Source organism: Nomascus leucogenys, chromosome 9 (genome assembly GCF_006542625.1).
Source record: "Nomascus leucogenys isolate Asia chromosome 9, Asia_NLE_v1, whole genome shotgun sequence".
In the NCBI taxonomy this organism is placed as follows: Eukaryota; Metazoa; Chordata; class Mammalia; order Primates; family Hylobatidae; genus Nomascus; species Nomascus leucogenys.
Genome location: NC_044389.1, coordinates 63,043,483 through 63,115,571, shown reverse-complemented (window position 1 = coordinate 63,115,571; position 72,089 = coordinate 63,043,483). Strand labels below are relative to the sequence as shown.

At 38.1% G+C, this 72,089-nt stretch overlaps 1 protein-coding gene and 1 pseudogene across 2 annotated transcripts; both read right to left on the bottom strand.

Annotated features, from left to right (window-relative positions):
• Nucleotides 1-4,344: 4,344 nt before the first annotated feature.
• Nucleotides 4,345-4,919, bottom strand: LOC100597988 (annotated as a pseudogene).
• A 31,051-nt stretch (nucleotides 4,920-35,970) lies between these two features.
• FGF5 (fibroblast growth factor 5) lies at nucleotides 35,971-60,369 on the bottom strand. Of its 2 annotated transcripts, XM_003265804.4 has the most exons (3): nucleotides 59,718-60,369; nucleotides 51,965-52,068; nucleotides 35,971-40,665 (listed from the first exon to the last, which is right to left on the bottom strand). In XM_003265804.4, the coding sequence occupies exons 1-3, from the start codon at nucleotides 60,070-60,072 to the stop codon at nucleotides 40,318-40,320; spliced, it is 807 nt and encodes a 268-aa protein (XP_003265852.2). In that variant the 5' UTR covers nucleotides 60,073-60,369; the 3' UTR covers nucleotides 35,971-40,317. The 2 variants fall into 2 exon arrangements, with proteins under 2 accessions (XP_003265852.2, XP_030674919.1); XM_030819059.1 differs by lacking the exon at nucleotides 51,965-52,068.
• Between the last annotated feature and the right edge of the window lie 11,720 nt (nucleotides 60,370-72,089).

Sequence of the window (72,089 nt, the reverse complement as noted above, 5' to 3'; positions counted from 1 at the left end):
CTCTTTGCTATTGTGAATAGTGCCGCAATAAACATACGTGTGCATGTGTCTTTATAGCAGCATGATTTATAGTCCTTTGGGTATATACCCAGTAATGGGATGGCTGGGTCAAATGGTATTTCTAGTTCGAGATCCCTGAGGAATCGCCACACTGACTTCCACAATGGTTGAACTAGTTTACAGTCCCACCAACAGTGTAAAAGTGTTCCTATTTCTCCACATCCTCTCCAGCACCTGTTGTTTCCTGATTTTTTAATGATGGCCATTCTAACTGGTGTGAGATGGTATCTCACTGTGGTTTTGATTTGCATTTCTCTGATGGCCAGTGATGATGAGCATTTCTTCATGTGTTTTCTGGCTGCATAAATGTCTTCTTTTGAGAAGTGTCTGTTCATGTCCTCTGCCCACTTTTTGATGGGGTTGTTTGTTTTTTTCTTGTAAATTTGTTTGAGTTCATTATAGATTCTGGATATTAGCCCTTTGTCAGATGAGTAGGTTGCAAAAATTTTCTCCCATTCTGTAGGTTGCCTGTTAATTCTGATGATAGTTTCTTTTGCTGTGCAGAAGCTCTTTAGTTTAATGAGATCCCATTTGTCGATTTTGGCTTTTGTTGCCATTGCTTTTGGTGTTTTAGACATGAAGTCCTTGCCCACGCCTATGTCCTGAATGGTATTGCCTAGGTTTTCTTGTAGGATTTTAATGGTTTTAGGTCTAACATATAAGTCTTTAATCCATCTTGAATTAATTTTTGTATAAGGTGTAAGGAAGGGATCCAGTTGCAGCTTTCTACATATGGCTAGCCAGTTTTCCCAGCACCATTTATTAAATAGGGAATCCTTTCCCCATTTCTTGTTTTTGTCAGGTTTGTCAAAGATCAGATAGTTGTAGCTATGCGGCATCATTTCTGAGGGCTCTGTTCTGTTCCATTGATCTATGTCTCTGTTGTGGTACCAGTACCATGCTGTTTTGGTTACTGTAGCCTTGTAGTATAGTTTAAAGTCAGGTAGCGTGATGCCTCCAGCTTTGTTCTTTTGGCTTAGGATTGACTTGGCGATGCGGGCTCTTTTTTGGTTCCATATGAACTTTAAAGTAGTTTTTTCCAATTCTGTGAAGAAAGTCATTGGTAGCTTGATGGGGATGGCATTGAATCTATAAATTACCTTGGGCAGTATGGCCATTTTCAGATATTGATTCTTCCAACCCATGAGCATGGAATGTTCTTCCATTTGTTTGTATCCTCTTTTATTTCATTGAGCAGTGGTTTGTAGTTCTCCTTGAAGAGGTCCTTCACATCCCTTGTAAGTTGGATTCCTAGGTATTTTATTCTCTTTGAAGCAATTGTGAATGGGAGTTCACTCATGATTTGGCTCTCTGTTTGTCTGTTATTGGTGTACAAGAATGCTTGTGATTTTTGTACATTAATTTTGTATCCTGAGACTTCGCTGAAGTTGCTAATCAGCTTAAGGAGATTTTGGGCTGAGACAATGGGGTTTTCTAGATATACAATCATGTCATCTGCAAACAGGGACAATTTGACTTCCTCTTTTCCTAATTGAATACCTTTTATTTCCTTCTCCTGCCTGATTGCTCTGGCCAGAACTTCCAGCACTATGTTGAACAGGAGCGGTGAGAGAGGGCATCCCTGTCTTGTGCCAGTTTTCAGAGGGAATGCTTCCAGTTTTTGCCCATTCAGTATGATATTGGCTGTGGGTTTGTCGTAGATAGCTCTTATTATTTTGAGATACGTCCCATCAATACCTAATTTATTGAGAGTTTTTAGCATGAAGGGTTGTTGAATTTTGTCAAAGGCCTTTTCTGCATCTATTGAGATAATCATGTGGTTTTTGTCTTTGGTTCTGTTTATATGTTGGATTACATTTATTGATTTGCGTATGTTGAACCAGCCTTGCATCCCAGGGATGAAGCCCACTTGATCATGGTGGATAAGCTTTTTGATGTGCTGCTGGATTCGGTTTGCCAGTATTTTATTGAGGATTTTTGCATCAATGTTCATCAAGGATATTGGTCTGAAATTCTCTTTTTTGGTTATGTCTCTGCCAGGTTTTGGTATCAGGACGATGCTGGCTTCATAAAATGTGTTAGGGAGGATTCCCTCTTTTTCTATCGATTGGAATAGTTTCAGAAGGAATGGTACCAGTTCCTCCTTGTACCTCTGGTAGAATTCGGCTGTGAATCCATCAGGTCCTGGACTCTTTTTGGTTGGTAAGCTATTGATTATTGCCACAATTTCAGAACCTGTTATTGGTCTATTCAGAGATTCAATTTCTTCCTGGTTTAGTCTTGGGAGGGTGTATTTGTCGAGGAATTTATCCATTTCTTCTAGATTTTCTAGTTTATTTGCATAGAGGTGTTTGTAGTATTCTCTGATGGTAGATTGTATTTCTGTGAGATCGGTGGTGATATCCCCTTTTTCGTTTTTTATTGCATCTATTTGATTCTTCTCTCTTTTCTTCTTTATTAGTCTTGCTAGCGGTCCATCAATTTTGTTGATCTTTTCAAAAAACCAGCTCCTGGATTCATTAATTTTTTGAAGGGTTTTTTGTGTCTCTATTTCCTTCAGTTCTGCTCTGATTTTAGTTATTTCTAGCCTTCTGCTAGCTTTTGAATGTGTTTGCTCTTGCTTTTCTAGTTCTTTTAATTGTGATGTTAGGGAGTCAATTTTGGATCTTTCCTGCTTTCTCTTGTGGGCATTTAGTGCTATAAATTTCCCTCTACACACTGCTTTGAATGTGTCCCAGAGATTCTGGTATGTTGTGTCTTTGTTCTCGTTGGTTTCAAAGAACATCTTTATTTCTGCCTTCATTTCATTATGTACCCAATAGTCATTCAGGAGCAGGTTGTTCAGTTTCCATGTAGTAGAGCGGTTTTGAGTGAGTTTCTTAATCCTGAGTTCTAGTTTGATTGCACTGTGGTCTGAGAGACAGTTTGTTATAATTTCTGTTCTTTTACATTTGCTGAGGAGAGCTTTACTTCCAACTATGTGGTCAATTTTGGAATAGGTGTGGTGTGGTGCTGAAAAAAATGTATATTCTGTTGACTTGGGGTGGAGAGTTCTGTAGATGTCTATTAGGTCCACTTTATGTAGAGCTGAGTTCAATTCCTGGATATCCTTGTTAACTTTCTGTCTCGTTGATCTGTCTAATGCTGACAGTGGGGTGTTAAAATCTCCCATTATTATTGTGTGGGAGTTTAAGTCCCTTAGTAGGTCACTCAGGACTTGCTTTATGAATCTGGGTGCTCCTGTGTTGGGTGCATATATATTTAGGATAGTTAGCTCTTCTTGATGAATTGATCCCTTTACCATTATGTAATGGCCTTCTTTGTCTCTTTTGATCTTTGTTGGTTTAAAGTCTATTTTATCAGAGACTAGGATTGCAACCCCTGCCTTTTTTTGTTTTCCAGTTGCTTGATAGATCTTCCTCCATCCCTTTATTTTGAGTCTATGTGTGTCTCTGCATGTGAGATGGGTTTCCTGAATACAGCACACTGATGGGTCCTGACTCCTTATCCAGTTTGCCAGTCTGTGTCTTTTGAATGGAGCATTTAGCCCATTTACATTTAACGTTAATATTGTTATGTGTGAATCTGATCCTGTCATTATGATGTTAGTTGGTTATTTTGCTCGTTAGTTGCTATAGTTTCTTCCTAGTCTCGATGGTCTTTACAATTTGGCATGTTTTTGCAGTGGCTGGTACCGGTTGTTCCTTTCCATGTTTAGTGCTTCCTTCAGGAGCTCTTTTAGGGCAGGCCTGGTGGTGACAAAATCACTCAGCGTTTGCTTGTCTGTAAAGTGTTTTATTTCTCCTTCACTTATGAAGCTTAGTTTGGCGGGATAGGAGATTCTGGGTTGAAAATTCTTTTCTTTAAGAATGTTGAATATCGGCCCCCACTCTCTTCTGGCTTGTAGAGTTTCTGCTGAGAGATCAGCTGTTAGTCTGATGGGCTTCCCTTTGTGGGTAACCCGACCTTTCTCTCTGGCTGCCCTTAACATTTTTTCTTTCATTTCAACTTTGGTGAATCTGACAATAATGTGTCTTGGAGTTGCCCTTCTCGAGGAGTATCTTTGTGGCGTTCTCTGTATTTCCTGAATCTGAATGCTGGCCTGCCTTGCTAGATTGGGGAAGTTCTCCTGGATAATATCTTGCAGAGTGTTTCCAACTTGGTTCCATTCTCCCCATCATTTTCAGGTACACCAATCAGACGTAGGTTTGGTCTTTTCACATAGTCTCCCAAGAAAAATGGGAACCTTTTATTGCAAAAGGATTTCCAGAGTTTTCAAGGACAGAACCGAGGGCTTACCTGGGGCCAAGGTAACCCCATGCCAGTCTTCCTATTGGTCAGTCACAATCACCCCAGCCCACAATGACCTTGGGTGTTAGTCCTGGGTACTGACTTTCACAGTGGCTCTGCACTTCCCCATCATCTCCTTGGGTATCAGGCCCAAGCAGGGCACCTGTCTTTCCACTTTGCAAATACAATCCTGCAGGCAGTACTTTCCAGGGTCAAAGGGGGCTGGGTGAGACAGCTGCTTTTGCTCCTTCTCCTCTTTCTTGGGGGTTTCCTCATTCTTCCACAACATTTTTTGATGGACTCGATGACCTCCTTATTGTTCTTGGTCTTCACATCCAACACGACTTGCTCCCCAGAATCTAAGTATTGGTGGATGTGGAGACAGGAAGGATGATGGCATCCTGTCCTTAAACATCATGATCTGCACTCATGGGATTTTGTATTGAATCTAAGATATGTTGAAAACGCAAATTTCCTGGTGCCCTCACCCAGCTCCCCATGTGTTTTGTAATTCACTGTCATGACCTTCGCCAAGTCTTTGAACACCACCTCCCCCTGGCTCAGGTACTGCAGGGTGTGGCGATGGGGGAGCGGCCCTTCATGGGCATGGGGGCAGTGGCGGTGGGGGGTTGGGGGACATGTGGCCACAGGCCCAACAGAGGAGAGAAGCCAAAGAGCACCCACCACGACCCGGAGCAGACCTCACACCACATCTCCCCTGAATTTTTGTTTCATTGTGGAGGTTGTTTTCTTTATAAATGCCTTCTGAGCAAGGGTGGGTTTTAACAAAATTCAGTCCTTTGCTGTCTAGAAGAAAAAACATATGAATTAATAAATGGATCATCAAAGATACATTTGATTAAGCTAATTACAACAGCTCAGCACTTCTTAGAACAAATGGAGACCTATCCATGTTGATTGGGGGTAGGGAGAAATAAGAAGAATAGAAGGATGGCCGGGTGTGGTGGCTCACACTTGTAATGCAGCACTTTGGGAGGCTGAGGTTGGAGGATTGGTTGAGCCCAGGAGTTCAAGACCAGCCTGGGCAACATAGTGAGACCACCCCCACAATCTCCACTGTAAAGAAAATTTTTAAAATTAGCCAGGAGTCACTATTCACAATAGCAAAGACTTGGAACTAAGCCAAATGTCCAACAATGATAGACTGGATTAAGAAAATGTGGCACATATACACCATGGAATACTATGCAGCCATAAAAAATGATGAGTTCATGTCCTTTGTAGGGACATGGGTGAAGCCGGAAACCATCATTCTGAGCAAACTATCGCAAGGACAGAAAACCAAACACCACACGTTCTCACTCATAGGTGGGAATTGAACAATGAGAACAGCTGGACACACGATGGGGAACATCACACATGGGGGCCTGTCATGGGGTGGGGGGAGGGGGGAGGGATAGCATTAGGAGAAATACCTAATGGAAATGACAAGTTGGTGGGTGCAGCACACCAACATGGCACATTTATACATATGTAACAAACCTGCACGTTGTGCACATGTACCCTAGAACTTAAAGTATAATAAAAAAATAAAAATAGAAAATTAGCCAGGAGTAGTGGCACACGCTGTAGTCTCAGCTACTTGGGAGGCTGAGGTGGGAGGATCACTTGAGCCTGGACAGTTGAGGCTGTAGTGAACAGTGATTATGCCACTGCACTCTAGCCTGAGTGACAGATGAGACCTGTCTCAAAACAAAAAAAAAAAAAAAAAGAAGCGGTAGGGCAGGGGGGCAGGACTACTTCCGTCCATCTCCCAGTGTGAGGAAGCATATTGACCCTGAGCAGGGCTGAAGCATCCACAAGCAGGGCCAAAGGACAGTTTCTAAAATGGCTCATGGCCCATGTTCTGTTTGTCTCCAAAACTAAGAACTTTAGCTAACAACTACTGGGCTACAACCACATTATTTTCTATGTGCATTTGGTCATTTTTTTTCTTGAAAGAGAGAAGTAAAATAGAAGAGCTAATGGAATAAAATCTAACAGTCTTTCAAGAATAGGAAAGTATCTTATATCCCTTATAGTCAGATTGTAAAAAATTTCCAGCTATTTTAGAATTGTGACACTCTATCATAAGCTGCTTAGTTTCACAACTCAACTGGTGACCTTGCCATAAGGCTGTATATACAAACAATTTTCATTTAAAATGACTTTCAATTTAGTTTAGCACATTTACTAGAATTTATTAGTGCCACTTAAGGATATAGGGGACATCTCAGTGAGTAAGGATTGTACTGTGGAATTTGCAAATAAGAGTAAAAATTCTGATGGGGGAGGCGGGGAAGGTACTCTAATCGTCGCAGAATAATCAATCAGGTTTACAGCTTAAATTGCATGTTTTATTTTACAGATGAGAAAACTGAGATTCAGTGAGGCTAGACATATAGACAGTACCCTGCACATGGTATGCGTTTTAAAATATCAGTTGAGTGAAGGGAATTTTATCTAAGGCCAGAGAGTGTGGCAGAGCTAGTGATGGAAGCCAGAAGGAGTCCTGATTTCTGGTAAGTTGTTTTTTCAGTACTCATTCTCACATTTTCTCTAGCCATATTCAGCAACACAGTAAGACATAATCCGAGTCATGTAGGTCCACAATACAATACATGGAGAGGAGGGAAAACAAAAATAAAGGCAATAAAGAATATACTGCCAATCACAAAAATATGACTCTGTGCACTTCTTGTTAAGGGATCTGTAGTGCCAGTTCTTTTCAGAAGCGTAACAGAATGTCCTTGCCTGATGCTCCATGGGCACAAGATCCTTGCAAACAGAAAGTCGTTTTTACCTTCTGCCAAATGGGGTCAGAAGAGGTGTTTTAGCCACTTTAGTCCAAATACACACACACACACACACACACACGAAGATATTCAAGGATATCCAAGTGTACCTAAAACCCCTCTCCTCTAAATAATTATTAAGCAAAAATCTAGTCTACTATAACTGTCCAGGTATTTCAGCAAATAGCCTGCACTACTTTTATTTTACAGCATCAAGTATTTTATCTAAATACAGTAGTTAATTGAGACAAAGGACTGGATTCAGTGAATCTTTTATTAACAGTCCCTTGTTTTGTTTTGTTTTTTTTTTTTTAAATAATGAAACTACAGATCTCTTGAAAGCATGGAGTCATTTCCTACCAAACCTAGGTTCCAAATGTAATTTCATCTGCTTGATATTTTGACATTTTAGGTCTGGGAAAGCACAGGGTGAAAGATGGCAAAGAACAGGGAAATTTTAGTTTAGAAGTGCAACAGCTCACTTAGAACAGAGCTTTAGGAAAGCAGAATCCAAAACCACTGACTAATACACTTTTCAGATTTATTAAGTAGAAAGATGCACAGGCAAAAGAGAGACAAGAGGCAAACAGAATCGGCTCTTAGAGCAGCAATTCAGGATTCTTGTGCAGTGCCCTAAGATCATTTTCATAGCTGGGTAAGAATGATAGGTTGTAAATGTATAACTGATATGCAAAACAATACTTTCTGAAAATAGTATTTTCTGCTGAGATATCAACAACAACAAAAATGGATACAGGGGTTACGCCAACTGTTTCTCAGGATAGGGTGCACCTGTTTTAAAAGGGAAAAAGTCTAAAGAATTTGTTCTCCTATTTCATATCTCTTGACCTTTTCAACCATTAATTTCACAATGCTAGTAAGTCACAAACCAAGTTTAAATGAATCTATTTTGGAAGTGCACTGGACATTTGCTCATCTAGAAGAAATAAAGTCCTTTTCAAAAAAAAAAGCCTAAAATTTAAGGTTATTTTGTACACATACAACTGAAAAACCTATGTGGAGAGGGCTGAATACTTAATACCAAAATTGTGTTACTGTTGCCTCAGAAGTAATACTGTTTTTGGCAAAAGCTTCACTGAAATATAACTCACAATACCACACAATTCACAAATTTACAGTCTATAATTCAATAGTTTTTAGTATATTCACAGAGTTGTCCACCCAATTAACATAATCAGTTTTAGAACATTTTAGCATTCCCCAAAAAAACCCTGTACTCCAGTTTTCACCTCCCAAAACACCCAAACTCCCACCCCCAGCCCCAGGCAACCACAAATCTACATTCCATCTCTACAGATTTGCCTATTTTGAACATTTTATATAAATAGAATCATGTAATATGTGTTTTTATTTGGACTGAATTCTTTCTCTTAATATAATATTTTATCCAACTTGTAGCATGTATCAGTACTTCATACCTATTACTGGTTGAAAATGTCCCATTATATAGATATACCACATTTTCCTTATCCATTCACCAGCTGATAATCATTTGGGTTGATTCCATCTCTTGGCTATTACGAATAATGCTGCTATAATATCGATGTACACATTTTTGCGTGGACATATGTTTTCATTTTTCTTGGGTATATACCTAGGAGTGTAACTGATGGGTCAAGTGATAGCTCCATGTATAAATTTTTGAGGAACCACCACATTGCTTTCCAAACTAGTTGCACTATTTTATATTCCTACCAGCAGTTTAGAAGGGTTCCAACATTTTCACATCTTGTTAACACTTGTTATTCTCCGACTTTTGATTATAACCAACAAAGTGAATGTGAAGCGGCATCTCATTGTGGTTTTGATTTGCATTTTCCTGATGACTAAAAATATTATACATCTCTTCATGTGCCTTTTGGCCATTTGTGTATCTTTGTTGAAAAAAATGTCCCTTCATATTCTTTAACCATTTTTCAACTGGGTTATTTGTCTTTTTATTATTGAATTGTACAAGTTATTTCCATATTCTTGATATGATCTCCCTATCAGATATGTTTTGCAAATAATTTCTGTCATTCTGAGGGTTGTCTTTTCACCTTTTTGATAATACCATTTGAAGCACAAAGGGTTTTAATTTTGATAGTCCAATTAATGTATCTTTTTTCTTTTGATGTTCATACTTTTGTAATGCATCTAGAAAACCATTGCCAAATCTAAGGTCATGAAAATTTATCCTTAAGTTTTCTTCTAAGAGTTTTATAGTTTTAGCATTCATATTTAATTATTTGATGCACTTCAAGTTGATTTTCATATGGGGTATGAGGTAGTAGTCCAACTTTATTCTTTTTCCTGTGACTTTCCAGTTGTCTCAGCACCATTTATTGAACAAACTCTTCTTTCCTCATTGAATGGTCTTAGCACCCTCAGTGAAAATCAATTGACCACAGACATATGGGTTTATTTCTGGACTCTCGATGCTATTGTATGGATCTATATGCATATTCTTATGCCAATATTGTCTTGATTACTATTGCTTCATAGTAAATTTTGAAATTGGGAAGTGCAACTCCTCCCACTTTGTTCTTCTTTTTTAAAATTACTTTGGCTATTCTAGGTCCTTTGAGTTTCCGTATGCATTGTAGGACCTACAAAGAAGCCAGCTGGGATGACGATAGGGATTGTGTTGAATCTATAAATCAATTTGGGGAATAGTGCCATCTTAACAATATTAAGTCTTCCAATCCATGAATACAGGATATATTTCTATGTACTTAGATTTTTAATTGCTTTCAATAATGTTCTGTAGTTTTCAGAGTATTAGTATCACACTTCTTTTGTTAAATTTATTCCTCAAAATTTTATTTTTTCTGAGGTTATTGTAAATGAAATTGTTTACTAAGAATTTTATTCCTTTTGAGGTTATTGTAAATAAAATTCTTTACTCTATTTCATTTTTGGACTGTTTATTGCAAATGTGGAAATGTTATTGATTTTTACATATTGATTTGTATGTCATGATCTAGCTGATGTTGTTCATTAGTCATAGATTTTCAGTGGATTATTTAGAATTTTCTCTCTCTCTCTCTCTCTCTCTATATATATATATATAACTATGTCATCTCAAATAGAGATAGTTTTATTTCTTAATCATGCTTTTTTAAAATAATTATTTAAAATGTTTTGGCCTTAAATGAAACAGTTGCAGGTACTATATTCAGATGTAAGAACTTAGTTATCTGGATTTGTCATCTGGTGAAAATCTAGTTTTCACTAATACAGTCATATGTTGCTTAATGACAAGGATACATTTTCAGAAATGCATTGTTAGGTGGTTTTGTCATTGAGCAAATATCATAGAGTGTACTTACACAAACCTAGATAGTATAGCCTCCTACACATCTAGACTCTATGGTATAGCCTATTGCTCCTGGGCTACAAACCTGTACATGTTACTGTACTGAATACTGTAGGCAATTGTAACACAATGGTAAGTATTTTTGTGTCTAAACATATCTAAACATTAAAAAAGTTTAGTAAAAATATTATATTATAATCTTATGGGGCCACCATTGTATATGTGATCCATCATTGTCTGAAACATTGCCATAAAGTGCATGATGTATATGATTATCTCTAATAAAACTTTTTTTTTCTTCTTTTTGTTTTCTGTTCTTTAATATAAATTGTTTGGACAATTGTTTTCTTTGACTACTATACTTCTACATAGTAAAACTCTTACTTGCCTGCTAAAATAAAGCTGTTGTTACTATTTATTCTGAGAAGATTATATTACCTAACCAATCACAGGACCAGTAGTCTTTGATTCCATAAAATTAAACAAGTTTCTCTATAACATGATTTTACATAGCAATCAAAAGTATAAAAAACCATCAGTCTCATCACTGAGAGTAAGTGGCAATAAGTTTGTAACAATATCAATAATACAACAGAACATCTGTCTGCAAAAGGCAAATTAAATTCTTAATGTAGGTATCCCCCACATCATAAAATGTAAATACTTACCATGTATGGCTACTTTTTCCCTTCTGCATAGAAATCTGCTTCTGCAATTTCTTTGCTACAGAGTGGATTAAAAAATAAAAACTGCCCACATTTGGCACAAAGCTGATACCAAAGTAATAAAAGTTAGTCAATAATTATATAACTGGTTCTGGGAACACTATGAAACTTTTAGCAAGTCTCTCTGCTTCTGTCCAAAATCCATGTATCATCCACATATGGTTGTATTTGTTGGAATTATGTTTCCGGGGCACTAATTCAATAGTTCAGCTGACAGGTTAGTGTTTTACCACAGAGGGGACTGAGTTTGGGGACAACCTCTTGATCCCAGGCTGTGACCTCCAGAACTCAGGACATGTCACAAGGAGTATGACCATGAAGTTTTTCCACAAAAATATTGTCTTTTTTAAGAGGTTTAATATATCAGGAGACAGAAACACTGACAAAGAAAGAGACTGAGAGATAAAAAGAGACAAAGACGCTACACTTAGAGTATTGTTAAACTCTTTCACCAGAAGGAGAAGATTAATCTGTAATACAGCATCAGCTCTGTTCTTAGATATTTTGCATTATGTGCTTCAATAAAGGAAATACATGTACTCACAAGGAAGCTTGAAGCAATTAGTCTCCTAGCCTGGCAGGTTGTATTTCATATTTTTAGCAATTACCTACTCATACATTTTTTTCAAGTCAAGCTTTAACTGTTATAAAAACAGTTATCAAATGTATATTAAAATTTGGCAGAGTTGATAGCCTAAGTTATCATTAATTCATAATAAAGCAAACCACAAGAATGTTTATTTACAAGTGACTTATCTGGACATGCCCCTATAAATGGTATTTAAATCCTGTTGATTTTAATCTCAATGAAGCACTGAAGCAACCATATTAGTAAAGAGGAAGGAAAATCAATCTAGAATTGATCCCAGAGCCTTAGCTACTCACCAGGATGATGTAGATTTAAATCTTGTATCTGCCCTTCTGTGGCTATATCATACTGGGAAAATTACAAAATCTCTCCTAAGCCTGTTCTCTTATTTATAAACTGGGAGTAATAGATGTACCTAGCTTATCAGGTGTTTTAGAGTTAAATGAGAAAATGCACATAGAAAAATTTATCACAGTACTTGGAACATAGTAAGTTCTCAGATGGACTTTGAATTTTGTTCCTGTCCTTAGCCTACTTACCTAAAAATATACACTAATAATTTACATGTATTATACACATTAATTTTAATTATAATTGAGACCTAATAGGAATATACTATAAATTCCTCATTTATAACATTTATTTATGATGCTTACTATTGATATTAATGAAATACTTTAGATTTAGTGTATAAAATATACACATACATTTGTGTATATATGATTTTTAAACTTCTCTACCTTAGCATTCAGTTTACTACCTCCTTTACTTCCAAGAAGGCAGTATTCTTTGGATGGAAGATAAAAAGATGACAACCATAGTCCGCATTGAACCATACACCCACATTAATAGCTGCTATTGTGTGTAGGCTGCGTCCTTTTCAGAGGTACTAAGCACACAGTAGACGAGATATGACAATCACCTAGACAGCTTAACACAGTACTTAGAACACAGTAGGATCTCAAAAAGTGTCAGTGAACAAGAATTACATCTCCTGATGAAAGAGAAGATAAAGTAGATTAAAATGTTGACTATTGCAAGAAAAATGTCCCATTAGATATGCTATAAACCAGTATAAAATATTTTACACTTTTTTTGTATGTATTGCTGATAATTATGTATTGATACAGTGGTATTTATATATAACTTTTAAATAAATATAAAAAATTCAGGTTGTGGGCTCAAACAATTTTTTACTAATAAAGTTGATTTAAAAGGATACAGAGACTTGGGACTAGAGTTGTATGTGCTAAAATAGTCCTAATCCATCTACCTACCCATCTATCTCACTATTAATCCATCCATCTTTTTTTTAGCTTGAAACTGCTCTCACCCCAAATTTTTGTTGTTTACATCCAGATATGATAGAATACAGAAGATATGACTAAATATAATAAAATATTTAGTGAACATAAAATAGATTGTGAGAAGTCTCTTAGGCATCCAATTCCCCAAGCCTCTTAGCTGCCACACAAATTATGTCACCAAAGTAACTCAACTTGATAAACTTTTATGTATTTGAAATACTCCACAACTAATAGTTGGAGAACATATCTTGATATATAGTTTGTATCTCTCTTGTGGAATTAAAGCAATATCCTTCTTACTAAGCCCTCAACAAGAGTTTTTGTTCCTTAGTTTTTTGGTTTGGTTGTTTAGTTTTCATAAAAGGACTGCAGCTGCCTCTGTTTGCGAATAGTTCCACTACCTTCATTCATCCACTTAAGATCTTTCTTCATTACCAATTTTCTGTTATAGATTATCCTCTAGAAAAGTGGTCCTCCTATATGAATATAAAATGTCAATATATTATATAAATAATACGTTATATATAGCATGTGCATAATAAATACACATGAGATGGAAACTGAAAAAGATGGGGTAAAATGCAATTTCCATACTTTAAACAATTGCTACTTATCAATAGTTGATATAATTTTGCTCTCTAATGTTATTAATATTTTATTGAGACCAATATGATTGGATGTTTTATTTTTTTAAAAGATTTTTTCTAACAATTTCCAGTATAACTACTGAAAGCTGTTTCTAATTTCAGTATGTTTCAATATATTGTTTTAAATGGCTGTTATAACCAAAAATCATTCCTTACAAACTACATAGATCCAAATAAGAGAGGTATAATGTAGGCTCTACTTACTGAATTAAAATACCATTTTAAGTCCCATTTGCTAATTACATAAAGAATTTTTGTTGAAATTAAATGAAATTAAATAAATTTCCATGTTCCCTGGTAACAATCAGTTGTCATGCTAATTAGAAGGTATTGTGCATCTTTATCTAGCAGAAGTCTTATTTCCTCTGGTCCAATACTTCCTGGTTCATCCTCCAGTACTGGGTCATGTGACTACCTCCAAGGCCATGTTTTGGTTAAAGGGAAGACGGTTTTGCTAAGGAGGAAGCAAATATGTGTGTGTGTGTATGTGTGTGTGTGTGTGTGTGTCTGTGTGTATATATATATATATATACACACACACGTGAATCAAAGTTTGTCAAAATCATGTAAATAAAAATTGGCATTTATTGATTTACCTGTGCCTCAACAAAAATAAGTTTACATGAAACTTTCAAATGAGATCTTCTGGCTTAATAGTTGAAGATACATTAGAGTAAGAGAGAAAGAAGAAAGAAACGAAGGAGAGAGAGAGATGATAAAAGAAAAATATCTTCTATGGTAGAGCAGAAGGAATATTTACAACATTAAATGCCAGAGGGATAAAGTACAAGGTAATAAAGACAGAGGCCGTATCTGTCTCCTTCCTAAGTACTCCATTTAGAATCTGATCCTTGCATGATTTCCAAACCCAGCAGTTGAAACCAACCATGATGGGTGGAGCATAATAATTGTGTGATACGCTTCATATGGTACCTTTCAGAATCACATACTGTCTCAACCATCATTTATGAGAGGAAAGGAATGTGCTGCACCCAATCCCTTCTCAGTCTTAGTTTATAAATTGGCTTCATAATAAGAAAGAATCACAAAACAAATGGAAGCACATCTATCAGTAGTGTTAAAAAAAAAATGCAGCCTGAGATGCTTCTTACTTTTTATGGGCAATTCTGTTTCTTTCATGAAAACTTGATTTTACAGGTAACTTAATGGGTTGCTCCTGGTGGCTTTTGTGACTTTACAGTTGGATGAGGTAACATGGAGTCTCTTAGTTCGCAGTATGAACATAATTCTGCCAATTTCTGAATTTCCCTTAGACCATCTGTCTTATTTAACAAAAAGCAAAAGTTTAACTTTAATAAATGAAAAAGCCAAAGGACTAAGACTTGGGGATTGAGAGCTATGATGCAATGGACTATGCGGTCTCTTAATAATACATAAGTGTACAAATAGCCAGTTTCCATGAACCGAAACTATGAGCAAAGCTGTGATTTCTAAGCTGGGAGGAAACTTATTGAGCAAGACAGATAAGGAAACAGGTGCAGAACATTTATGTTATTTGACTTATTGTGAAGTTGTTTTTTTATTTTGTTTTGTTTTGTTGGTTTCTGGGTTTTTTTTTTTTTTTTTTTTTTTTTTTGAGACAGGGTCTTGCTCCATCATGTAGGCTGTAGTGCAGTGGCACAAACATGGCTCACTGTAGCTTCAACCTTCTGGGCTCATGTGATCCTCCCACCTCAGCCTCCTGAGTAGCTGGGACTACAGGTGTGCATCACCATACCCGGCTAATTTTTTTCTTTAATTTTGTAGAGAGATGGAGTCTTGCCATGTTGCCCAGGCTTGTCTTGAATTCCTAGCTCAAGCAATCCTCCCCGCTCAGCCTCCCAAAGTGCTGGGATTATGGGTGTGAGCCACCATGTCTGGCCATTATGGAGCTTGTTAATGGCAAGGCAGTTGCCACAGTGCAGATTGTCACACTCTGAAACCAAAGTTCTTTCCATGAACTTTTTTATTTTGCCCTAAGAAAATAGTTGCAAAGGGGATGGTGGGCTTGATTTAAGGGTAGACATTTCTAATGCCCAGGAGCCCTGGAAAGGCTGCATAACAGCCTTTCATATTAGGAACAGCCTGTTCATACTAGGAACAATGACAGTGGTTTGCATTCTGTAGAGTCTCCTCATTGGGACATGAGCTTTAATAACTCAGCTAAATGGTAGATGTTATTATCCAGTATGTAATTAAATCGTGCTTTTAGGAAATATTACTAACTTTCTCTGACAGTATTAAGTTTTGCCATGTTCCCATCCTCAAGTCTCTAGCACAGTAACTCACAACTCAGACCTTCACATTAGAGTCAGCTGAAGAATTCAAAAATACAGAAACAAGGGGCACCACCTATGACAATGGAATAAGAATTGCTAGGAGGTAGCCTGGAACAGTATTTTATTGTTATTACTATTATTGTAAAAAACAGAAAAATATTTCCTTTTAAGTGCCCCCAATGATTTTAATTCACGATCAGGGCTGAGAATCCCCACACTCCAGGGGAGAGCTATGGGACCTTTCTTCTTGAGCATCTGCTAGTTTTAATTGTCCTTATGAAAGACTCTGCTAGAGATGGTAGACCAGACTCACAGCTCAAATCTTAGGTTAATGCACTTTCTAATCATTTTGTTACTTTATTTAGAAAACTTGCTCTAAGACCATGTTCTCAAACTTCCCTGTTCATCAGAATCAACTGGAGAAATTGCTGCAACAGATTTCTGGGCTGCATGCTCAAAGTTCAGAAGATCTGGGGTGATACCAGAGAATTTGCATTTCTAAGACCCCAAGTAAAGCTGTTGCTGCTGGTCCTGGGATCACACTTTGAGAACCCTTAGCAGTTGATAAAGGCCTAATGGATTCCTTCCTCTTTAATGATTTCTTTCTGTGGAAGGCAAAATTCTTTGATAATTCACTCTACCAAGTCCCTGACTACTTCCCTTCTCATCAGTGACTCACGGCTAGCAAATGTACTGGCCTCTCAATAGCATGAGTAACCTTCTAGCAGATTTTGCCAGCAAGACTCTGCCATTTGCTTTTAGTTCTTACAGAATAACCCTCTTTTCCTCAGAACATTTCAAATAATGTTTGAAAGGAATAATCTTCTAAAGATATAAATGTAGCACCACTGTGGTGACATTACAATGTCTCTTGTCCATGCCATGTAGACGTGGGTAGCAAGTATGTTACATTTTGCTTCTTCATACTGTATAAATAAATGGGTAAAATATTCTCCTGATTTTCTTCCTTCTAAATTCATGAATCCAAGGAAACTCCTGCTGATAAATGAGAACTGAAACCTAAAGTCTGGGGACTGTCAGGATAAACTTAAATCAAGAAAATATGTGAATCAGGCCAGGTGCGGTCGCTTACGCCTGTAATCCCAGCACTTTGGGAGGCTGAGGCAGGCAAATCACTTGAGGCCAGGAGTTCAAGACCAGCCTGGCCAAAATGGTGAAACTCCGTCCCTACTAAAAACACAAAAATTGTCCAGGCATGGTGGCATGTGCCTGTAGTCCCAGCTACTCGGGAGGCTGAGGCAGGAGAAATGATTGAACCCAGGAGGCAGAGGTCGCAATGAGTCAGGATTGTGGCACTGCACTGCAGCCTGGGTGACAGAGTGAGACTCTGTCTCAAAAAAGAAAGAAAGAAAGAAAGAAAGAAAGAGAGAGAGAGAAAGAAAAAGAAAGAAAGAAAGAAAGAGAGAAAGAAAGAAAAAAGAAAGAAAGAAAGAAAAGAAAGAAAGGAAAGAAGAAAGAAAGAAAGAGAAAGAGAGAAGGAGAAAGAGAGAGAAAGAAAAAAAGAAAGAAAGAAAGAAAGAAAAGAAAGAAAGGAAAGAAGAAAGAAAGAAAGAGAGAAGGAGAAAGAGAGAGAAAGAAAAAAAGAAAGAAAGAAAGAAAAGAAAGAAAGGAAAGAAAGAAAGAAAGAAAAGAAAGAAAGGAAAGAAGAAAGAAAGAAAGAAAGAAGAAAGAGAAAGAAAGAAGGAAAGAAAGAATAAATATGTGGATCATTAAAAATTTAGAACTAAAAAATGAACTAACATTTACTGAATGCCTACTATGAACCAAAGCATTACATTGTGAATTTTTAATTCACAAGACAGCAATCTGTGTTTTAACAAGCCTTTCAGGTGGTTCTTATGCAGATGAAAGTTGGAGAACCACTGCTCTAGGGACATACATATGTGAATGTTGGTATTTTGGAAGAAACAAACAAACACTTTTGGATTTTAACAGACCTGACAAGGTTTCCCCTGAAAGAGAAAGACATACTAAGGGAAATAAGGTGCCTGGGAACTCGGGAAGAAGAACCCTAGGGGGTAGGAGCAATGTTGAAGAAGAAATGGAGCTGTCACCTATGTCAGACACGCTGCATGTGTGCCTATTGCCCTATCATGAGCCTATTCAGGCAGAATAAACTAGGAGAGCCTTTCTGGAAGGTAAAGAGGGGATGTTTCAGATATAGCCCAACTAGGCTATTTTATAATCCCTTTTCACCCCAGGGACACCATCATTCTGAATGTTCATAGGACTATCTTAAAAATATGTCACAGATGTAAGTGAATTTATAGATTGAGTTAAGAAAGACATCGGGTTGGAAGAGAGGGCAAAGCAGGGGATGGAGAGAGAGAGCTGCATGAGTCAGACAGATTCAGACTTAATCCTTATAGTCACTTCCTAGCTGGTGATCTCAGGCAAATTACTTAATCTAGCTCAGGTTTTGTCCTTATCTATAAAAGGGGATAATCATACCTACCTCAGAGAATTGTTGGGAGGATTAAAAGAGATAATGACATGCTTGGCACCCATGGAACGCAACTGTCCAGAGGCAGCTGCCAGCCCCAGTTCTCCCTCTGGCTAAAGGAAGTCATCCTACCTTTTTTTTGTAAGTAGGAGTTTTTCAATGGATTTTTCATTTTCATTTTCATTATCTGCCTTGTCTTGTGTGATTGGAAATGACCAGAGAGAAATGAGTGTCACCTTCCCTGAACTGGTTATGTATTGGCCCTGTTCTCTCATCCTGCTCCCAACCTCTCCAGTCTCTCCCTCAGCTCTTGCGTGGGTGGGGGTGGCGCCTCCGGCATGTTTGTATATTCCTCCAACACTCAGCCAGCTCTGCTCCAGAATCAGCCTTAATTAGTCATTTACCTAGCATAACTCAGCAAATCTGTGTTTGAAGTAGAATTATCCCATGTAGAATTTAATTTCCCTGTTTCCCATTTCACCTCAATAAGGTGAAATGGACTATTCAGCATGGAGAGGCTTAGATCTCATTTTTCTTCAGTCTGCCTGTTTTGGATTTCTGAATTTAAAAGTAAATACCTCTTAGACACAGAGGAATTCTTGCATGCCAGCTACCTGTCAAGTGTAGCAAATACTCAGCCAGCTACTGCATTAGGTTTTGCTTTAAAACCACTCTAAATGATTTATTGTTTTTAAATTATTTACACGACATTATTCCTTTCTTGTAAAATGCAAAAGTGCTGTCAGGAACAGCACGGAAGCAAGGTTATGAATGGTACTACAAGTAAATCAAGGTAATTAGAGGCTTCAAGTTGCAAATACTGACAAGTTCTCCAGCCACCACTTCACTGATGATAATAAAATTTGCATGATTTCCTGACATTATATTCACCACATATTTTCACTGCATGCTCACTGTAATTACTTAGGGCATGATCTCACACTTCTAGCAAGCAGAACTCTCACTGAACCCAGCCGTGACTATTACAGATGCTTAGAAATGAAGTAGATGGAATTAAGGGGAGAGTTCCCTACATAGCTTTAGGGATCTGTGATGTATCAACTGAATCTTGACAGGTAAGAAAAAGGGAAATATTCTCAACCACTCCTAAGCTACTATCAGCTCAAATTATAATGACACCAAGGTATCTCGAAGACAGAATTTGGATCCTGGGTTTACTGACAACTGATTTCTGCAATTTGTTTTCTGAATCTCTAATGTCAAGAAAGAAAAAGATCATCAAAGTTGATTTTAATCCCTAATATGGAAGTACACCAGACATAACTGTAGGTGTAACTATGGGAAAAAATTCTGTGTTATTTTTCAAAGATCAGAATGCACAAGTAAGAAAGATTAAAAATACCAAAGATCAGCGGGCACCTCTAGAAGTATACAGTGACTAAAGCAGGTCAACTCAATGTCTGAATTCCATAACCAACCTCTCATTTGGTCAAGTAATTCCTCGGTGCTTGGTGCAACATTCATTTATACCGGCACATAAATTCATACACTTTTCTTGTTTTGGCTCAGTGAACCAAACTTACATTTGACCATTTGCTCTTCTCTTCTAAACCTAGAGCACCCTCATATCTGTCTCAATAGAGGAGGAAAAATTTAGGTTTTGAACTATGTAATATACTATGAATGTACATATCAAAGATGAACATAGTGTATAAACTAAAACTTGGTAATTAATAACCGTTCTTCTAACACTGAACTAAAAGACAGGAGAGAACAATTGATTCTGAGCTTTGCCTTGTGAACCATGGGAATTTATATAATTATTTGACCTCAGTCTCTTCAACCTAAAAGAGAGGAAATTACTCATACACATGCCATTGTCATGAGAATTGAAGAGAGAAGATGAAAGCACTCAGTACAGTACCTGGCATTGAATATGAATGCAAAGATAGAACAAATTATCCAGAAATGTCCTATCCTTTCATAGGTCTTCTATTTAGTTCACATAGCATGGAAAGTCTTATACAGAAAGTTAGTGTCTGTTTTAAGAGCAACTTAGGAGACAGCAAGAAAAGGAGCCTTCTTTTTAAGAATTTAGTAACATTCTGTCAGACCTGAAGTGAAAGACAATTTTGGGGAATGAATTATCTCTTCCTCACCATGGAGAGCAGCTGGTAACACTGCAATTTTTAAAAACAACTGGAACATCACACACCGGGGACTGTTGTGGGGTGGGGGAAGGGGGGAGGGATAGTATTAGGAGATATACCTAATGCTAAATGACGAGTTAATGGGTGCAGCACACCAACATGGCACATGTATACATATGTAACAAACCTGCACGTTGTGCACATGTACCCTAAAACTTAAAGTATAATAATAAAATTTTAAAAAACAACAAAAATAACAAAACAAACAAAAAACAGCCTAGTTGAGGCAATCAGATCTTAAGTATTGGCAGTTATTGCTCCAAATCACAGTACTTCTAAACCCAGAGGTATCTACTGGTAAACCTTTAAAATAATGAAATTCATTAAAGATTCCCAGATCTTAGGCTGGCTCTGGTTAAAGTTTACAACCACAGTTACTAGATCTACCTTACCTAGACCGGTTACAATGCAGATATCTCCTTTCTTTGTATGAATATGTTGGGGAGGTGGTCACTCCTGTGATGGGAAGGTCTGTGAACTTGTAGTAACATATAAGCAATCTTTAAAAAAGTGGAATAAAAGTCTGTTGTAAATAGTTTGTGTTAATTAGCCTAAAGATTACATCAAGCTCTGCGGTAGGTTTACTCATATTTAATTATATCCATTTTTAAACTAGTAGTAACTTATGAGATTTCTGGAATGTGTTTAGTAATCCACTGAGAAGACTGACTCAGAATCATAGAAGAAAGATATCCAGTGTGTCCAATTGCCGTGACTGTTGACTTCCATCATTTGTTACCCACACTTTAAGATGAATAGGGAATGCATCAGAAGTACATAGTTCAATTAGCACAATAGCAAGTATGAAGCTATTATGTAGATGTGACATATTTTCTGTTAAATCATATGAATGGTCATAATTTCTGCTGAAAATATGCATGTCATTTTTCAAGTGCCCTTTCTTTTGCCCTCAATTGTATTTTGAAGACAAAACAAACCAGATTTTGTGGCATTCAGCAGTCTGCTCATTTTCTTGCTGTTGACAATAGTGTTCTCATTTCTTCTACTCAAGATATGTGGAAAATAGTCTTAACAAACCTGATAGACACAAGATCATATGCTTTTTGAATGAGTGCCTTACTACTGAATGTATGGCTTATTGTGGAAATATTTAAGCTCACCTTAAGGTCAGTTATTATAAGGGCTATTATCATCGTTTCCTAATTTAGTGAGCTTTTAATCAAATGTCTTAATTTATAATTAATGTAGCAGCTGGTCAGCCAACATGGTTACAACTAATGAGTAAGTTTATGTATTTTATAAAACCTTATATTTGGATAGTGCCTTAGCAGCAATTTATTCCAACTTCTTATGTCTTCGTGTATACATTTCTATCTTTGCCTTGGTTTGTTGTCATGTTTGTGTTTATAACTGTTTGGTTCTTTTCCTTCTCTTTCTCTTTTCATTTGAAAAGAATTTATTCTGAGAAACAATAAAAGAGTCTTAGGAAAGAAGTGAGCTTCTGTATCAGAGATTGGTGGGAGTATGCTCTATCTTGGGAGAGTCAAGCTGAAGGTAAGATTTAAACCTCACAGGACAGTTTAATGTTTTTGATTACCTCTAAGGTAAAATCATCTCATTTATTCTTTCTACCCCAGAGTGGAATGATGTTAAAAGACCTTACACCAGCATGTTTGACTGTGTGTTCTAAGAGAAGACTTTCTCTTATTCATATCTATACACCTTTCTTCCTAAATGGAGTTTACAGAGGCCTGGGGAATTATGGTGAAAGAACAGAGTTCTACCTGATAACATTTACAGTCTGAACAGATAGTTCAGTCCTAAACATATCCAATTCGGAAACCGAGTCAGAGGGGAAGCAGCCGAAAACCCAGATCTCATTGCTGGGAAACTTTACAATTTATCAGGTCAAACCCCAATAAGATGTCCAAGCGCTTCCAGTTAATTTGTGACAGACCTAAGTTCAAGAATAAATTTCTATTGCCAGTCTCAGTTCTTTCCTTTATAGAGCAGTAAACACAAATGGCTCCCAGCTTTAGAGAACTTATACAACCAATAAGATAAAACACATGGAACAACCAGAGGAAGAATAAGACTTCTCCAGTCATTTTTATATACCTGCACATAGTAAGTTTGATAAATGTTAGCTGTTAACAGAATGCATGGCTTCTTAAAATTATATTTAAAATGCTTATTTATGTTAATAATTAATTTTTAATTGCTGTGGAATCTGTTTAATTTGAAACTGATATTATTTAATAATGTATATATGACCTACAAGATAAAATGAAGCATGCATCAAACAATTGTCAACTCAGTTAATTGTAAGCATAATAAAAAGGACATACTGTGTCTGGAATTGGTGGGTTCTTGGTCTCACTGACTTCAAGACTGAAGCCGCGGACCCTCGAGGTGAGTGTTACAGTTCTTAAAGGTGGCATGTCCAGAGTTTGTTCCTTCTGACGTTCGGATGTGCTCAAAGTTTCTTCCTTCTGGTGGGTTCGTGGTCTCGTTGGATCAGAAGTGAAGCTGCAGACCTTCGTGGTGAATGTTACAGCTCATAAACGCAGTGTGGACCCAAAGAGTGAGCAGCAGCAAGGTTTATCACAAAGAACAAAAGAACAGACCTTCCATCCTGTGGAAAGGAACCCAAGCTGGTTCCCACAGTGGGCTCGGGCAACCTGCTTTTATTCCCTTATCTGGCCCCACCCACATCCTGCTGACTGCTCCATTTTACAGAGAGTTGATTGGTCTGTTTTACAGAGAGCTGATTGGTCCGTTTTGACAGGGTGCTGATTGGTGTGTTTACAATCCCTGAGCTAGACACAAAAGTTCTCCACGTCCCCACTAGATTAGCTAGATACAGAGTGTCCACACAAAAGTTCTCCATGTCCCCACTAGAGTAGCTAGATACAGAGTGTCGATTGGTGCATTCACAAACCCTGAGCTAGACACAGGGTGCTGATTGGTGTGTCTACAAACCTTGAGCTAGATACAGAGGGCCGATTGGTCTATTTACAATCCCTTAGCAAGACATAAAGGTTCTCCAAGTCCCCACCAGAGTAGCTAGATACAGAGTGTCGATTGGTGCATTCACAAACCCCTTAGCTAGACATAAAGGTTCTCCAAGTCTCCACCAGACTCAGGAGCCCAGCTGGCTTCACCCAGTGGATCCTGCACCAGGGCAGCAGGTGGCCTGCACTCCTCAGCCCTTGAGTGGTCGATGGGACTGTGAGCCGTGGAACGTGGTGGCGCTCCTCAGGGAGGCTCAGGCCGCTCAGGAGCCCATGGCAGAGGGGAGGCTCATGCATGGCGGGCTGCAGGTCCCCAGCCCTTCCCCTCGGGGAGGCAGCTAAGGCCCGGCGAGAAGTCCAGTGCAGCAGCTGCCGGCCCAGGTGCTAAGCCCCTCACTGCCCGGGCCGGCGGGGCCGGCCGGATGCTCCGAGTGCGGGGCCTGCCAAACCCACGCCCACCGAGAACTCATGCTGGCCCTCAAGCACCGTGCGCAGCCCCGGTTCCTGCCTGCGCCTCTCCCTCCACACCTCCCCGCAAGCTGAGGGAGCCAGCTCCAGCCTTGGCCAGCCCAGAAATGGGCTCCAACAGTGCAGCGGTGGGCTGAAGTGCTCCTCAAGCATGGCCAGAGTGGGCGCCAAGGCCGAGGAGGTGCCGAGAGCAAGCAAGGGCTGTGACAGCATGCTGTCACCTCTCAATACTATTCAAAATTTTAATCTAGATTATATGGTTAATGATTGACTTTGGACCTAAATTATCTAGGCCATGTCCTCATTTCCTTGTGCCAAGATAAATATACTACAAAATATGATTTTTTAGAAGTTGATCAGATTAAAGCTGGTTACTAACATTAAAAAAAAAAGTTAATATCAGAAGATTCAAGACAAAAGTATATTTGGCACAGTAAAGAACACATTGTGGCTTATACCAAATGCTTGGAACTTCTGCTTCATCTGTAAAATAAGGATACATTTTTCTAACTTGCTAAGTTTTTGTGAGGGTAAAAACCAGTCATTTCTGTTATAGCTCAACAGGTATTTCTAAAAAAAAAATCACTGCGATATGCAAAATTGTGGAATAAAAACCACAGGACTCATAAGAAAACGTGGTTAAGGGATTAATACTCAAAAACTTCATGAGGCAGCACTATTTACAATAGCAAAAACAGAACCAACCCAAATGCCCATCAATACTATACTAGATAAAGAAAATGTGGTATATATACACCATGGAATACTATGCAGCCATTAAAAGGGATGGGATCATATCCTTTGCATGGACATGGATGAAGCTGAAAGTCATCATTCTCAGCAAACTAACGCAGGAGCAGAAAACCAAACACTGCATTTTCTCACTCATAAGTGGGTATTAAAAAATGGGAACACACGGACATAGGGAGGGGAATGACACACACTGGGGCTAGTTGGGGGTTGGGGGCGAAGGGAGGGAGAGCAGTAGGACAAATAGCTAATGCATGCAAGACTTAAAACCGAGATGATGGGTTGATAGGTGCAGCGAACCACCATGGCACACATATACCTATGTAACAAGCCTATGTAAACAAACAAACGTGTTCTGCACATGTATACCAGAACTTAAAGTAAAATAAAAATAAATAAATAAAATTAAAAAACAAACCTGGCCAGGTGCAGTGGCTCACGCCTGTAATCCCAGCACTTTGGGAGGCCAAGGCGGGTGGATCACGAGGTCAGAAGATCAAGACCATACTGGCTAACACGGTGAAACCCCATCTCTACTAAAAATACAAAAAATTGGCCGGGCGCGGTGGCAGGTGCCTGTAGTCCCAGCTACTTGGGAGGCTGAGGCAGGAGAATGGCGTGAACCTGGGAGGCGGAGCTTGCAGTGAGCCAAGATCGTGCCACTGCACTCCAGCCTGGGCGACAGAGCCAGACTCCGTTTCAAAAAACAAACAAACAAACCTTCTTCAGAGACATGGAAAAAAGGACAAGAGTCCAATAAAAAGTACACATGGTTTTAAACACGTTAAAAGTTTAAGAAATATACAAATACTATAATAAATAGGGCATCTTACCTTTAAAAGGGTCTGAAGTTTGCTTGTACTTAAGTTTCTAGTGTGTTCTGTGTAAAAGAAGAAGAGAAGAAATAAACTGAGAAAAAAAAGCTTCTATCATAAAGGAAAGATAAAGAGAAAAAGAAAAGAGAACAGAGAGGAAAAATTCAAAAAAGCTTAAAGAGAGGGACATCAATAGGAGGATGTCTGCTGGGCTGCATGACTAGGGTAGCAATAGAAAGGGTTGTGGCTTGTGAAGTATCGTCAAGTGGTTTGTATTAGCCTTCCCAGGCTGCCATAACAAAATACCACAGACTAGGTGGGTTAAACAACAAATTTAATTTTTCAGTTCTGGAAGCTGGAAGTCCCAGATCAAAGTGCCAGCAGATTCAGTTCCTGTTGAGGGCTCTTTTGCCAGCTTACAGAGGGTTGCCTTGTTGCTTTGTCCTCACTTACTGTTTTTCTGTGCATGAGGGGAAAGAGAGCTCCAATGTCTCTTCATTTGTTTTTAAGGACCAGTCCTAATGGATTAGGGACTCATCCTTCTGACTTCATTTAACCTTAATTATCTCCTTAAAGCCCACATCTCCAAATACAGTTATATTAGGGGTGAGGACTTCAACATATGAATTTCAGGGGGAAACAATTTAGTCCACAACATGTTTGAAGGAGGGGTATCTGATGGAAAATTGTAATGCCAGGTATGAATAGGTATGGCTCATTGATCTCATGAGGTATGTGTATGTATATATTGCGTATTCCCACATAGCTCAGTTCAACTGAAATATCTAGTGTTTCTCACAGATGAAATTGCATATGAGTCAACACAAAATTTACATTATGCTCAAATTATTTCCTAATCTATCAATGGAGTTGGAACAAATTAGGGTTTTCGAAACAACTGTTGTAGCAAAATGAGTACTGACCGTACTCATTCATTCAATCAATAAATATTACCTGAAACTATAAAACTACTGGAAGAAATGCTTCACAGCATAATTTTTATAGGAGAAATACTTCACGACATTGGGCTGGGCGAAAATTTTTTAAGTAAGACCTCAAAAGCGCAGGCAACGAAAGCAAAAATAGACAAACAGGATTACATAAAATGAAAAAGCTTTCATACAGCGAATGAAACAAGAGTGAAAATGAAACCTACAAGATAGGAGAAAATATTTGTAAACTATACATGTGACAAGGGGTTAATACCCGGTATATAAAGGGAACTCAAACAACAGCAAAAATAACAATAATAATAATAATCCAATTTGAAAGTGGGCAGAAGACCTTAGCAGACTTTGAAAACAAACAAATGGCCAACAGGTATATGAAAAAAGTGCTGAATGTCATTAACCATTTATGCTAAATACAAATGAAAACCACAACAAAACACCACCTCACTCTAGTTAGAATGGCTATTATCAAAAAAAGACAAAAGAAAACTATTGGCAAGGATGAGAAAAGGGAACACTTACACATGGTTTTTGGGATAGTAAATTAGTACAGCAATTATGAAACACAGTAGGAAATTTCCCCAAAATATTAAAAACAAAACTACCCTATTATCCAGCAATCCCCCTACTAGGGATATATCCAACAGGAATATACATGTTGAAAACGTATCTGCACTCCCATGTTTATTGCAGCACTATTTACAATAGCTAAGATATGGAATCAAATTAGTGTCCAACGATGGATAAACACATAAAGAAAATGTGGTAAATATACACAATAAAATACTTTTCAGCCATAAAAGAAAATGAAACCCTGTCATTTGGACAACATGGATGAAACTGGAGGATATAATTTTGTGTGAAATAAGTCAAACACAAAAAAACAAATATGAAAGTTGATACTGTAGAAGCAGGTAGTGGAACAGTAATTACTAGAGACTGAGTGGGGAGGGGTGGGAGGAAGGAAAGATGGCGAGAGGTAGGTCAACAGGTACAAAGTTACAATTAGATAGAAGGAATAAGTTCTAGTGTTCTGTTGCACAATAGGGTGACTATGCTTAACAATAATGTATTGTATAATACAAAATATCTAGAAGAGAGGCTGGTGAATGTTCTCACCACAAAAAAATGATAAATACATGAGATGATGGAAATGCTAGCTACCCTAATTTGATCATTATACAACATATATGTGTATTGAAACATCAAATTGTATCCCATAAATATGTACAATTATGTGTCAGTTTAAAATGTTTTAATATTGGAAAAAAAGAAAGTATTATATTCACATTACTTTTGATGGATTATCCTAAAATTAAACAAAGAGTAGTTATGCATTTTTATATTTGTTGGTAAATGTCTCAGTTTTAGGCCATACAGATATTTATTAATATTAATATGCTATTTTGTGTTGATCATAAGGCAGATCCTTAGAATCTTGACCACATCCAGCAACAGCATAAATAAATTGTCTACGGGAGCTTGCAAACATGGTGATACCACATTAGGGTTTAAGGCTTTCCTAATCCTTCTACAAAATTTACCTTACTAAAAAATTGGTAAATCGTTGTGAGGTTTTTCATGTTTGGCCAGAGAATTAATTGCACTTTCAGACAAACTTAGCATTCTAGTTGGATAGCTTATTAGAATTAAACTTGACTAATTATTCTGGCTAATTGTATAGTTCACTTACTTTCAACTCTCTAGACTTTTCTAGAATAGGGAATATTGTCATTTCAATAAATAAATAAATATCGAGTACCTCCTTTGTGGCAGGTCGACACCAGGCACCAGAAATCCTGCAGTGAAGAAGCCAAGCAAAGTGTCTTTACACAAGGTATTTACATCGTACTGGGGGGAAACAGACTTACTTATATAACCCTGAGGAAATCAATAAACACAAAAGTATACAAGATAATTAAGGAGCGTGAAAAATGCACTAACAAAAATAAGAAGGGGATGAGATGGAGTAAGTAGGGGAAGACACTTCAAACAGTAATCAGGGAAGGCATCTCTGAGGAGGGAAAGAGTAGAATAGCTGAACAACTGGGGGAAAGGCATTCCAGGCATTGGGTTAAAGCAAAGTTAGTGAGGTGGAAGAGACTAGGGGATGGAACAGGAGAGTGAGGAAAGGACTAGCTCCACCTTAGCGGGCTGGGAAGCCACTGAAGCGTTTTGAGCAGGAAAAAGTCGTGATTTCTGTTTTTAAAATTTCACTTTGACTTCTCTGTAAAATCCACTGTAGTGAGAAGAAGAGAGACCAGTTGAGAGGATATAGCGACAGGTCAAGCCAAAGATGAGATACAGAGTAGAGACAAAGAAAGGTGACAGAACTCAGAATTTGTTTAAAGGTTTAGCCAAAAGGAGTTACTGGTGTACTGGATGAGGGTTATGAGAGAAAGGAAAGGCACAAGAGTGATTCCTAGATTTTTGGGTTGAGTCACTGAATAAATCATCATGCTGGTTATTAAACTGTAGAAGTCTGGAAGCTTAACTGGTTTGGGAACAAGAGTTGAGTTTTGAACATGTCAGGCTTCAGATGCCTGTTAGATATCCTGTAGCAATATAGAATTGCTACAACAGGCAGTTGGCTACGTGAACGTGGAATTCTGGGAGAGGTTGAGGCTGGAGATTTAAATGTGGAAGTTGTCAGCATACATCTGGTATGTAAGGCAGAGGTGAAATCACATAGGAAGTGAGTTTACAGAAAGAACACAAAAGAGGCAAAAACTGAGCCCTGGGATCCTGCAAGGTTTACAGGTCAGGTAAAAGAGGAGCTAGCCAAAGAGACAGGAAGAAATAGCTGCTGAGGTAGCAGAAAGGCCAGGTGCATGTGGCACTTTGTAAAACATGTAAGAAATGTGTTTTATGAAGGAAGGGTGATCAACTTTTTGAGAGACTTTAAGAAATATCAGTAATAAGTCCCAAATTGATCACACGCCTTGCATAATTTAGAAAAAGACAGTCCATGTGCCTTAGTATTATAGGCACAAACACATACAGCTAACGTTTTGGGAGGCTGGAGCAAAGAATTAAGGCCTCAAGATCACGCTTTGGATAAAGAATATTTTAGGCTTTGTATAGGCACTGAAACTTTTGAATTTTGCCTTACTTATGAGTATAAACTTCTTCATGCACCTGAGAATGTTGAAATATGCCCTCATCTCTGATTGCAGAAAGAGGATCCTCTTCTTATTTCCCTTACACTTTTCTTTGGCAGTCCAGGCCTTCCCTTGTGCTTCCTGACCACAATACCTTTTCCCAGAGAGTGGATTCCCCAGCAACACTCTGAGGCTGAGAGTAGCACACAGCAGGTTCACAGGGAGTGATCTTCAGAGTTACAATTGTACGTAGTAGTGCCAGACCTAGCAAATAAAACTACAGGATACCTATGCAATATTTGGAATATACTTATACAAAAAGTTATTAATTGTTTATCTAGAATTCAAAATTAACCAAGAGTATTGTCTTGTATCTGTGTCCCTACCTGTAAGGAAATGAAAAAGGCAGGGTGGAGGGAGAAAATTATCTTCTCTATGTCGGCAACTGAGGCCTCAGCTGATCCTAGGGGTGCCTTGAAGCTGCTATGGCCCTTCATATTGATTAAAAATCGTGGCAAGGGGGTCAGGCCATTGTATTTCTGAATCAGCTAGTTATTGGCCTCAGGGTACCCTGGGAATCAATGTAACCTTGGCAGTTGCCTAAGGTAAGAGGCACAGCCTTGAGCAGCTGCATATTCAGCAGCTGACTTATGAGCACTGAAGATGGAATCTGGACCAAGCATCAAGGTATCTTAGGTTTAAATGCTAACTTCTTAGAAGCCATTCATTTCCTTTTAGGTGGTTTACTTCTATATCTAATTAGATAAGGCAGCTAAATATATTCTGAATGCTTTAAGTGCTACATTAAAACTAAAAAGCGCTGTTCAAAAGTAAGGTGGCAGTACTTATTACAGTAGTCCAGCTCTGCTCCCATGGGATATATAGAGAATACTTTTTTAATTGTTCATCTTCTCATCTAGACTACAAGCTTCTTGAGGGAAGAAACCAGGTCTTATTTATCTCTACACCCATCACTTGTGGCATATTTGGCATATAGTAGGTACTCAAACAATGTCTATGGAAAACAGACAGGTAATAACTAAGCAAACCATCCAAACGATAACTAACAACAGTTAGACCTACCCTCTGTGAGGGTGGAGGGAAAGTGATATTAGGCCCCAAAATCAACGTGTGACACATTTTTATTTTTCCTCTTATTTTCTTAAGCAAAGCAAAACTGGTTCTACTCTTCCTGGCCTTCGAGTCTCTTTTTTAGGCAATTAATAAATCTTCACCAATCTCTGAATCATTCGGTTCACTAGCTGTTCACTCAGCCACTGAGTGCATTATTGTTTGGATGCATGATTCATGACATGTTTTAAAGAGCTAAGGAGACATGGATCCTTTCCCACTTGGGTCCCTTTAGGAACCTTTGGAAACTTCTGGAAACTTTGAGGGTCTCCTTCCTAAAGGAAGAAGATATTCTACACTCTGGTGAGAAGAACAAGAGGCTTCTATTTCTCTCTTAACCTGAAACCTCACCTCTTATGAATGTTTCCTTCTATTAACCCTTGAGTGAATCACACTGATGCTTAATGATAATCCTCTGATGGACATGCTTTCTCTCTCAGAATGAGTGTTAACATGAAACAGTCTCCAGATTCCCTAAAGCCAGACTAGTGATCCCAAATTTTAACCACATTGGATCTTGCCTGCACATCCTGCCTCTGGCTGCACACCCACCTTTACGCCCACGGCATGAAGCTGTGACCACAGAGGCAGAAACTTGCAGGGTGGTCTTCTGAGCACACCCTAGGGGAAAGAGACATGAAATATTTATTGACTGCAGGCCAATGTTACAGGAACGCTGGCTGAAACCACTGCAAGGGTGCCTCTATAACTACCAAAGTAGACACAGCAACATTTGCCAGCCTCCTTAAATGTCCTGGGGGAGGTTTGTTTGCACTAATCCTAGCAGTCCAAAAAGCAGCAGCTGTTCTCAAAGGAAGTCTGATATATATATAATCCTTTATTTAAGACCAACAGTGGGAGGTGGTGTTTAATAAAAAAGGTGCTAAATTGTTAACAATATTCTTGCTTCCAGCAAACAGGTAGAAAAAGAACTGAAATGTTAAGCAATACTCAGGACCATATTTAATAATACATCTTGATTTTTTAATTCATGCAATTGTTTCTGTGCTAATAGACATCTTTGTCTTGGGAAATAAATTTGGGAAGCACAGGTCAGTTTTTTTTCCAATTTCTGAGCAATCCTGGAATCAGATCGTATTGCTTTTCCAATCCCAGCTGTATGGTAAATGTTTGTTATAGCAGATAGAATTAGAAAAGCCTACACACAATTTTCTTATGTTCTATTCGATCCCTAATTATTTTAAAATAAGCATAGAAACATCTTGCATCTTTGATAACATCCTGTAGGTTAATATTCAATAAAAAATGCTATAAATTCCCAAAGGGAGCATCAAAGAAACTTGCGAGTTACTTCTAAAATGTGTAATGTAAACTACAGTTTAAGGTTTTGGGTCTATCCTGGTAAACAGTGACCCAACATACTAAATTCCTTTGGCAAGAATAAGTGTCATTTTTAACCTACCAAGAACTGGATATCATATTCTAAAGCTATGGTTCACTTCCCTAATATTATCAGCAAGAACATAAATTTCCCTCAAACCAATGTGTTTAATTCTATTCCCAGAACCCCAGCATAATGCCAGGTATAAGGGGTTAAATGAACACTGAATGCTTTTATTAGAAACTTATTAGTCGTTTCTGCCATAAATTATTAGCAATCAAGAAATCTTTATTCTTTTAGTTTGCTTGGCTCCTTTGGACCTTGGAGTTTAGCAGACTGAGTTGATTTCATGTCATTAAACATTAAACTCCCTTGACTAGTAGAGAAATCTTGTGGTTTGTGCTCTGCACCAGCAAGGTGGGATGCGTGTGTATTTTTCTCATTTGTTCACTTGCTCACTAAATGGCAAAGGCTGAGAATTTTAGGCAATATGATATCTAAAGTGAAAACAAACTCTCTGTCAGAGCTGATCTGCAGTTTTACACAGTGATACAACTAATGTGGCAACATAAATAAATGGGCATGACTTTTCCTTCTAATCATAACTTACAGGAACTCCAGATCTCAGATAAAATTTATGGTAGTTATTGCCGTAACTGTTATTCTTTCATTACTTAAACAGAAAACGTATTTTTCTCCCCTTTGAAATGCAAAAAAAAAAAAAAAAAAAAAAACAAGAATTGACTGAGAACATAAGCTTTTACACTACTTTCTGTTTCCAGAATTGAAACTCATTCTCTCACATACTCCATTAGGATGGTGACTGTTAGAGAAATCTTTGCATATTCTCCTTGTACAATTGATATTTTAGTATACAGGTATGCTTAATCTCAGACATTCTGTGTTAAGGCGAATGTAGGACAACTAGCTAACTTTTAAAAGTGTAAATATATAACCAGTGTCAGAGTATAGAAACAAGTTATAGAATGCACACATCCTACAATGACAACCCTATCATAAAATGGAGTACTGTCGGGGAAGCTCAGCCATAATTGCACTCAGGAAAGTAAAAGACACTGGTGTTGCCTCCTCAGCAGAAATTCACCTCCCTGTATGAAAATCTGATAAATTGTCCAGTTTCCCGCAGAGGGAACGACAGAGAATTTAATGAGAAACACATTGGAGCTGGACCTGTCACTGTGTGATTATGCATTCACTAATCTCTCTGTAGGGTACAGAAAAATGTCAGTCTTCTCTGAGAGAGTTTATCTAGGGAAAGGGACAAACACATCTAGAAATAAATTACCAAAAAGAAATGTCTTTACTCTCCCACTGACACCTACTGGCATCCTACTAGACTGCTTGTTTGGCCTACAAATAGCAAAAGCACTGGGATTTGCATAGTAACCTATTTTTATGATTGCTAGTGAAATTGAAGTGGCATATGATGACATGTATTGATACTTAAATGCAGCTGCAAGTGCCTGATATTTTTAGTTTGGTCTAAAAATTTATGTTTGAGAACTTCAAGTACAGTAGGAGGGGCAGTGGATGTTCTTACTCTTATTGTAGGAAACATTTCATATTTAACATGAAATTCTCTTACTTGTCATCATTTTTGTCCAATAAATCTTATTCAGCACCTGTATACATCCTAAAAGCATTTCTGAGCAACTAACATCTGCCGGGAAACTATAATTATAATTTTACACTAAGTTTTGTGAATAACTAGAATATCCAGTAGCCTCTACAAAGTGTTTAAGCCAGAGGAACACATCATTCAAATTTGCTTTTTGCTGAGAGCATTTATTAAGTTATTTTATTAGCCTGATTTTGGGTGGGAAATGTGCAATGAGGGCAGATATATTTTCTCCAGAAGTTCAAAATATGAGAGTACACTGATGCAAATATCCACAAAGAACTAGTAAACAAGCACTGAGCAAGTCCAAGAATGTCTTGCTAGCTGAGTGCCTTGTGCAAGGAGGGATCTCAGAAAACACTTCCTGAATTTTGGGGAAAGTAAGGGAATGGTGAAAGAAAATTGTGTCCTGAGCTATCCTTATTTGGAGGTGTGATGTCAAGAAGAAATTACTCATATTTCTTCAAGAATTTCTAGAAGGCTTCATGGAGAATGGGGAACTTTAATCACAAAAAAGCTGTTTTTAAAATTGCATGTTTAATTAAGTAGGGCTATTTATTATCAAAAATGATACCACTCTGACCATTCTCCCTCCAGGTTAATTCAAATTTTTTACATCCTTCATAAAATGCTAAGCCCAAAATCTATCCCAGCTTTGTAAATGTCTTGATCAAATCTCATACACTTACTCAGTGGATATTTTTTAAACTAAGAAAAGATCATTTGAAAAGATCTATGTTTATAACTTCATTGACAGCTTTTTTTTAATGTGGTTGTCCAGTTTTATCTGGACATAAATTTAGTTTCATTAGAGAAGGAACCATGTTCCTTTTTATGATCTCATAGAACTTTCGACATTGTAAGGATCCTACAATCACTGGTAATAAATCTAGAAATCATGTGAGAGATCAAATGGTGAAGGGCAAAACAGGTGCTAGAGAGTGACTTGTGATATTTATGTCTGAATAAAGACAAAAACAATTTAATAAACTAAAACATAAATGAGAGTTCTTGGTTTATAATCTAATATTATTTTTATTGCATAAAATTGCTGAAATACTGATTGATGATGTGTAGGCCAGTTGACTGATTCAATGTCATAAAAATTCTTAGACGTCTACAATGACCTTCTTCACAGAATTGGAAAAAACTACTTTAAAGTTCATATGGAACCAAAAAAGAGCCTGCATTGCCAAGTCAATCCTAAGCTGAAAGAACAAAGCTGGAGACATCACGCTACCTGACTTCAAACTATACTGCAAGGCTACAGTAACCAAAACAGCATGGTACTGGTACCAAAACAGAGATACAGACCAATGGAACAGAACAGAGCCCTCAGAAATAATGCCACATATTTACAACTATCTGATCTTTGACAAACCTGACAAAAACAAGAAATGGGGAAAGGATTCCGTATTTAATAAATGGTGCTGGGAAAACTGGCTAGCCATATGTAGAAAGCTGAAACTGGATCCCTTCCTTACACCTTATACAAAAATTAATTCAAGATGGATTAAAGATTTAAATGTTAGACCTAAAACCATAAAAACCCTAGAAGAAAACCTAGGCAATACCATTCAGGACATAGGCATGGGCAAGGACTTCATGTCTAAAACACCAAAAGCAATGGCAACAAAAGCCAAAATTGACAAATGGGATCTAATTAAACTCAAGAGCTTCTGCACAGCAAAAGAAACTACCATCAGAGTGAACAGGCAACCTGCCGAATGGGAGAAAATTTTTGCAATCTACTCATCTGACAAAGGACTAATATCCAGGATCTACAAAGAACTCAAATTTACAAGAAAAAACAAACAACCACATCAAAAAGTGGGCAAAGGATACGAACAGACACTTCTCAAAAGAAGACATTTATGCAGCCCTGCTGGCAGCAGACACATGAAAAAATGCTCATCATCACTGGCCATCAAAGAAATGCAAATCAAAACCACAATGAGATACCATCTCACACCAGTTAGAATGGCCATCATTCAAAAGTCAGGAAACAACAGGTGCTGGAGAGGATGTGGAGAAATAGGAACACTTTTACACTGTTGGTGGGACTGTAAACTAGTTCAACCATTGTGGAAGACAGTGTGGCAATTCCTCAGGGATCTAGAACTAGAAATACCATTTGACCCAGCCATCCCATTACTGGGTATATACCCAAAGGATTATAAATCATGCTGCTATAAAGACACATGCAGACATATGTTTATTGCAGCACTATTCACAATAGCAAAGACTTGGAACCAACCCAAATGTCCAACAAGGATAGACTGGATTAAGAAAATGTGGCACATATACACCATGGAATACTATGCAGCCATAAAAAATGATGAATTCATGTCCTTTGTAGGGACATGGATGAAACTGGAAACCATCATTCTCAGCAAACTATCTCAAGGACAAAAAACCAAACACCGCATGTTCTCACTCATAGGTGGGAATTGAACAATGAGAACACTAGGACACAGGAAGGGGAACATCACACACCGAGGACTGTTGTGGGGTGGGGGGAGGGGGGAGGGATAGCATTAGGAGATATACCTAATGCTGGATGACGGGTTTATGGGTGCAGCACACCAACATGGCACATGTGTGCATGTGTGACAGACCTGTGTGTTGTGCACATGTACCCTAGAACTTGAAGTATAATAATAATAAAATTTAAAAAAAAATTCTTAGATGTAAAGATGCCTTACCTGACTCCACTCAGGTTGGATCGGCATCTTGTTCCCTTCTCTGCCCTGAGACTTTCAAATAGGGCAGAGTAAGATGGAGGAGGTAACTCTTTGTCTCTGCTAATACCTAATCATATAATCTTATTTCAAAAATTGGCCAGTACAATTGGATTGACTACAAAAAAAAATAGGCCTTGTCCATTTATCCAGAGGTTTCCTTCAAAACTTTTAAAAAATTTTATCACCTAAAATGGATTTTACATTATCAGAATTTAGATGTAGCAATTAAGTAAATCTTAAAGGAGGTGTAGAATTCCTTTAAGAAGTTATTGTTTGCTTCCCATTGCAGCAATGTCTGCAATACTACTTTTTTTTTTAGTGAGCCCAAAAACAATTCTCTGCAACTGTAAAAATTATGCCAGAATGCAAGTTTTTGGTTAGTGCCATAGTTGCGTTTTATTATTGAAAATGGGATACGTCATGATTTATTCCCTCCCTTCTATGGAAGGGTAAAAAATGTTAATGGTAAGAAAATTATTACATTTTCTATTTCAGAATCGATTTAATAAGAAATTTACCTACCAGATTTATGATGTTTTATTTTTAGCTACAAGAAATAAAAGCTTAAAAATAACAGAAATAAAAGTCTTAGTTTTATATATGTAATTTTTATAATATATACACAAACTTGGAAATAACTTCTGTCAGTATCCCTTATTATTGTTACATGATTTTGAACTTCTGGACCGACATAATTCAGCTGAAAGAACCAAGAAAATTAATATACACCTGTACTCTCAACTTAGTCTCTTTAGAAGGAAGTGAAGAGAGACTATGAAAGAAAAATCACAGTGTTACTATATCTTATTGAAAGCTTCTATTTATCTCTATATGTGTTCCATATAAAGAAAACTTAAATAATTAAACATAATATAATTGATAAAACCGACATGTTAGTCTGGAGATGTTTGTCACCTATAGGCAAAATAGACTCCTAAATATTAATATAAAAGTTATTGTTGTTTTTAGATGAACATAACCATAATCAAATAATTTTATTTGGTATTTGGTGGTTCTAGTTAATTAAAACAATAAAAAGCTACCTAAGCAAGAACCCTCTTAGAAAGTTGTAAGCATTAGTATAGACTTATATTTATACATGTTTTCTGTACATAAGTTCATTTAATTAATTGATGTAGGTAACTTTATGCTTCACTAAGCATTAATTAAACATCATTGTCCCTGTAATCCCAGCACTTTGGGGAGGCCAAGGGGGGTGGATCTTGAGGTCAGGACTATCAAGAGGCCAGGATCGAGACCATCCTGACCAACATGGTGAAACCCCGTCTCTACTAAAACTACAAAAATTAGCTGGCGTGGTGGCACACGCCTGTAATCCCAGCTACTTGGGAGGCTGAGGGAGGAGAATCGCTTGAACCAGGGAGTTGGAGGTTGCAGTGAGCCAAGATCATGCCACTGCACTCCAGCCTGGTGACAGAGTAAGACGCTGTCTAAAAAAAAAAAAAAAATCATTGTGTATGGCCAGTAAAGAGAAGTGTAATTGTGTAATTTAACATTTTCTTTTTAATTTATCATGGCTTTAAATTTTGAAATTAATGATTTCTGACTTGCATAATATATATTTAGTAGCTATCCTACTTTCACGTTCATATGCTAATCAAATCAAACCAGGAGTATAAGATAAACTATTACATTTGAGTTTAATGTAGCCTACAAGCAACATTTAGCCTATACAACTTATGCATTAACATGACTTGTTGTTGACCATCATTGTTATCTTTCCCTTCACTAATTAGGAACATATGTTTACTAGTTTTGTTTGGCAACTAAAATTTTTCATGCGCCCTAAGAACTTGGTATATAGTGCACAATACTTAACAACAGATTAGAATAAGCTAGAGTAATATTTTTAGCTTTATGCTGTGTAAACAAGGTGATATGCCATTTGGATGAGAGTTGGACATATTAAAAAATTTCATTTCTTCATTTAACCCAGAAATATGCTGAAGTATAAATTAGTTCAATTTTTTGTAGCATTTCATTTTATGCTACTTAAAAATTATGCATTAAGTGGAAAGAATGTTTAATCAGATAATTGGCTTTACAATAAAACACTATACCAATGTATACATATGTTTTAGTTGATGGATGGGTTTTTTAATATATTATTTGTTGTATATATATGTGTGTACTGTTTCCCCATTAAATTAAAGCAATCTGCTTATATGGTAGCTAGTTCAATTTTGATAAGTTTCCACTTTGTATTTGTGCACCAAAATAAATCGTAGTTTGCTTTAAGAAAAAATAGCTTATAAGCATACTTTAAACATGTTTAAATGCAAACCATGAAATTTCTACAAACTCTTTTGTTACTACTAAAGCCATACGTTTAACCATTGGCTATACCTTTTTTGCCACATTTCTGAATGTAAGATAAACATTTGTATTTTTCAGAACTTTATTAAAATGATTACCTGAGAATAAATTTTGTAAATTTTCTTAAGTTAAATTTTCTGTGATTTATGTCCAGCAGTCAGTATTTAGGTTGAAATTAAAAGCCATTTTCAACACATCGAATTCCCAAATTAAGTTACCTCTATCAAAAGGCCAGTTTTTTTAATAAACATCAGAAGTTTCTGTATAAAAGGGCACATCTATTCACTGGAATGGTTACCTTTAGGAAGGGAAGCTCAAAGTGTGTTTGACTGAGTAATAAGAATATTTCGGACGATGGGACTTGGCACGGATAACTGTTAAACCATTGATCTCCTTCAGTTCTCTGTCATTTCTCTCTAAGTGTTTGCTCCCTGTGGATCTATACAGTGAGATAGCAGAGAGTCACAGAAGTATTTTTAAGCACTCCAGTTTCATAGTGTATGCTTCACGGACAGAATAAAATGTATTCCTCCAGCTGTTCAAGAACGAGGGCAAGGGGGAGATAAAAAGAGAAATGAAGGCAAGACAGACTTAGATCTCAATAAATGTTGCAAACTTAGTGTACTTTTACCTCTAAATCCTTTTCCTTACCTCCCACATTTAATTCCATCAAAAAGTCCTTATATTTTCTCCTTGCTTTTAACCCATCATATCCCAGCCACCAAAGGTGCAGGACACCACATAATGTCATGAATTTACATACACATACAAACAAATCCAAGCTGAGCCTTTGGTGCTGTGGAAGAGAATTTAAACATTTTAAAATGTAAAACTAAACATATTATCTGAGGTATGGCTAGAAATAAAAACAATAAAAAAGTGCAGTGAATAGGAAAAATGTAAAAGATTTCCACGTTACAAATGAGCTATAAACACATTTATAATTCATAAACAGCATAAAATGATTGCTTATGTCATATTAATTAAAATAATAAAAGTAAGAAAATATGCTCAATGCAGAAGTACTTTTAAGAAAATAAACAAAAAAACAAAAGTTAACAAAATATTTTATCTGCATCAAAATATTCTTTGGAAACCAAAAATAAAAATGTATCATGTATGTTCTTTCGGGTTGATCTGTAAAAGTCAGAAAAATACAGAGTCCGTGTTATTTAACTTTCCGAAAATACAAAGTTCTAAATATCCCTCAAGCATAAAGCAAAAGGCTTTATGTCTTGCTGAACTGAAGCAGTGTGCTCCCTGTATTAGTACAAAGAATTCCAGTTTCCTTCCTATCAAAAAACATTTTGTTTCAGTCACACTGAAACAAATGACGTGACTTCAATACAGTGTAAGTATAGCTGAAGCTGTGTCCAGAAATTTTTCTTCAGAACTCTGAAGACACCTATAGAAACTCCTGAGGGGAAAGAATGGTTTCTCACAAGGCCAAGAGGAATATTATCCAAAGCGAAACTTGAGTCTGTATTTCACTGAGTTGGTATTTTTCCGAGGTGTAGAAAGGGGAACCTTTGGCTTGATAGGGCTAGGTGGCTTTTTCTTTTCAGGAACAGTAACCGTGAAAGAAAGTTCTGGCTGCTCCGACTGCTTGAATCTTGGCAGAAAATGGGTAGAGATGTGCTGGGGTTTAACCCGGGGGCTGCACCCTCTTTTGGCTTTTCCTCTTTTATTCAGGGCCACATACCACTCCCGCCCTGTTTTTTCAGTTCTATGTATTGCTGAGGCATAGGTATTATAGCTGTTTTCTTGAAAACGCTCCCTGAACTTGCAGTCATCTGTGAACTTGGCCTAAGGTGGAGAAAAAAAGAGGAAATTTAAGTTGTGGCAATCTTTTCATCATGTAATAAAATATAAGGTATTGTAGGAAAAAAAACAATAATTTTGTTGATCTCTGTTCCTCCTACTTCATTCCTTTTTATAAAGGCATGTTTGCTTATTTTAAAGTTGCTTTAAAACTACTATTTTTCTTTCTATATTTCTACTTCATTTATCTTTGTAACACATTTCTGTTCCCTACTTACTTGGTGACATAATATCGATGAATATAAAAGTAACCAGAACTCTTGATACATTTAAACCCTGTTACTATTGTTTAAATACTTTGAAATTGTATAGTTACAAATATTTTAACATACTGTTTTTCCTCCTAGCTCACCAAGAAAATACATAGAACTATATTACTAAGAAACAATTGCCTGGTAAAATATAAATTCCTATTCACAGAAATGGGGTCAAAATTATTCCTTTGAGACAAGCTTGCATTTTTTCAATGTTATCAGTGTGATTGAGGCTGCTGGGAGAGAAGTAGCATATGGCCCCCATTAATATTGCAGGTGTTAGAGTTCTTTAGAAAAAAATAATGTATCTTTACTCAGGCATTACAGGAAAGTATATATGACTCCAAGAAGAAAAAAGTCACTCGAGTTACTAACTATACTTTGGCCAGATCTTACACACACGCAAAATATCTGCCCTTGAAATACTTACAGAATAGTGGAAAAGCAGACAAGTAGACATCCATTATGGTGCAGCTTGATAAATGGAATTATGACAGCGGTATGCAGAGGGTACAATGGCAGCATAGAGGAAGGGCAACTAAGAGGGTGGAGGTGGCCAAGAAGAGGGCAGAAAAGTCTTCCTATAAAAGGTGACATTTGAGCTGAGTCTTCAAGTACAACTAGGAATGTACTCTTACTATGATTAGAGAGGCAGACAAAATAAGAAAAGATTTTCAGGGAGAAGGCACAGTGTGTTGAAAGGTCAACATGACACTTTCAAATACCTGTAAGTAGTTCAGCGTGACCTCTACCTAGGATGCATGTGGGAAGTAAGGAGATGAGCCTGACAATGTAGGTCAGCACCAGCTCTGAAAGGGCTTAGTTTGCCATATTGTGAAATTTGAAGGAATATGTGGAAGAATGGGGGAAGAGTGTGAACTTGGAGTCAGACATGCAATCAAAAACCAGTTCTGCCAATTAAGCTCTTAGCCTTAGCCTCCTTATCCGTAACATTTACAACAATAGGGCTGTTATGAGAATCCAAAGGAGGATTCCGTAGCTTTCATCGAACTTGAAAGATTCCATAACCCCCAAAGAATTAAGAATTCCTGTACTAGTTCAGACTACCAGGTTTCATAATTTCAAGGAGTACTATATACACAGAATTCCTGTGTTTGAGAATACCAAATATTTTGTCCCCTATATATAAAAACACTAAAAGCTACATACTTCTATATCAAACCAAGAAGTTTTATATGGGAATAAAATGGCCTTTTTTTCCTTGTTTTTCTAATAATGCCAAACTTTTCTTTGAAATACTGATCATAACACTGAAATCTAAAAATCTGAATATTGCAAGGCAATCTACATAGATCCACTGTTGAAGTCCACATGGAATTTTTGAGTAGTGCAAGGTACTGACAGTTTTAGAAGCCAACCAGTATCAGAGCATTTCCAACAGCACATTAACTTTATGTACAATAGTTTACTGGAGTTACTTATATTTAAGTGTAGTTCAATCAACAAAGTTCTATTGTCGGGTTATGAAGCCATATATGTAGATCTTCCACAAGTCTACTGGTGAATCTCTGGATATGATCTCCAGCAGGCTGAAGGCAGGTATTTTTTGTTTGTTTGTTTTTTGTTGTTGCTGTTGTTTGCTGTTGTTTGTTTTGTGAGACAGGTTCTTGCTCTGTTGGCCAGGCTGGAGTGCAGTGGCATGATCTCGGCTCACTGCAACCTCCGTCTCCCAGGCTCAAGCAATTCTCCTGCTTCAGCCTCCTGAGTAGCTGGGATTACAGGTGTGTGCCACCACACCCAGCTAATTTTTGTATTTTTAGTAAAGACAGGGTTTCACCATATTGGACAGGTTTGTCTCGAACTCCTGACCTCAGGTAATCTGCCCGCCTCAGTTCCCAAAGTCCTGGGATTACAGGTGTGAGCCACCGCACCCGGCCAAAGGCAGGTATTTTAAACAATCACCACCTATGTATGGCACACCTTTCACCCTGTCTATGATACACTTTGCCAGCCTACGTTTAGGCCAGGACTGCTATGCTGACATCACTTTCGAAGATCACCATTGATTATTCCTATTTTTTATTAGAAAGACTTGCTTACAAATTCATTGTAGATTTGTCTACAGCTGCTAAGCTCTTAAAATGGCTTTCCCATTTAATTAGATAATCCCAGTATTTTATTTCAAAATAAGAGCTATAGACATCTAGAATGTTTCTGGCTCTATAAACAGATAATGAGAATTTTAGAAATGTGTGAAACATTTCATTAAAAAGAGTATCAGGTATATTTACCTTGTCTCGGGGTTTTTTTTTTCTTAAAATGCAGTTGAATGACATTTTTGAAAATGTGTAATACATTATGCCTTGACCTGACTTCTAGGTCTGTTTCACAAAAACAGCGGTGATTGCTTTACTCAATTTTGACAGAGTTAGGTTTTTAAAATGTACTACATTATTTAATATTTTCCCCCAACAGTGCCCAAGAAAATAAAGAGCGAGCATGTCATTTTTAATTGATGTAGATGACAGGCACACACATACATGCACAGGTGCATGTGCAGACACACACCACAGCATTTCTTTTTTTAAAACAGAAATCTATATCATTTCCATTTTAGGGTCTTTCATATGAGTGAAACCCACCTGCCCCACCCCCTACAATTGTTTCATCTAAAATCTTTCTCTTTTCCTCCTCTTTTCCTAGAGATTCATATTCTAAAGTTCTTTCTTAAGAGGAGCCCTTTACGGAGATGGCTATTTGGACTTCAGATTTTTCAAAGGTCACCTAACTGTTACCCAGGGTAGAAGTGTGTGGAGTTCGCAGGACCCACACACTACACACAGCCCCTCAGCTGTCCAAATCCTACATTCTACATTAATACAGGAGTAAACGCAGTTAGACTGTTTTGGCTTTCTTAATTGACTTTTAATTTAATGTTTTGTCTGAAAAATTCTTCCAGCTGTGATGGGACACAGAATCATTTGAAACAAACATTTCAGTGAATTTATTCATCTTGAAGGATCGACTATTCCTGTTAGTATTCCTGGTCTGGCTAAAACAAGATGGTGACCCTAAGCAGTATATCTCTGTACATAATGTTGTGCATGGACCATCGTTATAGCAAAGAGTCAGAAGTCTTAGCTAGAGGTACTAAAATACATACATTTACCATTAGAAAATTTTGGACAATAAATTTTCCAGGCTGATTTTTATTTTTTAAATCTTTTTTTTAATTATAAGAAGTCTTCTAATAAAATATACACTTTTAAAATGATAGAACTCCATTATTTTTCTAGAAAAAAACTCTGAAATTAACAGACCTTTTTCTATAGTTAAAGAGTATGAGGTAGAGAGGTGAATCAAATTTCAGATAAGTTGCTGAAATCAAGACTCCTTCATCTAATTGCCTTACCACCATCAGCCACTACAATGAAAGCAATTGTTTAAATATTTGTTTAAAAAATGTTTCATACTCATTTTTCACTAATTTATTCCACAGATATCACATTCTAGGCACTGTGCTAGGTGCCACTTTTACAGTAGAAAACAGTATTAACATGGTCCTGCCCATGTTTTCGTTGACTTAGATTACATTAAAATCTCTTTAATTTCTCCTTGATCTGGCAAGAATAATAACAGGTTACATTCAACAAACCATACGTGCAAAATTAAAATGAAATGTTTAAAATCAGCATTTTTTGTAGTTTAGTATATACTCCTAATTGACAAAAAAAAAAAAAACTTTAAACAAATCGAACTATTTTTTCTTGAATATCCAAATTATTACAAGGAGAGGAAACATACTACTATTAAGAGAAATAAGAACTTTCTGCCGGGCACGGTGGCTCACATCTGTAATCACAGCACTTTGGGAGGCCAAGGCGGGTGGATCATTTGAGATCAGGAGTTCGAGACCAGCCTAACCAACATGATGAAACCCTGTCTGTACTAAAAATACAAAATCAGCCAGGTGTGGTGGTGCACGCCTGTAATCCCAACTACTCAGGAGACCGAGGCAGGAGAATCACTTGAACCTGGGGGGTGGAGGTTGCAGTGAGCTGGGATCCTACCACTCAGCCTGGGCAACAAAAGCAAAACTCTGTCTCAAAAAAAAAAAAAAAATAGAACTTTTTCACTAGAAGAAAACTGTGGCTGTACTCATCCCTTCTCACAGTGAAGGATCCATTTTAAACAACAGATATTTTTTAAAAGGTCAAATTGAATTCAAAGAAAGCACAACTCCGATTAACTACAATATTCCAGAAATGACTAATTCTGCCAAACCAAAATTAAATAGGCCAATTAAACCAAATAAATTATTTCCAAAATGATATTGTTTAAAAAAAAACTCTCTAAAATCTCTTCTTGTGGTTTTGTTCCTTAGTAAATACCATGATCTATGATGATTGAGTACCTTGTATAGTGTGAATTAAAGCTGTGCAAATACCAGCTCTCATGTGCAACTATAGAAGTAAATATGTAGTATATGAGATACGGAAATAGGAGTGAATTTGAACAAACACCAGTATAAACCTTGGAGTTTGTGTGTATTTAATCAATTTTAATGATTTATTTCAGCTTGTTTTCTTTGATTTGCCTCTTTCTCCTGAAAAACCTTATAAAGTTAACGAAAAAAAGCCAAATCTAAATAATTAAAATGTTGTTATAGACTAATATTATTAAATAACAAAAAGGTTATCATAGACTGTAATGAAAACAACTACAGACCAAATTTTGCTCTAAACTAAGTTTCCTTGCCACATGCATCACTTCCAGTTCCCCTCCCTCCTTTTAGAGCTGCTTGGTTCCCATCCCTTCCTTCCACCAATGGAGCTGCCTGGGACAGGTACCCTAAACTCAGTTCATTTTTTATACTTGTGCCCAGTTCATTTTTATAGCAGGCACCCAGAGGACTACTTCTTACTCTTTACTATATAAGCTGTATGTGGGTCAGCTGTAGCCTTGCCATGCTATCTCCCAGGCATGGCCATATTTCCTGCTTGATACTGGACATTCGTTCCTTCTATATCTCAGTTCTTCATACTGGGCAACCAACAAAATATATAAGTTGGCTTTAATATCACCCAACCAGAGATAATGTAGTAAAGAATATCAACTACAGGATCTCTTTTCTTCACTCACATAATTTGCCTTAAAATTACTCAGAGAGCAGGCTCAAATGCAGCTCCTCAAGCCCTGTCTCCAGGGACTGTGATTTTCTAAGTCTGAGGTGAGACCCTGGACTTGATGTATCATTTACCAGTGTCCCATGTGGTTCTGATACCCTTGAAATAAGGACCACACCAGGCAAAACATGGTATAGCATGACTTTCTTTCTGCGGCCCTTAATAACTCCATATAGCTGGACTATTGGAGACTACTGTGTGTCAGGTGGTTTACATATATAATTTAACTCACAGTAATTCCATGGCTGCTATTAGGATAGTAGTATCCGATTTTTTTCAGGCAGAGAAGTAAAGAAAATGATCCATCTATCACCCTGCATTTATTAAGTGCCAGAATAGACCTGTGATTTAAATTCCATCTTCTGATTCCTAGACTAAGGGTCTTTCCATAACACTATACAAACCAAAGCTATCTCCTAGGCTTTGCTTATACAGTCTTACTTGCTCTGAAGTTGTTTCCTGTTAAAATATTGATGAAAGACAAGTGTCACTCTTCAAATCATCAAAGAAATATATTACCATCTCTCACTTTCTGCTAAAATGGATTTCTGAATCTACAAGGCAATCACATCCAGATTTCCTCAATAAAATAGGTCTTTTAACTAGACCTCCACAGTGCAAAATTGAGGGGAAACTGGCCTTTACTGCAAAGGCAGAGTTTGAACCCATTTTTGTGCCTGAATAGCTAGACATTCAATTTTATTGTATATTGAAAGCCCTTAGAGGGCAAAAAAAAATTCTTTTCAAATGCCTTGATCTAGCTCATGCATGGTCTTGACTGGCAGAGTGGAGTGCTTAGTAAGTTATTTTTTGATGAGGATGATAAGTATTGCTCAAGCCTCCATTTCCCCTTTCAGTAAATATGCTCAGCTTTCGGAGCTGCCGACTCCTCTTCACTCTGCCTGCAGTGCTGACAGTCCAGTCCGGAGTTTCATCCCAGGCAAGCCAGCTGGAACCCTCTGAAACCAGGAAAGGAGGATGTTCTACTCCTTGCTTAGGACTGATCAAGCACACATTCCATGCCTGTTTCGCAAACTCTGCAATTAGCTTTCCTTTCAAACATGATCCCCTAAAACCCTGAGAAACAAAAATAATTCCACCACATGCTTCTCTCTGGATCTTTAAAATAAGCTAACATGTTTTTCCCCAATAAGCAATGAGCTTCCTGCATACTTTATGAAAAGACTGAAGAATACATGATAACCACCTTTTCCAAGATTTATATTTTTTAGGGAAAAATCAAGATGGACAACAGAGCTATGAAAAAAGTCACAAGATTATAACCATAGGAAATCCATGCCTCTTTAAGAGGTTGAGCTTGGAAATTTTGCTTTGAAATTAAGTTCCTTGGAGAAAGGAAAACCTGGTAGATAAGGGACACCTATAAGCACGCAAAGTTTGGATGTGAAGAAGAAAAGATCAGTGATAAATAGGAGTTGGGGGCTGGCCTGAATAATTTAAGGGTCACAGCTGCCTGACCCCAAAATCAGAAAGAAAGAGATTAAGGATTGTCAAACAGCTGCCTGAGAGCAAATTCAGGAAAATCTGTTTAAACATTGCGTGGAACACTTTTCAGGCAGTACTCTAAGTGTTTTACATGTATTATCTTGTTTAAAATACTTAACTATCCCAATAGATTGTGACTTTAATTTTCCTTCTTTTGTAGTTGATAAAACCAAGGAATAGAGGATGATTAAAATGACACAGTTAGGAAGTGGTAGAGTAGGATTCAGCCTGGGGCAATTTAACTATGTCTTTACCATCACACTCAAGGCCTTCCACTCCTAGTCTGGACCCACCTCAGATAAATCTAGAAAGGCTCTCTAGGGTACTTTCAGTAAGGATGCCCACCTGAGGAGGGAGCAGGGACAGACAGACAGATAAAGGCAGAAAGAGTGCTCAGTCTCAGAAGCTACCTTAGCAAGGGAATGTGTTGAGAAAGACGGTACAGGCCACAGCTGTGGCTTGGAGTAGCCCTCATGGCTCTTTGGAAAGTAATTATCTCCTCCTGCTGTTGATGATTCTTGATACATTTGGACAAAGACAAGACCATACATCCTCATCCTTGTAAAGAATGCTGAAAAATCTACACGATAAGAATGTGGTTGCACTGCATATTTATAGTATACCAATAAAGGTTTGAAGGAGAGCTGCCTGTAGATCAGGGGCTTGAATGAGTCCAGGGAGCCCACATTTAGATGGCTGAAGCTCAAATAAAACTTCTCCGATGGGATTAACAAATTTAGCACAAAAATGGAACCAGCATCAATGCTGCCTGCCTGAATCTGCTCTGGCCTACTCTTTCAGTTTGTCATATTTGTGTCTATGGCTGTAAAATATTTACTAAATGAAGATTTCTGTGAGCAAAACAGATCTCTTTTCTGTTTTGAAAGTTTAACTTGGGAGGCAGGAGTTTCCTATGCAACTCGTCATTGACAATGAATAACCAACATTTGTAAAATTCTGTGGCAGACACATCCCCTCTTCTCTAGATTCTAAAGTGAAGTACTGGAGACACAGGAGTAGACGGGGGAAATGCCAGTTCAAAAAAGGTGACATGAATCAAAGAGAAAAAGAGGTACCTAGAATGGGGAAATTTGCAATTTTAACTATAAGCCTCAAATTGCCTGTTTATTTGCCTATTAGAGTGCTATAAATATTCTAATGATGTGCCACAGTATTTATTTTTATATGTAATACGAAAATATTTTCATGCACATATTAATTTCTATACACTAAGAGGTGAAAACAATGTAATTGGTTCCAAACAAAATTTAATATCTTCTTTGAAGCTAACTTTTATCTACCAAGCACTACAGCGTTTAAAGAGAAAGAGAAAATTCTAGGAGGATATAGTTCTGGTTCAATCACTAGTTAACTGTGTAACCTTGGGAAAATGATTTAACATCTATGAGACTCTTTCATCACCTCATTATCTAATGAGATAATGTGAGCAAAAGGGCTTTTAAAGAACTATGGAAGTACATTATCTCTGCCTAGTAGCTAATTTTTAGTACTCTGATTATTATTACAAAAACTGAGTTGAATATTTACAAGTATCCATGAATATTTCTCAGTACAGTGGGGGATTACTTTTCCCAGAATTCTATTAATATTTTATATTTTTAGTTTACATTTGTTTTGTAGATAGAACTCTAAAAGTACCCTTTAAACGCCTCTGCAAAATTTTTAATTTAAAGCAACTCACAAATTACAAGTTTAATCCTAAAAGTCTATGAGTTTTTAACCTTTTTTGGGGATGATGTAAAGTTGTAAAAATCAGAACTCTTAACTAAATCAAATAATCATATTTAGAGTTACAAAAACTATTTCCAAGCATGTTTAACTAGAATGTGAAAACAGGAAAGAAATCAACTGGGCATAAAACTGGTAATTGCTAGCATTAATACTATTTCTAAATTCAACATCTTTAAAAAAATAAATCACTTTATAATTTAATTAGGTTTTCACCTAGAGGAAAAGTGCTAATAAATGCTCAGATATGAGAAAGTGGGCTTGGATAATTGATTTAAAAAGAATCCACATGATCATAGGGCTTAATATTTTTATCTACAATTTAGCTCAAAGTCATCAGAATGACTTTTATATCAAAGAGCTTCAGTGAGTGACAAGAGCAAGACTTGCTTTGTACTGTTTAAAAGTCATTATTCTGTGAAATAACTTTAGCCTGCCAAGATGAGAAAGAATAACAGATGCTGTTTTTGCATTATCTGCATTATTTCAACCAGCCATCCTTAGACATTTGGGTCAAATTTCTAGAAATTTGTTACTTGCATTTGACAGAGGAATCATGTATCTTAACCTCTCAGTCTGACCTTTCTAATTGGCTTCCATTTGTAATATGTTACTTTCTGTGGCAATTATCCTTAAGCTGTTCCAAGTTTAGTCTATTTTTTTGCATGTACTATGGCATAAATCAGAATATTTTGAAAGTTAAGATTTTCACTCAAAACAAACCAGTCAGAGAAAGTTTCTTTGCATGCACTGTGTATTATTATGAGGTTAGATTTTGAAGGTGTTTTAATCTTTTATAAACTTAAGGTAGACTGAAGAAAAGTTATTCCGTTCAGATGTATTTAATCGTTGTTTTCTATTCTGTATGGGGATTTTTTTTTTACTTTTTTTTTTCCAGCCCTCATGAGAACTCATCTGTCTGTGGATTTTAAATAATATTTTAAAATAAAATTAAATGCCCTGAGAATGATACATTGGACTTTGGGAACTCACGGGGAAAAGGGAGGGGGCTGGGGGTAAAAGGCAACACACTGGGTACAGTGTACACTACTGGGGTGATGGGTGCACCTAAATCTCAGAAATCACCACTAAAGAACTTTTTCATGTAACCAAATACCACCTGCTCCTTAAAAACCTATTGAAATGAAAAATAAATTTAAAAAAGTAATACCCTACTTTTTTCACAGTGATGCAGAATGTTGTCCCTTAAATAAATGAAAAAATTAGAAAAATATATTTCTATGAATATTATACTATAGCTTGCTAGAGTATAGTAACCAGCTGAAAAAATGAAATGGTAAATTGTTTAATAGTTCTTGCAATGAGCAACTTAAGAGTTTAACAAAGGATTTCCATTGATATTACTAAAGTGAGATTTTAGTGATTTTTTATATTTAGATTATATTTAGATTGTTACCCTATAATAATAGGCAATATTTATTGAGCACTTATAATACACCAAATAGTATTCTTAGCACACTGCATTATCGAATCCTCAAATAACTATAGAAATTGTTCAAATTCTGTCTCTTCCAAAAGATATTAACATATCACTTTAGATGTTAAGAAAAGTAAAATTATAAAAGTCTTACACATTAAACCAAGTGGTATTCTCACTGAATTTTTTAAAGATCTATAAAATCAAATTATATATGGTAAGTTTCAATTGACTGCTATCAATTGAAACTTTCTATAACTTTGAAAATGGAAAAAGTGATATTCCAATAATTTATTTAATAAAGACTATAAAGAATCAGGATTAAAGGACTAACTTTAAAGAATAATTGCTTTCAAAATGTTTTAATGTGAAGAAAATAAGTATGCCACTGAAAAAGCATAAAGCATCTTTAAGTGCAGTGTGTATATACTAATACAAATAAACAGAATCTGTGAGTGGGAAAACTAAGCTGAACATATTTTGTTATCTTTAAAATGTTTTAATACTTCCCAGGTAATGGGAACTTTCATAATGAAGCAAATAAATAGTTTGTGAATTGATTACAATATATAAGACTGGTCTGAATAAATTTTTGAGAATGCAAAATTAGTTTTCATAGTATTAAGAAGTCATTATTTTTGATATGACAAAAATACAAGATAAAAATTCTTCAAATTAATTAAATAAAATTTGTCTATGAAAGTCAGAGTCTTCTAATTATTGTTTTTTCCCTCCTTACTTGTTAATATGAAAATACTTTACGTTACTGAGACCCAATTTGGTATTATGAGTAGCCTGTAAAATTAAATAAGAACCTCATCTACTTAGCACAAATACAATCACTATAAACTTGTAAGTTTAAAATGTGATGAAATATATTATTGCCATATTTCTTCTTATGTGGGCCACTTCTAAGAAATAAGTGGATGGCTACCCCTTTGAGAACTCTATTTTCAAATACACTTATGCTTAAACTTTTTATAGACTCTATAATATCTTTTAAGTAAATTAAATATTTAAATTATTACTTCTAGAAGCACACAAAATTATCTTGGTTAAATGTAAAAATACTTTCTAAAAGTTAAGTTCTTTGGGCAAATTTTCCTACCTACGAATTTGGAAAATTATTCTGTTTTACAAATGTAAAATCTTTATAGCACCTTTAACAAATATAAAGTGGTTCTACTTACACTTGCATGGAGTTTTCCTTTTTTTGACATCGCTAAAAATTTGTTGCTGAAAACTCCTCGTATTCCTACAATCCCCTGAGACACAGCAAATATTTCCAAAATACCTAGGATGACAGAAATCCCAAAATAAAACACAGGCTCTTCTTTATATCATTGTGAAGAATTAAATTTCTACATAGATTCTTTCCATTCTTTATTATTGTGATTTAAAAAAAGAACTTAGTATTTAACATCCTTATTGTTCATGACATTCACTGTGTTAAAAACAAAGAAATCTAGGATTCAAGGGTTCATTTAAAATAATTTCAAGATTCAGAAATTTGATTCTGCTTCATCAGTAATTATTTGGACAAATAAGTTGCTTTTAGTAAACAATGAGCATGAAGTTTTCTCAGGTTTTAAAGAAATTAAAAAGACATTTAAAAAATGTTTTTCAAAATAATTCTCCTCCATTGTTTCTTCATCAAAGATAATACACTACTTTGAACATTAAAGCACAAATCTGTGCTCAAGACTAGTATAACTATTTGAAAGTCTGAAAAATAACACTTATTTACATTAAATAAATTCCTCTACTCTAATTATCAAGGTTATAATGGTAGTTACAAATAAACATATACCATACTCAGTCTTTTAGTGACTGCATTTAAAGACTACATATAAGATACTGAAAGCATTATAAATAACTTGAAATTATTGGTTCAATGAAATGTTTAATGGATTATGCTTTGAGACATCTTGCATTTTGAATCATTTCCTAGAAAAAATTAATGAGATAATTTATTACATTGTTGTTTATATTTTGTATTTTATAGTTAGCATTATGAAGTCAATGACCCTCTGTCTCCTACAGTAATTTCAAAGTTCACATCCACTGGATCAAGAGAGTTACACACTACAGTTCATAGAGTAGTTTAATAAGATAAAATGCATAGTCTGCACTTAATTAGAAAGCATGCTTATTTAACATAAATTTATGTATTTTATATGAACATGAAAAAAGCATAATGTTTTTTATTAGTTGTCTATTTCAAAATTTTTAAAAAGAGATTTTGAGCTCAATAGAGCTAAAAAGGGACCTGTCTTAGAAAGGAAAAAGGGAAGCCAGGTGCAGTAGCTCACACCTGTAATTCCAGCACTTTGGGAGGCTGAGGCTGAAGGATTGCCTGATACCAGGAGTTCAAGACCATCCTGGTCAAAATAGTGACACCGCATCTCTACTTTCAAAAAGGAAAAGAAGGAAGGAAGGAAGAAAAGAAGGAAACAAAGAAGGGAGGGGAAGGAAAAAAGAATATCTCAATATTTCCATCTATAATATTCTGAGCATATATACTAATTAGGATATCTCAATAGGACTCTGCCAAATAGAGAAATTCATCAGATTTTCTTGAAATAGCAAACTCTCCCTGCAGTATTTGAGGTACATATAAAATTAGTCTGTTTACCAAAAACAAGAAATATTTTATAAATACATGTGAGTAACTTGATTGAGCATTTATATTGTGCAATGTGAACTAACATCTATAATTCTAGCAAGCACTGCTGTTTATTTATTCAACTTGGTTTCTCAAAAAACTTGATTAGAAAGTTTATGTGAAAAAGGGGATAACTGAACAACTTATTTAAAAAATAGATGTTTTTAGCCCAAAGTAAATAAAACACACTTTAGGGAAACTGCAGGTACCAGTTCATTAATAGGTGTTTCTTTAAATTGAAAAACAGAAATCAATTATTGGAAACTACTTTTGCTTTTAGAAGGAAACTGAAAAAAAAAAAAACTGACTGGTGCTGTATAAATCCTTTCCTTCAAAATGTTTTTTTTAAATTCTATTTATAATAGAATTTATTATAAACATTATTTGAGTGTGCTTCTAAACATTTAGAAGCATTATCATTTTATCATATATTAACAAATCACACCAAATGCTTTGTAAAGTTACTCTACACAGATGTAATATGTTATAATATTATTACTAAAGCATGACTATAACAGTGATACAAAGTTAAATTTCTATCGGAAATACAGAATGATATTGAGAATAGCATTAATGATTTTAGATATTTGGGAGATGGGGGATGTGACTGTGAATATTTATGTAAACATGTCTTTCAAAAATGAGAAAGAAAGAAAGTGAGAAATTGTATATGTGTGGAATGATAGATACCAAAGGGACAACATGGAGTTGATAGAGGAAAGATTTGGTTGTATATTTCTTCCAATTTACTCATGGTGCTAGATTGTTAGAGGCTTTTAATTCCATTCTCTGGAAAATTATCCGGTTTTGAACATGCAGATATATTGTATATTAGTGAAAAATACATGGTAGAATAAAAGATTAAAGTCTCATAAGTGTATATGTTTGTATGCTAACTTTTAAGATGTTGAGATAAAAAGGCTTTATAAATATTTGCTTTAATAGAAATACTACTGCTTTGCTTAAATAAATAGTTTCTGATAATTAGCTTATTTTCTTTTTAAACAAAGACCCATTTAGATGCATTTAGCATGTATTTCAATACAGTGTACACTCTGTGTATATATTATGTACAATTTGCATGTAATGTATTTTAAATATGGGGAAGATGAAATAATATATGTGAAAGTGTTATTATTGTATTACATATTGCAGGGTTTCTTCTTAAAAGTTCCAGGATAAAAATGATATATTGCCTGAGAATTAAAAGATTTTATAACTTTGAGAAAATTATCTTTAACTGAAAGCTTAAAAATAAACTTTACATATATCATTCTATTTAATATTATAAAGAATGCAGGAGATGTAAGAGATGAGATTAGATGAATGAATTATTTTTCACATGAGTAACTTTGGTATTGATCTTCTAAATCTTACTATAATTATGACCTAATATTAAGAACACTGTTATGATCATAATTTCCAAAGTAATGTCAGCAGTGATTTCACAATGACTTGTTTTCTGGAGCAGATTCAATGAGTTTCACGGTTCAGTTTCCTGCCCTCCTCCCCAAAACATCACAGGCCTATTGATTTTACTATGACAAACCTCAGTAACTCATTCAGGAGTTCTACATAATTTTTTAAACCCATATGCCTTAAATCACAAATATATAAATTTTAGAAAACATTTCTCTGACACTGATTTTTTTTAATTTCAGTAATTTTCTGACCTTTATCATCGGGAGTCACATATATTAAATTTGATGGAAACTTACAGTTCTCCTTATGGATGCCAAGGCAGTATTTCTAAGCAAAATTGTGGAAGGCCAAGCTTGTCTCATAGATGGTATATAGTCAATGACTGTTTGCTAAATTTGGCTGCCTTCTTTGATCTTCTCACTACCTCTCTTTTCTCTTGTCAGGACACCCCATGCATACACAAGTATGGACAAGTGTCTTAGTACTCTCCTGCTACTGTGGCCTTCTCCTGCTTGAGAAGGCACTGGCTGGAGGGGTGGCTCAGTGTAAATAAATTCACATTAAAGTGCTACTGATAGTGTGTTATTTTTCTTAAGGTGTTCCCATTTAAGAGGGTCAAAAGAAGAGGAGAATGCTTAACAGAAGGAATTATTCTCTCTTTGTGGAATTTCAGCATTGACACCTAGGCTGAAGAAGGCAAGAATGTCTTGGTGTCTCTCAACTTATACACACAGTCTATTCCACTTACACATTATGATATAAGTTTACTTCCATAAAAAACACATATTTCTAGATTTTTTACTTAGTCCTCTGCAGATTTCTTACTATAATAGGGCTCTATTGATAGTGGTTGATAATAACTATACAAATTTTTCCTTTTTCTCTCTTTTGTTAATGAATAAAATATAGAAAAGCACAGATATTCCATGTATTCAGAAGCTTTCAACAACCCATCTGAAAATCCCCAGACAAAAATATTTTAAAACTGAAGTTTCTCTACTTGCTTCCACAAAGTAACAGATATGCTGTGCCAAGTTATCAAATCTGAATCTTGAAATATTCAGTTTAGCAGTCTTCACTGATTAAATTAGCAACAGAAATTTTCCGCTTGATTTTTCTGCATAGTAGATATAGATTCTGATTCATCTAGGCTTGGGGGACTGTCTAATGACTCCACATGACCCCAAAATTGGTAGTGAATTTAGATTTTTTTAAAAAGCAGTAACATTGACGATTCTATTAGCCAAAATATGTGCTTGGAATTTTCATATTTTATGTAAACGCTTTGAGTTTGTGTAGCCAAAGCCTTAAACTTTTCTTCCCTAAACTGACAACTACTTGATTGCCTATTCTTCAATGGCCCAAGGTAAGTCAACAGAAGCACTGTATTGACATTAAACTTGAAGGCATATATATTAAAGCAAACCCTTTGTTTCCACGCAATAGTTGGGTCATCTATCTTGTCTTGTTCATATTTCTTCGTTTTTCCACAGTATTTCCTCATAATAAGGATTTATATATAATGAGCTTGATTTCATTTTCTGTGTTCAAAACTTGGAATAACTATTGTGTAAGAGAAGCTAAGAATATATTAACTGGTCCATGTAAACTAAACAAATTATGTTTGAAAGTCCATGGTCATGGTGTACTTCTCACGGTGAAACCAGAAAACATTTGCAATTTGCAAAAAAAAAAAAGTTTACTTTCAAATAATATACGATTATCTGTTCTATCAGACAAATACTACAGAATATCATTAGGTTTAAAATAACTTGTTAGAATGCAGTTTCATGGCAAAGCTTTGACTTTTCTGAAGTATCAGGGTTGTAACAAAAAGAAAAGGTTTTCTATCATCACTAACTCACCGACAGTAGAAATAGAGGATGAGATCAAACTGAGGTATCCTCTGTGGCCCTTGATCCAGCCCTCTTTTAGGAGATTTAAACACGTTTCCTCACATACTCTAAGAAAGGTCATGGCCAACACCTTAGTTTACATGAATGTCAGGAAACATCAAATGCTGCCTTCAAAGAGGTAAATGACCAACTGTAATTAGTAAGTTTCTGTTTCTTTTACAGCTAGGTAATGGCAGAGATCCATGTTAAATTCCCAAATTACATGCAAATTCTGCATTGATCAATGGTAGTAAAAATTTTATGAAGTAGTATTAGACACTCCAGACAACACAAAGCAGAAAATCACTATGATTTGAATATTTGCTATGCTTTCTTCTGGGGAAAAAAAAAACACTCTATGGAAGACAAACAACACAAAAGTAACCAAAATATCATGCTTAGTGAGATAGGTATCTTATGTTGGGTACATGATTTATGGCATGAATGAAAGCAAGTCATGTGAAAGACACAGAAACTAAACTCTGAAAGGTTATTGTAAACAGGAATAAATAGGAAAAAGTTTAAATAAAGTTTTTTGTTGGCACTGTTTTAGGAAACATCCCTGTTCTCTTGTAGATATCTTTCAACATGGATTTTAAAAGAAAATGTACATTTTACATACTGGGTAGTGGTCAATGTCTTGTTATTCTGGGTGCATTCTTTTTGATCTGCTCTTATTTTCCCCCCTTTGCTTTTCTACAGCATCCCCTCTAGCAAGGCCTAAGCTGTAAAACTATCTTCGTCTCATATAGCGTCTTCGTAGAGAAGATGGTGAATATCCTGGGAATGAGCCTTGCTTTCTGAGATCTCTAGCACACCTAAACCCTCCCCAGAAGCATTCTCTGAGCTCCCTGGGCTCCAACCTGCTGCCTGCTGCCTGCTAGTTTGGGGTCCTCCCTTGAGCTCACGGAAGTTATCCTCCGTTGGTGCTGTCATGTACCCAGGGAGAGCGGAAATGCAGCCAGGAGACAGCAGCGCTTACAGTCATCTGTCTTTCAGTGTCAGCCTGGTTGCTCCTACATGTTCCTAACTTGCTCCATCTCACACCAGTGACTCCATGAGTCGTTACAAGAAGAACAGAAGAAAGAAAGTTTTCTTGTAAGAGAAGGAAAGGTTTCCAGAAGTGGGAATAAGCTGTGATGGCTGATGGAGTCAAGAGACCGTTGAGACAAAATGAGAAGGACGAATGGAAATAAATAGATGTTACTGATTATTCCCCAAATCTCAGAAAATTCCCCTTCACCCCAACAGATCTTGCCCTTTATCCCCCAAATAAGCAGTTATTCGATGAGTGAAATAAACTCTAAAATATGGAAATAGTTTCCTTTCGGGAGTGTGAGGGAGGCCCTGGGACTCGCTGGTGCGTGCGCGGAGGGCCCTCTCTCCAGCTGGGCGCTCCAGGCGCCCTCACCACGTGCGCCGCAGGCTGCTGAATCAGCGCGACCAGATAAACTAGACAGACGCAGAGGGGCGGGCATAGACCTGCTTTTCTCTCAGCATGAACCATCAGGTCTTCCACATTAGGCCCCCCTTAACCCCTTAGCCAGCCTACCGCCTTACCCACTTGCGCGCCTCCGACCCCGCTTTGGAGACTGCTGGCTGCCAAATTTTCAGCCCGCCGGTGGCGTCCACGCTCCTCTGGAGCCTGTGTAAGAAGGAGCTCAGTGCCCCGTGGAGTCGCTGGTCTGAGATGGAGCGAGTTAGGAACATCTAGGAGCAACCAGGCTGACACTGAAAGACAGGTGACTGTGCACGCTGCTGTCTCCTGCTACATTTCCGCTCTCCCTGGGTAGGGACAGGGAGACAGGCCCTGGCTGGGGGTCTGCCTGGTGGACCAACCCGCGCTGGAAGAGCGATCTGGCCCTACTGAGCAAAAGCCCCACAGAGATCTCCCCACTCCTACACACAGCCCCAAACCGTCCCTGCCCCCAGCTGCCTAGAGGCAGTGAAGGGAAACCAGAGGAGTGGCTGCGATGGTCTGGAAACATAGATGGGGTGGAAGGGAAGAGGAGATGAGAAAGGAAAAAAGAGAACGTGCTGAAAGAAAAAACTCAGAGGGAAAATTTAAAACTTTGTTTATAAAAAGTCCTACAAAATTTGCATCCCTACCAAATGTAACCTCTGCGTTTCTTCTAAAATAAGGAACTTTCCCCCAACTGTTCTTGGGGACCAGAGGCTGGTCACTCTCCTAACACGGTGTAGTCGTGGTCTTAAGATACTAAACGTTGTTAAATCCAACTCTGGAGTTAGTAATTTCAATGTTTATCAAGTCTCCCTCTCTAAACGCTTCCAGTTTTCCAGAGCACAATCTTCTTCCAAGCAGGAATGTCTGTCTGGTGTCCCTTAGTTATCTGTCTGTCTATCTATCTGTGTATCTATCTGTCTATCTATCTATCTATCTACCTACCTATGTGTATACATTGTATACATAGACTTATATACATATATGCATATACATATACAATATTAATTTGAGGTTTATGGTAGCGCTTGGAAGAGGGAAGTATTTGGGATTTGATTCTTCTTTTCAAAAAATAACTTCAGTTATGCATAGGGAGAAGGGCTGCTCTTTGATGCCTAATGAAAAATGCCAGGCTAGTTCATAAGCAGCAGGTAAACAAATTGAACGAGAAGAAATGAATTTTTTTTTCTCTCCTGTCATGGCTGGGGACTCGTTTTTGAGGCTAGAGCAAACTGGAAACAAGGTACCCCTCTGGGCACCAGCCTCTAGGTAACATACACCTCAGAAATCGCAATTCCTCATGCCCAGGAGAGGGGTGCGTGTGCGCACGCCACATAGATGCATCTCCACCCAACCCGCCCGGCTGTTTCTGAGGATCAGCTTGGTCCCAGTGGCCTGGGCTCAGGAAGGTGAGCCTGTGGCCCGGGCAATACCTGCTGTCCCTCCCGAATCTTCCGCGGCCGCCTAGGACGGGTTTTGTAGGAGAGCCAGTAACTTACTTAACATATTGGCTTCGTGGGAGCCATTGACTTTGCCATCCGGGTAGATCTGCAGATGGAAACCGATGCCCACTCTGCAGTAGAGGCTGCCGGTCCGGCGCCCCGAGGGGCTCCACTGGAAACTGCTCTGCTCCAAGCCACTTCCTTGGCTGCCCAGAGAAGCTGCGGGGGAGGAGGAGGCAGAAGAGGAAGACATAGCGCTACTGCTGCTCTGTCTGCTGCTGGAGCCTCTAGGGTTCCTATCAGTGGCAGCGGGTCCGGGTTGCCCTTTGGGGGCGAGACGCTTCTCCCCGTGAGCCCAGGCGCTGAGGATCAGGTGGCTGAAGAAGAGGAGGAGAAGGAAGGACAAGCTCATTCTTCCAGCCGCGGGGGTCCTAAGCGCATCTTGTAGGGCTGATTCTGGGCTCTGTAGCCCCTGTGCGGCTGCGTGCCTCTGGCGCTGCCCGCCTCGCCGCACCGGGTGGACATAGCCTCGGGGAAGAGAAGGGGAGAGGGTAAGAGAGAGGCCACCCGAGCGGATCTCCGCGCTGGCACCGGGATATTTATAACGCCAGTGATCTCACTGCTCCGTGCACGCCTGAGAAGCTTCCCCTCACCCTCGGCTTTGTGTACTCACTGGCCGGTGCGGGGAGGGAGCCTCGCGGTCCCAGGGGCGGGGGATGTGAAGGAGGGAGGAGATCCGAGCGAGTGAGTGGGAGGAGAAGCTGGGCTGAGAGAACCTGCGCCCCGGACGCTGGGTGCGCCCATACCAGGGCCACGCATCCTAGCAGTTCTCTCGCGTCGCGCGGCCACCCGGCTTCCCCGACTAGGGCCAGAGCCGCGTGGAAACGAGCTCGGCGTTAGCAGCTGAGTCCTCCAGGGGCAGCGACAGAAACGGGGGGCTGAAATGTGGAAATGGGTCCTCGTCCTCTCCCACCTCTACAGCACACTTGTGACTGGGCAACGCACTCTTGCCCCCCAGGACACGATTTCCAGGTTCTCCTCTGTTTGCCCGGTAAACCCTGCTATCTCGTCCTCTCTCCGGGAGCCCTTGGAGAACCGCGTCCCACCAGGAGATCCCACTGCTTCTACGGCGTTAGAAAACCAAACAGGGATTCGCAGCCCAACTTGGGAAGCCTTTGGTGTGGCGCGGTTGGGGGAGAAGGCTGTTTTTGTTGTTGTTACCGATTTATTAAAGAGCTAAGGAATGGGTTTATTCAGCGTTTAAAACGCCACCCTGAGTCATCATGCCACGACTGGAGCTGCTTTCTTGTTGGAAACTCTCGGCTGCGATTGAACATTATGACGAATTTGTTTTTCCTTCTGGGAAGCTCTCGGTCTGTATCCGTGAGAGTGAGGGCACACGCACCGCCGCGCTCCGACTGGGGAAAGAGAGGCAGGGGCTGGCCACCAGCACATGTGACTGACCGCCAGGTTGTCCTCTTTCGCCCCAGGATCCCGGTGGCAGGAAGGGTTAGCTAACTGCTCGCTTTAGCTTACCCAGACCTGCCATTGACTGAGGGACCGACCTCAATGAATGATTAATGACGTGCGCGCTGGATTTCAACCTCAGGAAACCCGAGAACGGAAAATTTCCTTGAGAACAGAAAATTTCCCCGTACGCAACGCCCCCAGACTGTTATTTATCTGGGAAATACACCTGACTTGCATTCTTGGAATGTTTCTGTCTAAAAACATATTTGAAACTTTAAACTAAGCTGTGATACATTATTCATTGGTTATTTTAATGAAACGGCCCGTGTTATTGACTCATAAGGTCAATTCAAATGAACCAAGGTTGATGCTAAGAAACGGCCTTATCCATTATTGAGTACCTACTTAAGGTTTTCCATCTCAATAATGAAAAGCATATAAAACGAATGCAGATTTTTCAGGTTTGGAATCTTCCACAGCCAGAGTAACATCAAAGTACTTGTAAAACAGAAGGTTACCTGGAAAGTGTAGTAAACCACTGTGATACAGAAAGAAGACATCACACATAGATGTGCATAACATGGGCACACTACATGAGATACTGTCCAGAGCTGAACACACCCCCTGTCCACTGTTCTAGGCTCAAGTTATATACTTCTCCCTTAACTAGGGTGGGTAGGCAGATCCTTACAAGGCAACCCTAAAAGTAGACATTGAGAACAGTCACAGTATCTCTCAGAATGGTCTACTTGACCGAAATCACCTTCTTCCGGGGTGGATGATTGTAGGATGGTTCTGAACCTGGGTGCTGTTCCTTCTTCAGGCGATGCCCTGAGGTCTGTGGCAAAGCTGTCAGGGTTTAAGCCACATTGACGCTGCTGAATGCCATTTGTAAGTTCCCGCATGCCACGCAAATACACAGCCCATTCCTCAAGTGATGAAGATTCTCCAAAGCAAATCCAGTTGCTTGTTTCTCCCTTTCCTTTTCCCAAGGAGTCTGCTGAAAGAGGAGGAGAGTGGTTCCTGCCCCAGCTGCACTATCTGCCCCCTGTCTAAACCCAGGAGGTCAAGAGGACTCTGGGGCCCAGTTTCTGGAGCTGATACCAGCCTCTTGTCTTTGCTCCCTTCTCTCAGTTTCTGCAGCCCCACCTGCACTGAAATAACCATCCTTGTTTCCCTCTTGACTCCCGCCAGAGCCAAACTGGGGATCAAATCCTTGCCTAGGGATGACCCAGGAAGGCGAAGACACCTGCTCAGGCTTTACTCTACCTCAAACTGGAGGATGGCAAGATACACTCTTCTGGATTCCAAGGGCCTAGAAAGAGCCAGGGGCTCACTAAGAGGAGACAAGTGACCAGCCGTTGTGGACAGAGATTGAATTTGGCAAACCAGTCCTCAAAGCCCGACTGTCTTCCATACTGGGGTGAGAGGATTGGGGGTTGGGCGCGCAGCCGAATGTACCCACATACGCGGGGCTTAAAAGGAAATCTCCACTGGTGATCATAAGTGTGTAGGGTGGATGCTATTAAACTTTCTTTTTTACAAGAGGGTTATGTATTAGGGCCATTAAAAAAGCTGCAAAAGCCGAACAGTGAAACATGAAAGATAGCACTGCGCTTGTTCCGTGAGCTGAGTTGCCAAGCCCCCTTCCTCTGCAGCTCAGCTGAGAGGAAAGCGTCGCGCTATGCGCCAGGGCTGCGCCCGCCCTGGTCTACATCCTGCCTACCACTCTGAGCAGCCGGTCTTCGAGAGCCTCTGTCCACAGCAAATCTGCAGTGGGGAATGTGGGGCGGGGAGGAATCTCAATTTACTGTTTTGGCTACCTCGAGCCCTACTCCTGTGAACTCCACCCAAAAGAGCGCAAGCTTGCACCACACCTTCTCTGGCGACTTTCCGAAAAGTTAATCGCCCAAAGCCCCCTGCTGGGGACATCTCAGCTTTCACCATTAAGCCTCGAAGCTTGGTCCAGATCTCCAGGACATGAGCGGATTCGAGCCCACAGCTCAGTTCTCCAATTCCTGCGTTCTCCCAGCCAGGAAAGCAAGGTTGGGAAAAGGTGCACGCGCCTTGCTTCCTGCAGAGGTAAAACAAATGGCCCCGAAGATTAGTTTCCACTCATCGTCACCTGACAGACGATGGAAAAACTACCCAACAGATTAACAGATTCCACCAGTCACCTCGGCGCCAGGCAGCCAGTGCGCGAACTTCGGCTTAGGTCCCCACCCCCTCTTCTTGGGCTCACTTTCAGCAGCGTCTCACCCCACTAGGCCTCACATTTCCTAGACCAACCCCCTCAGGCTCACTTTTCCTGGACCCTAGCATCTGAACTTTTTTTGCAGGCCTCCCCTATTTCTGTGTCGAAAACTGGTGGTGAATTTCCCCTATCCCTTTTGTAACTACAAGTGTGATCTGGTTACGAGAGACAGAAATCAATGCAAAAGAAGATAAATTTACCAGTAACCTCCGGTTGGAACCCAGAAGCCTAAGAAAAGAGAAGTGAGGGTGTACAAGTCAAGTCAGAGCCCAATATTTCCTTCACTCTAGAGACCATCTCAATATCTACAACACTCCCCTAGGTTTAAACTGAGGCCAGGCCTCACTGAGGCAAGGGTCCTGAAGGCAAGACTGTTCATCCTACAATATCTCATGCTGGGATGGAAGGACGGATGAGAGATAGATGAGGGAATAGAATGAACAATCCTGGCAATGCGAGCCACTGTCCTGGGAGGCTGTCTGACCCAGGAACCAGGCTGCCACTGTGCCAGGCCGATCTTACACAGACTTCTGTTCCAAGAGCTTCAGTCACCCCAAAATCTCCACTCCTGGAGGTGCAGGTGCTATGAGAAATTTGCCTGTTCTGAGCTTTAAGATGCCTGTACAGTTTGAAGGCAAGGCCAAATTTTCTTTGTTTGATCCAACGAAAGCCCAAGGATTTTTAGAATGCTTTCCTGGGAGAGCTGTTTCAAACATGGCCCTAAAAGCCTCTGCACCCCACCCCTACCCAACTCTCTATTCCTATCACCCTTTCATATTATCAGGCTATACCCAGATAGTACTATCTTTTGTTAATCAGGTCCTGGGAGCCCCACAGTGGCCTCTAATTGCACACTCTTTTTAGTAGAGACTGCTATGGACTGAATGTTTGGGTACCCAAAATTCATGTTAAAACTCTGTCCTTTTATGTGATAGTATTTGGATATGGGGCCTTGGAAGGTGATTAGGTCATGAGGTGGGATTAGTGCATGCCCCTCTGCCTCCCCCTTATAAAAAGAGGAGAGAACTTTCTTCCTCTCACAACCCCAATCCCTCAAATGAGGAAGCGAGGAAGGAGTCCCTCCATGCTGGCACCCTGATCGCAGACTTCCCAACCTCCAGAACCATGAGAAATATGTTTGTTGTTTAAACCATTCAGTCCATGGTTGTCTTGTTATAGCAGCCCAAGCTAACTAAGACAGAAGCACAGTGCATTGCAGGACTTGGAAGCTAACCTGGTGGGGGTCCTCAGTCCATGTTCTTGCCAGGACCCTCTATTTCCTCCAGGCCTGGCTTCTCACCAGCCGAGTTGGCAGCAACTACAGCAACAAATAGCCTGTGGCTAAAGGAGCACTGAGCTGGGAAGGGCCGGCTGTGTGAGGAAGAACCAATGACCAAGAGGGACAGAAGAATGTGTGCAGTGTCTACTTTTGGGGTGATGAAGGTATAGTTACAAACTGTGCAAGTCCTGAGGTTAGACTTCTTTCTCCAGGGTCCAGTCCTTCCTTCTGAGGAGAGGCCTGTTTGCAAATGGCCATTGGCCACTGGGCATTATATCTGTGAAGTCAGAAAGTAAAACAGCATTTGCTACTAAAGAGAGGTACTTTGTGACCTAAGTGAACTCAAGGCAATCAGTTTTTCTCATAAAGCCCAACTCCTGTGCTTTCCAATTATCCCAGTGACTATTTTTGTTTTAGCTTCTGGTACATCCATGCACTAAGTCCCAAAGCACTATAGACCCCCAGTTATCCTAGCCTGCATTATCCAGTTGTAGGGAAATACTTGCTCTTAAGAACTGGAAGGCTTTTATCCTATGGCCAGCCATAGAAGCTAAAGGATACAATTCCCTGTACTTCTTACACATGAATATGAAAATCATGATTTAAAAATCATACCACCATTCCCTGCCCCCCAAATAAAGTCCTCTCTGCTCTTTGTAATGGGTTTTCTTACTGGTACAGTCTTTATCTAATAATGTCAAAGGGGACATTCTAAACATATGTGCAGAGGTGCAGCACTTCCAGTCTTTTTTTTTTTTTTTTATGAAACAGGGTCTAACTCTGTCTCCCAGGCTAGAGTGCAGTGGCACAATCAGGGTTTACTGCAGCTTCCATCTCCTATGCTTAAGTGATCTTTGCACCTTAGCCTGCTGAGTAGCTGTAACTACAGGCACACACCACCACACCTGGCTAGTTTTTGTATTTTTCATAGAGATGGGGGTTGGGGGGGTCTCACTGTGTTGCCCAGGCTGGTCTTGAACTCCTGGACTCAAATGATTTGCCTTCCTTGGCCTCCCAGAGTGCTGGGATTACTGGATTGAGCCACCAAGCCCGGCCTATACTTCCAGTCTTAATTCCTCAAAAGGAGTGCATTGGGTGGAAATCTGACTTTTCTTATCTATGAGAAAAGAAAAAAAAAAAGATAAATTAGCATAGCTGCTATTTGAATAGCTCTAGCATTTGGTTTGTATCCACAGAGACAGACCATAAGCAAATGGGTACTCATTCAAGAAAAGTGGGAGTAGAGGATGGGGGGAAAAGGTGTGTTCTCTTCTAAAACATATTTCCTGTGCCAAATGGGAAGGGCAGGAAGAGAACAGAAGTGAGACCAAGCCTGGTACCAGCAAGAAAACAGGTAGGAAGCTGCTGGAACTATGATGCACGTACTATCCATTCACCAACCCATTCAAAGGCTGTTTGTTCAGAAAATAATTTGATCAAAGGTGAATTTTCAGACTAAGTCTGAGAGCCAGAACACGCAGACTATGTTTTATTTATTTATTTTTCAAAATAAAGTGCTTAGGTTTCTTCAGGGGGACAATAATTGGAGATGCAACTCCAATTATTGTGGTGGGAGTGCACCGAATCTGAAAGAGGTCCTTAACAATAGCAAGTGGATAATTTGCTTCAGTTTAGTTTTTGGTGTGTTTTGTTGTTGTTTTCTTTCAGGAAAAGTTTAGGCATCACATTCTAGAGAAATATTCCTTGCATACTTTTTCTGAAACCAGACACTTTGTGTGAAGCCAGAAAAATGATTTTGACTTAAACGAAAGCTGCTAACAAAAAAAAAGAAAGAAAGAAAGAAAGAAAGAGAAGAGAAAGAAAAGAATTCCTTTTCCTGTGTCCTCTTAAAAGGGAATTATTTTTAAACTGCACTTTTGTCACCTTTAATCATGTTTTTTCAAATTGCAAATTAGCTAGCCCAACAATCTTGGACCATTTATTCAATAAGCACATTATAGGAGCATTTCATAATCATGGTATATAACAACTAAAATCGAACATACTACAGGTCCCCACTTTAGCTCCCATGCAGTCATACACAAAATGAGATTTAAAATGGAGTAGAAAGACATGACACATACAACTTAGTTTTAATGTTGTGATCATTTGCTCATGTTATGACAATCATGCTGATAAATTCTGTGACTTCTCATATCTACTGTGTCCACACCCTTGGTCCATTTGCTTTTCATTTCAGTAGCTGGCCCAGGTCAGAGCAATGAGAAGGTCCTAGATTAGCTCCTAAAAAAAGAAAAAAAAAGTGACTAATCTTACATTCACAGATTTTTTTTTAAAAAAAGAATTTACTTCATGCAAATCACCCTGCTGTTTTCCCTATCTTTGAAGCTCCTGTGTTATCCTTAAGGGAGCATTTTAGGAGCATGCAGCATATTACAATACGACTTTTCTTGGTTGTAAATGAGCCAATTTTCTGCTGGGAGCTAGAGGAGCACACAGTGGAACTCTGTGTTGTAACCAGGGTCACCATCAAACATATTGTGATTTGATTATTGCTTAGCTGTTTCACTTTTCATATGCTATGTATGGTCTCAAGTAAATCGTTAAGTTCCTCAAAGGAAATCTGTCAGTATACACTGCCTTGTAATACCCCGAATGCACAATAACTGAAATCCTAAATGAAGATCCTTATAAGGAATGGCTTCAAAAGATGGCTTAATAATTATTTAAATTTTCTCCCCCAAAGAGGTGAGACTCTACAACATTTAAAAGTATATTGTAATGGAGAATTTTTTTTTTTTTTTTTGCCTGCTGTTTCCTTTTTCTAGGCGAGTGAGGATTTGAAAGAGTGTCAGTGTGAGTGTGTGTGTGTGGCGGGGGGAGGGTGTACATACAAGTGTTTTCATCGTTTGCATCACCATGGCTCTTAATTACAGTAATCATTTTTGCAAATAGGCTTTGTTTTCTACTCAGAATCCCTGGCTTTTGGCAGGCTGCATTGGGCAAACACCTGTTGTCTGGTAAAACAGAGAAACACCTGTCAGTGAAGCCACTAAGTACTAACTCAGGAGCTGTCATGGGGGTCTAGGGAAACTTTGCAGTTGTCAGAAGAAAGGAAGGAGTACCTGCTTAGGGCCCAGGAGGGTCAAATGACAGCTTATTGACTTCTGACAGAAGATGTCGATGAATACATTCCCTTTCCTCTGCCTACTTCTGAGAAATGCAGCCTGTGGCCACAACATCTGTTAATGAATGATTGAATGTTGCCATATTTAGGAAAAATCACTTTTTAAAGGAAATAGTTTAAGGAATATGAGGGCTTTGAGGCATCAAAAACTAAAACGGCTTTTATAGGAGCATATCCAGCTGATAAGAGTGAAAGAGGGAAGTAATAAGAAATGGGAGAGGAAACAAAGAAATACTGACATGAAGAAAGGGACAAAGACGACTTTTTTCTATGTGATCATTTCTTTCAGAAAGTGACATTTTGAGTGCATTTAGTGGTTCTGGGCTAGTTCTATGTATAGATATAGATCCAGTATAATAGACATCCCTGGAAAAGTCCTTATCAATTCCCTCGACAGTTTAAATACTTAAATGCAGCTTATGCCTACACGTGGAAATGGAGGAAAACAAAATGAAAAAAAAGAAAAAGAAAACCTTTGGGAAGGAAAGAGAAAGAGAAAATAAAAAAGCTCACATTTTTTCAAAGATAAATTTTAGTACCAGTATTTATCTTTAGAAATCCTAGTCTTTTGTTGCTCATGCTTAAGATATATACAAATCCATATTGGCTCAGGAAGTTTTCTCTTTTTTAAATTTATTTTTATTTTCAATTTCTGTGAGTGCACAGTAGGTGCATGTATTTATGGGGTGTGGCTCAGGGAAATTTCTTGAACCTCCCTGATCCTGTGAAAGATTACCCACAGAGCCGGATGTTACAAGGATCGGGCACTTGAGCTTTTCCATCTGTATCTCTTTCCAGTTGGAATTACTCTCCACAATATTCTGTGGGAGGAGCTGCCAGCCTGAATTCTTCCTCCAGATGGAGATTGCTTTTCTCTTCTGCCCCATTGTCTCTCATAAAGCCACTCTCCTTTCCTTATATTATTATTTTCCTAGTCTTGGGGGGTCTGTTAGTAATAAATACAAAGGGAAATTGGGGGTGGATGAAAAAACTGTAGGCAGGAAGGAAGACAGGCAGGAGAAATCATTAAGAGAACTTTTAATCTTGAATTCATCCTTAATTTTTCTTTTTCCTGCACTCTCTGTATGCAACCCATTAGAAACTACTTTTGGTTTTATCTTCCAAATATATCCAGAATCCAAATACTTCCACCATCTCCACTGCAACCCTCATCGCCTCTCACATGGATGACTGCAATAATTGGTCTCCTTGCTTTTGGCCTTGGGCCCTTAAAATTTATTCTTAATGCAGCAACCAAAATAATCCTTTAAAAAATAAAAGTCTGTTTATGTCACTCCACTTTCTTTTTCTTTTCTTTTTTGTTTTCTGGTTTTTTTTTTTTTTTGCACCGTGTCCCTCCATCACCCAGGCTAGAGTGCAGTGATGGAATCACAGATCAATACAGCCTCAACCTCCCAAGTTCAATTGATCCTTGAACCTCAGCCTCCGGAGTAGCTGGGACTATATGCTCCCACCACCGTTCCTAGATATATGTTTTTATTTTTTTGTAGAGATAGGATCTTGCCAACTCCTGGGCTCAAACAATCCTTCCACCTCGGCCTCCCAAAATGCTGGAGTTACAGGCATGAGCTACTGAACCCAGCCCACTCCTCTTCTTTAAACCATCAATCAATTCTTATTTATTTATTTGTTTATTGAGATGGAGTTTCGTTCTTGTTGCCTAGGCTGGAGTGTAGTGCGTGATCTCAACCCACTGCAACCTCCACCTCCTGGGTTCAAGCGATTCTCCTGCCTCAGCCTCCCGAGTAGCTTGGATTACAGGCATGCACCACCACGCCCAGCTAATTTTTATATTTTTAGCAGAGATGGGGTTTCTTCTTGTTGTTCAGGCTGATCTCAAACTCCGGACCTCAGGTGATCCACCTGCTTCAGCCTTCCGAAGTACTGGGATTACAGACGTGAGCCACCACTCAATTCTTACTTAACTCAAAAGCTAAAGTCTTTCAGCGATTATGAAACCCCTACCTGCTCCCCTGGTTCACTCCTTTCAAACCATGCTTGCTTCCTTGCATTCTTCCAACTCAGCAGCTAGGCTCTCATCTTCCCACATTCACAAAAGTCATGTCCTCTGTTGGGACTGCTCATCCCCAATATATTTGTCTGGCTAACTCCTTCTCCTCCTTAAGTCTTTGCTCACGTGTTTTCCCCTCAGATGATGCCTACACCCTCTATACAGTCCCTCACATCCGTACTGCTTATCTTTTACATTTTTCTACAGTAATTATTTTTGAATAAGCAGTTACAGTGTTCTCACTATAAGCCAGATATTCCAGCACTATTGCCTTGTCTATTTTATAGGTCATAAGAAAATGAGGCACAGAGAGGGTAAATAACTTACCCAAGTCACACAGCTGGGAAGTGGTGGGGCTAAGGTTTGAATTGAGACAGTCTGGCTCTAGGAGTAATGCTTTTATGACTTTGTTTTGCTGTACTCATCGCCTTCTAACCCACAAGGGAACATTCTTCCATATTACATGTATTGCTTATTGTCTGTTTCTCCCTGCTAGCATGTAAGCTTCAGAGGGTAGAAATCTTACATTTCTTCACAAGTATGTACCAAACACCGAGAATGATACTTGATATATTGTTGGTACCCAATAATTATTCCTTGAATAAAGAATAAATTTGAAGATTGAGCGTCTGCTCTCCAGCTTGAGATACATTATTTCAGGTTCATTGTCAAGAACTTCCACTTCTCAGGAACCTCAGCTTTACTCCATGTGGCTTCAGGCAGAGTAGAATGAGGAGAAACAAAATTCTAATCCAGACATTTTATTTCAGCCTGTAATTTTTGAATGCAGGAAATTTCCTCAGAGGTGCTGCTCTTATTTCCCTCTGCTTTTATTGTGTTTCTTTTACAACTCCACCCATCCCTCTCTACCCCATAAATGAAGTAGGTAAATGTGAGAGGAATCCAGGAAAAAAAGAAGTAGTAGGGTGTTCACTCTTGTTCTTACACACACCAAAATCACTTGACCTTTTAACGTCTTTTTCTATATGAATTTCTTCGTAACATCAAATAGATAGAGAGATTTTGAATCAGAAAATTGGAACGTGTGCCAGAAATGCCACTGGTTCTTTGCGGTACCCACAATTGAAAGCAAAACAAAGAAAACCTTGTCATCCAGATCTCCTGAAAATGCCAGCAGGGCCGAGTAGAAGCCTGCGGTGCTTCAAAACTTAGTTCATTTTGTAAAGACAACACGGGGAATATAGAAAGTGCTAGTATAAACCAATATACATGAAGTCTAATTCTATAGCCCACTCCCACATATAAACATACACACACAGTCAGAGTAGCTGCATAGCCATGGTCAAACTCCAAAGCCTTATTTTTGTTCTCTGTAAAAATGGGAGTTACAACTTTTGCTCTGGTATTCTTTGTTGTGAGAAGAAAATAACACACTTGTGATTATGAATGTAAAATCATTACACAAATATAATTATGTTGTAAGTATGTCAAAATAATGCACCTTAATATACAAAAAAGCCTAATGAATGAGTATAAAAGTATTTTAATCAGTTCATTTTGTCTTAGGGAAATGCAAACAGTAAAGCAAATAAAATTAATCATCTTCTTTGTTTTCTGTGGCAGAAGATCTTTGTCCAGTAGCTTTTTACAAGGTTGATATGATTCTTTCTTGGTATTTCAGCAGCTGAAAGACAGTTCCAGTGAATATTCGTGGATTATAGAATGAATGAAATGTATCTACCTTACTTTGAAGGACAACACTAAAGGAAAGGAAGATAATTAAAGAAGTCCACCTGCATTTTCAACCATCTTCTTCAAATAGTAGTATTTTTGTTGTTGTTGCCAGAACTATATAAAGGTGGCAAGTGTCACCAACCTGTCATCTCTTTTGACTCTGATCCATAATGATAACCTGTCCACTCTCTAAAAGAAAGGGAGTTCACTTCAGGTTTCCATATCAGAATACTTTTATAGCAGATACCCTCATTCCATGGTAGTTAAAGCTATGTGTCTTAAAACAACCTCACACTGATTGAATTAAACTTTGCAGTGGCTAAGCTGCAACAAACCTTAACCCATTTTCGCCTCAGTTTCTCCATTAGTAAAACCAAGATACAACCTTCTCAACTTTGTTTTCCTCATATATGATTACTTTTTAAAGTTTTAAAAAGTACTTTTGGGCCTCTTTACTTACTATGTACTTTGATTTGTTGGAGAAAGATAAGCAACAGGATTGTATGTTTACTATAGCAAGTCATATTAGTAAAAGTTTTGAGCATGGCTAA

Bases quoted from the DNA above. Each gene is read 5' to 3' on its own strand.
- FGF5 (XM_003265804.4), bottom strand. From the start codon at position 60,072: ATGAGCTTGTCCTTCCTTCTCCTCCTCTTCTTCAGCCACCTGATCCTC. The intron at 52,069-59,717 runs GTAAGTTACTGG...CTGTCATCCTAG, and splicing joins CCACGAAGCCAATATGTTAA to GTATTTTGGAAATATTTGCT. The intron at 40,666-51,964 runs GTAAGTAGAACC...TCTCCACCTTAG, and splicing joins AAGGAAAACTCCATGCAAGT to GCCAAGTTCACAGATGACTG.